Source organism: Cyprinodon variegatus, unplaced genomic scaffold (genome assembly GCF_000732505.1).
Source record: "Cyprinodon variegatus isolate N-32 unplaced genomic scaffold, C_variegatus-1.0 Scaffold502, whole genome shotgun sequence".
Taxonomy (NCBI): domain Eukaryota; kingdom Metazoa; phylum Chordata; class Actinopteri; order Cyprinodontiformes; family Cyprinodontidae; genus Cyprinodon; species Cyprinodon variegatus.
This window is the reverse complement of record NW_015150955.1, coordinates 26,512-98,600: the sequence shown is the minus strand read 5'-3', so window position 1 is coordinate 98,600 and position 72,089 is coordinate 26,512. Positions and strand designations below refer to the sequence as shown.

At 36.2% G+C, this 72,089-nt stretch overlaps 2 protein-coding genes across 4 annotated transcripts in view; one reads left to right on the top strand and one right to left on the bottom strand.

The window, feature by feature from the left end:
* Positions 1-15,184, top strand: part of brca1 (breast cancer 1) — a 33,141-nt gene extending 17,957 nt beyond the window's left edge. For 2 of the 3 annotated variants that reach the window (XM_015390507.1, XM_015390506.1), the window contains exons 18-21: positions 5,627-5,684; positions 8,481-8,554; positions 9,733-9,793; positions 14,958-15,184. In XM_015390507.1, the coding sequence (XP_015245993.1) occupies positions 5,627-5,684; positions 8,481-8,554; positions 9,733-9,793; positions 14,958-15,052 (288 nt within the window). In that variant the 3' untranslated portion in view covers positions 15,053-15,184. The remainder of the gene's footprint in view (positions 1-5,626; positions 5,685-8,480; positions 8,555-9,732; positions 9,794-14,957) is intronic. The other variant, XM_015390508.1, reaches the window with a different exon arrangement.
* A 13,656-nt stretch (positions 15,185-28,840) lies between these two features.
* LOC107094705 (rho-related GTP-binding protein RhoN-like) lies at positions 28,841-66,962 on the bottom strand. Its single transcript, XM_015390494.1, has 5 exons — positions 66,678-66,962; positions 65,332-65,419; positions 42,105-42,214; positions 34,818-34,952; positions 28,841-29,862 (listed from the first exon to the last, which is right to left on the bottom strand). The coding sequence occupies exons 1-5, from the start codon at positions 66,780-66,782 to the stop codon at positions 29,608-29,610; spliced, it is 693 nt and encodes a 230-aa protein (XP_015245980.1). The 5' UTR covers positions 66,783-66,962; the 3' UTR covers positions 28,841-29,607.
* Positions 66,963-72,089: the final 5,127 nt, after the last annotated feature.

Sequence of the window (72,089 nt, the reverse complement as noted above, 5' to 3'; positions counted from 1 at the left end):
GTCGTTTTTAACTGTTTAAAAATTCATGCTTCCGTCTGCCTGTCAGTTTGATGTTGGTTCACCTAAATTTCCCCACTGAGGGACAATAAGGGAGCATTTTATTTCTACAAGCTGCTCCAGCTCCCTGCATCACAAAAAAACAAGACAATTTATGACAACTCCACAGCTTAAGTGTTGAAATCATCTCACAAAAGGTCAAACTCAACATATACTCCGCTGTGATTTTTAGTGAGCAGCCATGAAGTAATTCTGGGGACATTCACCGACTGTCACTAGAAGCACTGATTGGCTGATTATGTCGCACTCACTGTCTGGGAAACGGCTTATTTCAGCTTCAACATGTCATCCTAAGTTGGCTTTTAATGTTAAGCCAAGGTTTTTGTCTGGATGAGACAAACTCCTGCAGTGGAAAAAAGAATGGAGAAAAGAAAAAAACAAAATGTTGATTTCCGTGCCAGTTACACTACCGTTCAAAAGTTTGGGGTCACCCAAACAATTTTGTGTTTTCCTGAAAAGTCACACTTATTCACACATCCATACGTTGTGAAATGAATAGAAAATAGAGCACAAAAAAACAGACATTTGCAGCTAGAATAGTCATTTACCACATTAGCAATGTAAAAAGTGTATTTCTTTAAAGTTAAGACTAGTTTAAAGTTATCTTCATTGAAAAGTACAGTGCTTTTCCTTCAAAAATAAGGACATTTCACTGTGACCCCAAACTTTTGAAAGGTAGTGTAAGTGAACAAACTTCTTCACAGATATAGATTTGTAAGTGTGAGAACCATTGATTATACTCAGTCCTATTTAGCAAATTATTATAAATATAGTATACATATTGTGATGATCCTTCTCCATACCGGCGTCCCACAAGGCTGCTTTCTCAGCTCCCTTCTTATTTCCTCATGCACCAGGATATCTTATATCATACATCGATTTTTTTTTCTTCCCCCTCACATATATACTCATAGAAATAGATGGGACTGATTTCTATAATATATTGGCAAATAATATATTGTGATTAATGTAATTAACATTTGTTTAAATGTTGCTTATTGACTATATCTGCTATCAGAACGGGACTCAGCAGAGGAGATGGAGCTGTCTGTGCTGCTGTCTGTGAAATGCCACCCTGACAGTTTGGAAGAACAATCCCCAGATAGTATTAAAAAAGTACTATCACTTGAAAGTTATTTGATAATGCAAAGAAAGTGAAAATAACTTTTTATTAATCCCAAATAAATGTAGGTATCCTACAGTATTCTGCATTTTGGTGACTAAAATGTGAAAATAAAGGAAATGGATTTTTTTTTGCCATATTAAAATACAGTTTGTGTGCATAGAAAATTTAGAATATTCAATGAGGTCGCTATGCAATTAAATAAGTATGCTCATCTACTCATGATGACATTATGTGTATACTAGAGCTTAACGATTTTGCCAAAAATCTAAATTTTTATTTTTAACCAAAATCGAGATTTTATTTTGACTTTCCTTTGCACTAACCCCAAGCTTATAGATCTTTCGCTTTTAGAAGGCTTGCTTACTGAGAGTCCATTGTAACAGGACTATACTGTAACCATTGTGTATAGATCTGCATGCTAAATGCTAAGCTCTCTACCTTTCTGTTTGGTGACAAACCCACACCAAACGTTGTAGGGAGCAATTTAGTGTCTTACTCTTGTTAAATATAGTCTGATTAAAAATCAGTGCCTCTGCAAGTTGAAAATTGCGTTTTGTTAAATTGCGACTATATTACAAATGCAATTAATTGTCCAGCCTTACTGCATACTTGTTAACTGTTATACTAACGATTAAAATAAAACAGGAGGTTGGAAAAAATACTGGAGTTTTGAACTTTAGGAAATGTTCCGATTGTAATGAAAACTAAGAAACCAGTTAAATATGATTGAAGAGGGTTAGCTGGTCTGGTTCCTGGACCATACTCCCACCTCCCTGTTTATCTTTTTAAAACACTGTTGCACTTTTAAACCTTAAGTTCATTAACATTTCTGTAAAACTTTAGACTTTGAATTTAAAAGAATTTAAACCAGTTTGGTATTCTTTCAATTTTTATAAACCAAGGAAAAGAAACACAATTAGGAATCCACTTCAGAATAATTTCAGAATATTTTGCTCAGTCACATTACTCGCAGCCGTCCTATATTAAACCAATAAACAGTAAACCACAGCTCGTTCTGTCTGCAAGGGAGTATTTTCTTACAAAAAAGATTTTAAAATAAAATATTAAAACCTCCCCCTTAGTAGTGTTTATTGTGACCTTTTTTCGTCCCTACAAGCAGCTAATTGTCATTTTAATGATGCATAATTACATATTTCAGAGCTTAGAGGATGTTGTAAATTGTATCTGACTGAATATATTCATGGTTCAAGGCAAAAACTGAAGCCCCAGACTGGATTAGAGCCAAGAACTATTAGCTCCTCTATGAGAGGAGGGCACGCAGGGGAGGCTTTTGTGTCATTTTACTAATAAGAGAGATGGTACACTTATAAATACCTCTCAAGTCTCCTATCAGCCGTATCCATCTTAGAGTGCTGAACTCCTATTAAGATGCACTTCAACAATAAATTGTAGTAGTGCTATGAGCCAATAACAGAGGGGTATTCAGACATGACCTACAGTAACCCCATCCTTCTCCTTTTCACCGTATATCAACTCTCCTCGCCCTCCGATTCTTTCACCTCTAAGCCAAACATTATTTTCTGCTTCGCTTCATTATATCATGAACCTTCTTTAAACCTTAGATTATTAGTTGTGTTTGACAGGCCTCATAGCATGCCAACAACAATCATTAGAGGCTAAAAGCTTCAGTGTGTTTTCTGTTAAAGATCTCCCTATTGTTGCCGTGCCTCTCTTTGACCACAAAAACCTTCTGAGCACCAAAGTCGATCAAATGCTCCCATCACAAGCAGCCCTTGTTTCATCCTGTTGCGCCAGCCGCTTCACTCACATCCTGTTGTGAAGAATCTAATTGTATTTTTCCTCTGTGTATAAAGTCAGCGGGGCCCGCTCTGCTGCCACTGAAGGGGAAAATTAGAAATGGCTCGGATGTCATGTTGATCGCATTCGTCCCTTTGAAATACCTCCCCTGATCGAATTAACTTGTAAATTCAGGCTTATATAAGTGACTCAAATCAAACGGCGGAACTTTGAAAGTTTTTTGACGCATCATGCTTTTCATTTTCCCTGATGAGGTGTCTGCAGCCGCCATACAAAAAATATTTACAGCTGCTGCATTGTTTGAAGAATATAACTGTAAAACGAAAAATCTTTGTCTTTTCATTTTGTTTGTAATATGCCCACATAAAGTAGCACAGAAATCTGCACTTTGCTTGCTGATTGGTTTATGGCTTAAACCGCATTAAGAATGTTGAGACTACCTTTGCATAATCACCTTAGCAGAGCAGCTAAATATAAAATTAGATATCGACTGAATGAAAATGCCTTTTATTATCTGACCGTCAGGAAATTCAGGTGTACGATTGGCAAAACAAATGGGTAAATGGAAGCATAGAGATAGACTAAAGATTTAAGAATATTTCTCATGATGAAAGCATAATGAAATGTTAAGAATGCAGACAGAATACGCTGAAAGAAATTAAAACGGGCATAGAAAAATAAAAGCACACTTGGGGAAAAAAATTACAATGGCATTAGACAAAACTAAGAGAAATTCTTAAAAGAAAAAGTGGAGCACAAGTAGAAGATCAAATGCTTTTAGGCCTTTTTCTTCTGGATTTATCATAGCTGAACTATTTCTTATAACAGTGGACAATCAGTCTTATCGCCTGTGTCCTTTTCTGTCCTCACAACCTGTCTTAACTCCTTTCCATCCTGTGCAGATCCCATGCCCTCACACCAAGACAATGCATACTTAAAACTGTTGCCCATAAGTTTGTGAGTAGCTGATGGGACAAATGGAGAAGAGGTTTTGTTCTTTATTTTTTAGAAGACTTGTTTTATATCGGAGAAGGCAGTTTTAAAACAACAAAAGATGGCAAGATGGCTACAACTGTTAGGATTATCGGTGTTGGTGATTCGTGAGTCCCTAATAATACCTGTCTGTTGCGTGTCAGAACTAATGTTTTCCCAAGTAGTTTGTGCAATTAGGACAGTTCCTCTGGATGAGAGCAGTATCCTTGTTCTAAAAACAAAGTGTAATATTTATATATGGCTGGATCCATGGATGTCTGCTCATTGACAAACATGTACGATGTGGCATACTGGAGTTGTACTAAAGGCACTTCACGAGAAGCGAGCTGGTTGGTAAGCGCTGCCATCTGTACATCCAAGTAACTTCTCTGATCTGAGTGATATAACGATTTCTGTTGTCTGATGAATGATTATTTAATGCATATACATTATGAAGTGTTATTTAAAGAGTTTGTCCTGAGTGAGCTCTTCTCAGGAAAGAATCTGGGAGGAAAGCTTCAAGGTGTAAACACAGAGCTTTCCTTAACAAACAGTCAGTTCTAGGTTTTCCAAGTGGCCAATCTTCCACTAATGTTCATTTTTAAAAGTAAAAACTACAGTCATGTTTGATTTTATGGAAATGTATTTTTTGTTAAACCTTGACCTGCTGGAACTATGAAGGAAACAAAAAGAATCAAAGAATTTGATTACCGTAGGCAGTTGAAGCAAAGAAAAACAAGTATCTCAAAAGACTATAAAGCTATTTAAAAAGCATACTTGGATTAAATGAAACATATTTAAAATAAAAAGACAAAGGCCTATTACACACACAAAAAAAAAAAAAAACTACAAAATAGCAGCATGGTTGTAAAATCTGTTATGCAGCAAGTAAAACTGGAAAAAAACCTAAAGCATCAGTTTTTAACCTTTGCTGCAAATTCTCCCTTGATATATGACTTGGATTTGGATAATCTCACACATAATATGTGATCATCAGCCTGCAGTTGGAATCGGTTTAAGAAGTTTATAGCAAATGTTTGCTTTAGGCATTCCCTCATGGCTTTTTTCTGCCTCCACCTGTTCCCTGCTTCCATTGTCTCTCAGTTACCTTCTTGGTCTGCCATGCTCTCTTTGTGTAATGAATGGAAAAATCAGTTTGACAATATTAACAAAACTTTCCCCTTCTATAGTTAATTTTTCAACATTTGGTGAATAATGCCTTTAATGTGGGTGCAGAGGCTTTATTGAGAGTAGTTTTCATTCCCATTTTCCTATAAACTACTGCGGCTCCTTAGGGTCTCCTGGTCGCCTCCCTGTGGTTTTCACTGAGATTCTATCTCAGTGAAGGCGGCACTTTTACTCACCCCTGAGTTTACAGCATTACCGCGGGAGAGATGAGTAAAAATAGGTGTCATTTTAAACCTTGAACAAGGGGTTTGGGCTTTTAATTTGCAGGGGAAGCTCAGAAGTGTTTTACCCTGCGCTGGTGTAACCCTTCACACAGGCGAAGAGTTCAAAAACCCACTCTGTGATGGTAATGGAAGTAAGGACTGCTCTCACACGCCGCCGCTGAACTGTGTCTGAAGGTTAACATTACTCTGCTTATGTCCCTGACTATAGGAAGCTCTGCAGTTTTTGTAGACATTTCTGTTTTATTGTACTTTTAACTGTATTTTTTGTTTCTGTCTTCAGCTTCTCATGAAGGGCTACACGATCTGCCTCAAGGGACCTTTTACAGACATGTCCACAGGTAAACAGCATCATTTAGTCATGTCAGTTTAAAATGGTCAAAACACTGTTTCTGTATGTTGGCAATTTCTATATAATCTAAGATTGAAAATAAGGTCAGAACCTCTTGATTCAGCATCCATCCATCCATCCATCCATCCATCCATCCATCCATCCATCCATCCATCCATCCATCCATCCATCCATCCATCCATCCATCCTTTTCAGTTCTTCCTCTGATCCTGCCGTATGTCTCCCAGATTTTATTCTCATCACTTAAATTGAAGACTGCATAAAAAGCTGCCATTAAAAACAATGAATTCAAGTATGTGGGTTAAAAAAGAAAGGATATTTGCATCTGAATTGTTATGGAATTTGAACTGTTAGAAATGAAAGAACTACTTTCAAATAATCAGTGCCCTCTTTCATCAGCTTTCTTTCTTCTTTGTTATCCCTATTCTTCAAACAGAAGTTAAATGAAGCATGTAATTCCTAATTAGACATAATGATCAAAATCTTTAAGCAGAGATTTAAACATATTTAGACGTTTTATGTTCCTGCAGATGGTTGTCACTTCGATTTAAGGGTTTAACCCGCACAGCAGCATCCATCTTTGTTTGATAAGATTGAACAACCAGGAGTAAATCCATCACAACTTTCAATCTTCTCTATCTTATCATTGTCAAATGCTTGTGTTCGTCAATGAAAGGTGTGAACATACTAGTGGACGTCAGAAAATGTGATAAGACATCCATACGCCGCAGTTCTTAGACGATCTTTTCTGATTATCTTGTTGCATGCTGGTTTCTGACATCCTGCACAGCCTCACTTCCAGATGTGACACAGATGTAGTTCCAGAGATTTATGTTTCAAGAACCGTTCACTCATTTCTCTCTTCGTAACCAAAATTACTTAATCCATCAAAATCATTCGTTTATTTCCCCCCTGTGCCGCTGAGGGTGAGACATAGTGGTGAAGTAAAAAAAAAAAAAGAAAACAGGTTTTCATTTATTTTCTTTGCAGCAGATTTGAACAACGGTTGGTGAATCCAGGATGTGGGCAGACTGAGTGCAGATCAGAGGCGTGTGTTTTTTTTGTTACAGTAGTTGTTGTCATATTTCACAGTGATGACCTTTGTTAGCTGCTTGAGAGCTAGGCTCTTAAAGGAAAATAGTAACTTTAATTTTTTATTTATCAAAAAGCTCAAAGACAATAGTTATGAAAAACAATTAGATATTTTTGCTCTATTTTTTTATTATGTAATTGCATCATACCTCATTTATTTTAATAAAACTCAGTATGATAGACTGGCACAAAGTAGAACATAATTTTTAAACTAGAAATAAACATGATGCAGGACTTTGTGGGAGCAAACATTTATAATTCAATCAATCAAAGTTTATTTGTATAGCACTTTACCACAACACCAGGACCAAAGTGCTTCAGAGAAAGATAAAAATGTAAAAACAAAAGCATGAATCAGCATCTTCTAAGTATTAAAAGCCAGTTTGAAAAAATTAGTTAATCTGGACTTAAACGTTTATAAACTATAAAGTTTGGAGTATAATTTGTATCCAGGTCCTATTTGGCAAAAATTTTCTAGCTATCTTTATCTCTAACTCTTAAGCTTTCCCGCTTCTAGCTTTGAACATCTAGAGGGCTACATTTTTGCTGATTATTTTTTGTGAAATGGCCCCAACTTTATTGGCAGCATCTGTAAATGTCACTGTTCGAGTCCTGCCACAGATTCTTATTTCAATCAGGTCTGGACTTTAACTGGGCCATTTTCTCACATGGTAACCATTCCACAGTGGCTTTGGCTGCATGTTCAGGTTCAGTTTCCTGCTAGAAGGTGAACATCTGCCTCTGCCGGGCCTTCTTCTAGGACCTATGTCTATACGGATCTATCCTTTTTATCAACATGAACCAGCTTTTCTGTCCCAGTTGAAAAAAAAAAAACCCAAAGGGGTGATGTTTTATCTTCTTCCACTCATGTTCTTCTGCATGTAGAGCAGAGATCCCATTTAGCTGATAACTTTCCTTCACACATCGCCCTCTGCATGACTGGTGGCAAACTGCAAACAGGACTTCTTATAGCTTTCCTTCAGCTGTATTTTTTCCTCTTGGCCCCAATCATGGTATTTCTCTTGAGGTTAAATCATAAAGGACATAAGTTGTTCTGACCTTTTTAGGGTATAAAAACCACACAAAAGCATGACTCTCATTTCATATTTGCTCTGTAAAAAAATAAAATAAAAAAAAAATTGCAAATATTAGTTTCTTTCACAGGTGTGTACTATTTTGTGCTGGATTTCCATATGAAAAAAAAAAACTTGATAGCACACAAAACCTTTCAACAACATGTGGTGAAGTCTCAGTGTGTCACACTGCTTGAGCCCAACTAAAGGGCTTTTCTATTTCAGTTTCCTTCCTCCAGCGCTTGCTAAAATGCTGCAGCAGCGTCCTCCTGCTGCTCTCTGGATTGATGAAGCTTTGCTAATGGGGTGACATCTGCTAGCTAGCATAAGCAACGTGAAGACTTCCTTAAACTTCACACGAACATGGAATCCTGCCAAACTGGATTTTATGCACCATTTAACCATGAACCATATAAATCATGCTGTAATATTCTACACTAAGGGATTTCCTAAACCTAGTTATGAAGGTGTTTACAGATGATGTGACCTTTTATCTCTCTCTAATTAAAAGAAGTTTCTTTTTATAGTTTATTTTGGTTCCTGCAATGTCGAAATAATAGAAACATTATATGATGTAGCAATTCTTAAAAAAAAAAAATCATATTTGTGTGTTTCTCAAGATGACATGCAGTGGATGGTTGAGTTGTGCGGAGCTACAGTTGTTAAAGATCCACTTCTTCTTGATGGCAAGCAGGTAAGGGGATCAGTCTCTCTGCCTTGATACATGATTACAGTTTGATTGATCTGCCTTTTTAAAATTGTGTGTTTTTTAATCTCTAAAATATGTACTGCTTTGCTTTTATTTACCCATATATAAATTTCCAGTTTTCTTTATCAAAACCTAAAGTTAGGACAAACTGTGATATATGGCGTGGCTTCAAAACATGCATCAATACTCCTATCAGTTTGACTTTGTTTGATAAATCCACCTTTTATCCATTTATTCCTTAAAGATTATAATTTTAGTTTGGGAAGAGGAGTTTTTATTCATTTATTTCTGTCCTTGTAAAACCTATTTCACTGAAGCATTTTTGTTTATTTTCTAGGATTTCTAGCTTGCTTTCTTAGCTTAGTGAAGGATGACCAATTCAAGCCCTCAAGCACTTCTATCCTGCAGCCTTTAGTTGCATCCGTTGGCCTCCAGAGGCCTGGTGAAAAGTCGTTTTTGTGATCAAAAATGCCGGTCAATGGAGCAGGAATGCATCTAAAGGTTGCTGGGTAGTAGCTTGTGAGGACTTGTGCTCCTCGTGTTCGGGCGAACGATTAGGCTAATAAAATGGGAGCCTTTCATCCTTGGCAGACCGATTTACCATTTAATGACCAGGAAGGATCTTTAAAACAAATGCCTATAAATTTATTCTTCTCTTTTGTAAGAAAATTTAATTTTACTTTTCTGTTAAGGCATTCTTTATCTCCCCAGTTGTTGCTCTTTACTTAAACATAATATCTTCTATGTTAAATTAGTGATTGGCATTAGTGTATGTTTTGCTGTTTATAAAGTAAATTTACAATAGTAGTATTTTGTTTAATCAATCGATGTCAAATCAAGAAGCATTTATTCACCGCATTAGTCATTCACCATTTTGTACATCTGCTTAGAGAAAATTAAATTATATCTGTGAAAATGTTAACAAACTCTCACTTTAAATAAATCTGAATGTTGAGGCTGAATGGCAAAGAAGCATGTTTCTCTTATCCAGACATTCAAAATTGGAAAGAAAAGAATATGACGACATGGTAGGGGAAATGTGCTCATCTTGATCAGTCAGTAAATAGCCAGAAGAAGAAGCTGTTTAGCTAAATTTTCCTGACTGCAATGTTTAAAATATTAACACTGTTATCAACATCTGTTTTTTACGTTTCTTCCCACAGAAATCCCACCAGATCATCATCGTTCAGCCCAGGGCCAATTCATCGTCCTCCTTGTACAGCAGTAAGTCTTCTCTGCAAAGAAAAAACACATTTTCACCTTTAGCTTATTAACCAGGCCTCAAACGAAACACGCTTTATACCCGACCTGGGTCCTCACGCCCATAATACTAAAACTTTGCTAATATCGCTCTGCTAATCGTAGAATAAGCAGAGATTAGGATAATCTACTTCTAGAACTTGAGATAAAAATGGTCTCCAGCAGAAAAACGTCTTAGGGGTTTACTGAAGGAAGAGAATTTCAATCATCTTAGTTCAGTTCTCTCTAATAGCTGTAATCGATCTTAGTCATGCCTCGTTGGTCTTACGGAGCAGTGGAAGATAATCCTGATCTTAAAGCAATATTGTATGATTTTAAGTCGTTATAAACTAGACGGCTGTCTTCCTGAACTAATGAACCAGGCTGAGAAAGCATTAATCCCAGAAGCTGCGGTCCACTGTAGCACTGGAGGAGCTGCAGAGACCCACATCTTAGGTGGGAGAGTCTTTTGATTGAATATCTGTAATTATAAACACCTTACATTGAACTTTATAAAAGAACATCTACAAAAAGCCCTTTAAAAAAGAATTGGGTGAAAGAAAATATCTTCATAGGCTTTTGCACTAAGGAGAACACCTCAAATCTGAATCCCTTGTCCAAAAGCACCAAAGGAAGAGAAAAGGTGTCCATGATGTACCCTAGCGATAACTAATATAATAATACACTGCAAAAAAAATTTGAATATAATTTTTTTTCTTAAAAAAGTGTGTCAGTGAGACACTTTGCTAATGGAACCAAACAATATACGTTTACAATAAGAAAAAACAAAATAACTGCTTTGTCTTGTTTTAAGTGCATATTATCTAATACGGTAATTTAAGAGTAAAAACACCAAATTCCATTGGCAAACCATCTTAATTACATACTTAAAATAAGGGTAAATATGCTTAATTTCAGAAGTTTTGGCTTATTTCTATATAGTTTTTGGAGGGTAACCTGTAAGAGAATGGCTAGCACTAACTAACCAGTCTTGCCTTAATGACTGTGGAGGATTTTGGTGACATGTCTGACCTCTTTCCATAAAGAAACAGCACTTTAGTAACTGAAAGCTGGCAAGCAGCAAGGAGGGATCTCCTCTGGTTTTGAGTTAAATCATTACTTATAAAAATTCAGCATCAGGGAGCAACATTTATGCTTAAGTTTCTGACATCTGTTGGTGAGCTAACAATCTAAAATATACCTTCTTTTTTTGGCCGCCGTCACGCGTTAAAAATGTTTTCAGGTAACTGCACCTTCCTCACCCTCTGCATTAAAGTGCATGCCTTTACACCTTTATGGCCAGCAGAGTGGAATTAAGTCTGCAGGTATAAAGCGTAGAGAGGCCTAACGCTGAAATGGCAGGTGCTGCCATTCGAAATGAGAAAAAGAGGAAGGAGAGCGACTTTTAAGGAAAGCAAATGTGAAGGCTGAGAAAAAATGTCAGATTGTAGGGAGAGGAATGTCAAAACAAGTGTGCCACTTAAGAGAGAGGCAGCCACAGCACATAGAAAGCTGACTGCTTGAAATGGAGGAGAGGAGAGCAACCCCTCCTCTCAGCATCCTAATTTACACTACTACATATTTAATGCCGTGTGCCCTCCACCATGTCCTCTGGCACTGATAGTCCAGGTAATTGAACAGACTCTTCAATCCTCCCTTCTTATTCCCTCTTTCCCCACAAATTGAAATCATCAAGTCAGCCAGTTTATCATTATTTGGATTTGAAAATATCCAGAAAACATTGGTTAAAAAGTGATGTTACAGATGTGGCTGAAATACCTTAAATACCAATGTGTCTATGAGGTATTTACTATCAAATATTTAAATGGATTTTATCCTTATATCAAAGATATGTGGCTGTGAAATGCATTAACTTGGTCCGATCCATTTAATCTACATTCATGTTTGGAAGATTAAAACAATTTATGAATTAAGGTTCTATGATTCTATCTGCTCAAACGTTAAAATGCTAGTCATATTTTACCGTCAGATTTTGCTTATATAGTTTTGAACAGGGGAAGCACAGTCGGACATTTGGTAACGTTGCTGCCTCACAAGTAGGTCATGGATTATAATCCCAGCAAACCGCTTTGACACCCCTGATCAATTCCAGCTTGTTCTATATCACCTGGTTTATCACAATATGATGTCATGTTGATTTGTTAAGTTTACCATTAGTATAATTATTGAGTTCCCAGTCATATTATGATGCAATTTCATTTAGTTCACCAGCCAACAAAGGAGATTTTGCAAAAACTAATTTGCACAATTATCTGAACTGATTACAAATCATAAAAAAGAGCTCAAACATGAGTTCAAAGATCAAACATTTGAGATGTATTCAACCTCATGTTGATAAGAAACTTTTGTACTCGGAGCACCTGCTGCTTTCTTAACCTCCTCTGTAAATTCGTCAGCGTCTCAAGGCAGTCCCTCTGAGTCAAATTCAACGGGTTACATTTATACTCTTGGTTCTGTGTTCTGCAGTCAATATAAACACAACAATAAATGTTCAACTGTTCAAATTCCAAAGTCTTGGGTAGGGGTGTGGGGAAAAAATCTTTTTGGCATTGTATTGTGATTTTCTTTTACCTGATATAATATCAATCTTAAATGGGCTATTTTGGCAGATGGCGCTATGCAGCCCTTTTGCTGTGCGGCACAGCGCCATATCTGTAGCTGAGGAAGTCACAGTGGAAGACGGGACCTGACTCAAACCCCAAACAACATGGATACCAAAATAACTAAGGGCCCCGTCACACCTTGCTGATTTAGCCAGCATATGACATCCCAGAATCTCCTAAAGCGCTGGCATACACTGAACTTTCTATGTATGTTTTTCAATTTTGGGTGCATACATATAGTATTCATGACGAGTCCAAATCGTGTGTCCAACAACAGCCTAACTTATGCATAACGCACGGCAGAGTAACGTCCATGAAATGATGTGTCCTGACGGGGGTAGCGATGTGCGACGAGGCGCTCGGCTTGCATAAATAGATTTATTTGATCGCAATATTAACCTAGCTGCTCTTTACTGCCTGCCAAAGAAAAAAAAGAATAAATAAAATTTGAAAGAAGGAAAGAAGTTGCTTCAGCGTCATGTCTGCCAGGAATTTGTTGGACGTGGGCGTGAACGCAGGGAGGATCCATCACACTCACCTTCTCGCTCACCCTATGATGTCGATGAAGTCTGGAGAAGAACTGATGGTTTCCACCTGTGAAGCCCCTTAATTAGCAAAAATGCTGCCAATACGCCATTATACAGTAGCTGTAAGTTAGAAACTCGTTCATCGGTCGCCTGAAACAGGTCAAATACATTGATATGCGTTGGAGATAAATTCTTGATAAGTTACGCGTTAGTTATGCACAAGGTACTCAGAGGTTTTAGATAAACTAGACACCACAACTTATGAGTAACTTACACTAAACATACGTCAACGATCAGATAACTGACCTGTAACTTATGCCCCACGTACTGAATGAGCATACGCTGGCATATGTCGGAGAGTTTTGAGCGCGCTCAAAATTTCCTGACGTACTTGCCGTATGTCGACGTGTGCCAGCGTGCTTCAGCTTGCTTCACCGTGCTCATGACTTATACAAAATGTACCCATAACTTATCCAACTTATGCCAGCATTTAAGAAAGATTTTCCATACGTCAGGCGTACACTGTTTAAATCGTCAATGTGTGACGGGGCCTTAAATGATCATTTTGGTGAACATATCCACCACTTGCTTTTTTAAGTATACATTACACAGTTTTACAATTTCATATCAGGGAAAATTATTCTAATAATTCAATAATATTGGATTTTGACCAAAGTATCGTGATATGTATCAAATTGCAACACCAATGCCAATAATCACCCGTAGTCTTGGTTGAATCTGTTTGCTTGGGATCATCGTCCTGTTTGAAGCTCTAATGACACAGCTTTAGCCTCCACACAAAATTCATATTTTCTACCAATATTTCATGATACCTGATTGAATAACATCCAGCCTTCTGCATGCTACTGCTACAGCTCAGAGCATCACTCCGTCACCACCTTGCTTCATTATAAACAGGCCGTTCTGTTCAGAATATGTATGTGACATATTCTGACAACTTCAAGATGTGTCCATTGCCCTACAGACCTTTATCAAGGGCCTAAGCTACTTTGCTAGCTCTGCAGAGCTGTATTTATGGGAGTCAGGTGTGTTCAATTATATTCTATACATTCTAGATTTAAGGTGGCTGCATTTTAGAGTAGCTAGCTTTACTCTGACTCTTTATTTACGAGAAATTTATTTTCTCAGTCTGTGGATCAGTTTCTATTTGCTGATGTTTTTTGCTTCTGATGTTGAATTCTGTGAAACTGGAAGGATTTTAAAAGATATTTTTTTCCTTCTCAAAGACCCTTCCTGCCAACTTAAAACCTAAAACCCCTTGATGGAAAAAGCAAAAACCATATAAGTTACTGCAACATTTAATTTCTCTTTGGGAATAATAAAAGCATTTTCAGCTTGAATTGAAAACAGAGAAGTGTCTAAAGGTTTGCAGATGCCAAACTTCATTTTAAAGCCACTGATTTAAACTGTTCTTGGATAATTTATTTAAATTGAAATGTCTGAATAGCTTTTGTCAACAAATCTATTTGCAATAGAAGTTTAATAATTTTAGGTGCAATATGCAGACATTTTAAGACAAATTGTAGAAATCTGTGCAGATTTATCAACTCTGCCACTGACATGTCCTGCTATTGTGGTCTTTATTATCAGTTTGTTTTTGTTCTCCAAACATTTTTTTTAACATCCTTTTGTTTGGTTAACCATAGATTAGGGATCTACCACTGTGTGGAAATATTCATGCTTGTCTTACATGAAAGATGGAGTAGTTGTTAGTCTCTGCGAGTAACTGAAGCTCTCTGGGTTTTGTAGGCAGGGGCCTGATGTGGTATATCTTTAGCAACCTAATCACTAAACCACAATGTAGGACCCAGTGGAGCTCCAGTGTGGTCTAACAAACAGCTTTCAAAGACAGCTTTTCATGTTTATTTAATGAAAAAGAGGCAGGAAAGCGTCTCAGATTATACTCTGTTAAATTGAACCCTTAAAGACACACCGCCTGTGATTCTCTTCTTTGTTAACCTGCTCTCTGCTCAACAGGTCTGTCCAGGAAGGCCACAGTCGTGTCCCGTGGATGGCTGCTGGATACCGTAGCAACATACACACTGCAGAAGTACAGCAGTTACACTGTGTGAGGAACAGAAGATGCACCGTCTCTAAGCTAATTGTACATTTGTGTTTTTAATCTCCAGTTTTGTAACTTAACACATTATAAACCTGTTTTGTGTAAAATGTCTCCAAAATAAGATGTATATAAAGTGATATGAAAAGCAGATCCTTGGTTTGACTTTTTGTTCAAAGTAGGTATTGTCTTTGTTGTTTCTCATGATGTTTCCAGAACAGGGGTTCAAGCCACACGTTATAAATTAACTTTTAAAGGAGGATGAAATAAGACCAAAGAAAATCACAGGAAAATGTCTCATAAGGACACAACCTCAACTCTGCAGCTCGGTTTGTTTGCAAAAGGCTTTTTTCTTGTAACTCAGCTAAATATTTAATGAGCCATTAATAAGTCTGGTGCATTTATTATCCCCAATGTCCTGTTTAATGATTTGTTCCGCAGGACCCTCCTGATTTTTGCTATGGAAGCTAATCTACTTCTGAATTCTGGTTTTAAACTTTTACAGTGGAATTTTCTGTAAATTATTTCTAGGTTTTCCGTTAATGAATCTATTAACATACCTTAGTTTATCCCTGCATGTACTCATATATCCATCATCCCATCGATCTATTCACATCCATCCAGTTACGCCACCCATCCCTCCGTAATCCATCCAGCATATATCTACACTCACCGGCCACTTTATTAGGTACACCTGTCCAACTGCTCGTTAACACTTAATTTCTAAGCAGCCAATCACATGGTGGCAACTCAGTGCATTTAGGCATGTAGACATGGTCAAGACAATCTGCAGTTCAAACCGAGCATCAGTATGGGGAAGAAAGGTGATTTGAGTGACTTTGAACGTGGCATGATTGTTGGTGCCAGAAGGGCTGGTCTGAGTATTTCAGAAACTGCTGATCTACTGTGATTTTCACACACAACCATCTCTAGGGTTTACAGAGAATGGTCCGAAAAAGAAAAAACATCCAGTGAGCGGCAGTTCTGTGGGCGAAAATGCCTTGTTGATGCCAGAGGTCAGAGGAGAATGGCCAGACTGGTTCGAGCTGATAGAAGGGCAACAGTGACTCAAATAACCACCCGTTACAACCAAGGTGGGCAGAAGAGCATCTCTGAACGCACAGTACGTCGAACTTTGAGGCAGATGGGCTACAGCAGCAGAAGACCACACCGGGTGCCACTCCTTTCAGCTAAGAACAGGAAACTGAGGCTACAATTTGCACAAGCTCATCGAAATTGAACAATAGAAGATTGGAAAAACGTTGCCTGGTCTGATGAGTCTCGATTTCTGCTGCGACATTCGGATGGTAGGGTCAGAATTTGGCGTCTACAACATGAAAGCATGGATCCATCCTGCCTTGTATCAACGGTTCAGGCTGGTGGTGGTGGTGTCATGGTGTGGAGAATATTTTCTTGGCACTCTTTGGGCCCCTTGGTACCAATTGAGCATTGTTGCAACGCCACAGCCTACCTGAGTATTGTTGCTGACCATGTCCATCCCTTTATGACCACAATGTACCCAACTTCTGATGGCTACTTTCAGCAGGATAATGCGCCATGTCATAAAGCTGGAATCATCTCAGACTGGTTTCTTGAACATGACAATGAGTTCACTGTACTCAAATGGCCTCCACAGTCACCAGATCTCAATCCAATAGAGCATCTTTGGGATGTGGTGCAACGGGAGATTCGCATCATGGATGTGCAGCCGACAAATCTGCGGCAACTGTGTGATGCCATCATGTCAATATGGACCAAACTCCCTGAGGAATGCTTCCAGCACCTTGTTGAATCTATGCCACAAAGAATTGAGGCAGTTCTGAAGGCAAAAGGGGGTCCAACCCGTTACTAGCATGGGGTACCTAACAAAGTGGCCGGTGAGTGTATTCTTTAAAGCCTTTATCCATCCAGCAGTCTATTTCCACATCTATTCTTCCCTCCATGCATCTGTCCATCCATTAATCGATTCAGTCTGTCACCAATTTATCTGTCCCTCCATCTATGTCCTCCTTTTATTCTGTTTTGCTTCCAGGTTCCATATTTAAACCCTGACCTTTCTAAAAAATATCTTCTGTAATACCTTTAAAAATGACTCATGGGAGTCCTGTACCTGAAAAAAATTGTGATTTTTGAAACGACAAATTTAATGATGCTTCGTTTATACTAAATATGGGGATAAAGACTTGATGACAATTAATTTAATCCAATGGTTTACCTGCCAGTCTTTAAAACGTATTGAACAGGTCTTATAAGTAACACTCTTCAGGTTTCTTGCTTCATTTAAGAGTTTTTAGATATTTTTTTTTTATTTTGAATAAAAAAAATAGTGTGAAAAAGTAATTGCTTGTTAGGTTTATGATTGATAGGTTCAGAAATGATGACCTTTTCTTTATTTTTTATTAATGCTGTAAATATAAAGTAAATCCCCTGTAGTCTTTGTATTCTTAAAGCATTTAAATCTGTATTTTATATGTTTTACAGCATTTCGCTTTAAAAACCAGTGTTGATTAAATTAGTTCATGTTGTAGAAAAACAGAACTCATCTGTAGTCTTATAGAAGGAGGAAGATTTTGTCTGAAGGGGGGAGGAAGCAGAGAAAATCATTGAACTCCTGCAGCCATGCTTAACTTTTCAAGCAGAATGAGCTTTTGCCTCAAGGACTCAGATCTCCTTGAAAGGCTGAACATCACACCAAGCTTCTGTTTAAAGGTCGATGTGATGTTTGTTATTATGACTTTGGTCGATTCAATTCAGCTTATTTATAAAGCGCCAATTCAAAACACATGTCATCTCAAGGCGCTTCACAGAGACAATTTAAACAGATAATACAGTCAGATTGGTTCAGTTTTCTAAGCATAAACCAAGTGATTGCATCGACTCATTGACTGGAAAGCAATCCCTCTGACATCTGAAACTACAAAGTGCTCATGAGTTTTTGCAACAGGTGATTTTCTTCAGCAGATCCACGTGAAAGAGCCTAAAAGAAAAAGACTTAATTCCTTGATTTATTCAAACACTTTTGCCATTTGAGTCGCTGACATTTGGTTGCAGGATAAATATAAATGCTGCTTTTAGTCCTATTCATCGCTTTGACAATAGATCTCCGAAAACCAGGTGGCTGAAAGAGCCGCATTTGAAACAATAATGTCAGCATGTTCGCTCTGAGGCTTTTTAAATGCCAGATGTACAGCGCCAGACGCCAGTGTACCAGGACGGTGCTCTTTTTTTCTTTTTCTTTTTTTTTTGCAGAACTCCCTCCAACCTTATATTAGGTTCAGTTACTGTGATGTGAACCTATAGGGTTACACTGTCAGACACTGGAAACCTACCTAAACTTCATTTTTTTTCTTTTTGGGGACAAACATTAATGCACTTTTCACTTATAGAGACTGCTGGCAATGATGTATAAAAAAGCCTCATAATTCATACTTTATGGCTGTAGCTTAATCTCACATTTAATGTTTCAAGTGTTAAATGTTCTTAGTAATGTATTTATGATACTAATAAGACAATAAAGAATATTTCTACGTCAGCAGCTGTTTGTTGGCTCTTTTGAGTCCTGCGTAAAACCAGGACAGATGTTTCCAGGAGATCTAGAACAGGATTGACCAATTTTAGTGCTCTAGTCTAGAGCTACTATCCTACAGCTTTTTTCTAAAATGCCTCAATAAAATAGATGATTGATCACATGGCCTATGGAGGGAATGAAATGCAGTTTAGTGAATTCACTAATTTACTTCAGATGTTTTGGATGAGAGATGAATCTAGAAGCTGCAGGATAGTAGATGGTGAGGATATTGCATTAGATCAAAAACATGTGGCATCAGTTTTTTTATTTAAAACAAATTATTTCCACTTTGACAATTATTTTTCCCTATTTAACCTTTTTTTTTTTGTCTTCATATGTGTATTTATCAACCTTGATTAGCAATATGTGTATTTTATTATCTAGATATTTATTTATTATAGTGCAGCCTAAAGTGTTTCTTCTCGGACCTGATTGTGTTGAAGGCAAGTTGAGTGAAACAGCTGTTGGTTAAAGGAGTGTAATTTTAATCGGGCGTAAAATGAATAACTAAATCCAGATTTAATCATTAAATGTTTGGTTGAGAGACAGCGGTATGGATTATTTTGTAACAGGGTAAATTAAATCTGAGCGTCATAGCAACATCAGGTGAGGGTATGGTTGACAGCGTGCCCCCACCCTCATCTCTTAGGACCAGGCATGGATGAAATTTTTATTGCAGAAGTGGGGAGATGAGAGTCTTTTTTATTATAACTCTTATGTTTAGCGTGTTTTCTAGTAGTTCTTCTGTTTGTTGCCTCCACCTCCTCTTGCATCTCTGCTACCCCTCTCCTGACAAAATATATGGATGCTTCTCATGAACAACTGGACAATTTTGGGTGCAACGATCCATGTAGATTAAAAACTTAGTTATACAATTATGAGCTTGGATTTATAAAATCACATTCATTGCATTTTTTTCCTTTTTTTTGTTGATCATATTTAACAATAATACATTTGATTTATTGGCCGTTTTAATACAACAAATACATTTTACAAGGGTATTGAGAGCTTCATAATGCGGAGGAGGATCTTGAAGTGGAAATGCTGCTTTATGGAGCCAGTGAAGGGGTTTTAGGAGGGGTGTTACTCAATTCTTTGAATGTAACTTACACTTTGACTTTAAGAAGTCTCTTATGTCTCTCTGTCAGACACCCTGGTTTTGAGTCTAATAACCAAACACAAGCATGAACATGAAACCAATTCAAAGATAAATGGAAATTGATGCATCTGATAATAAAAGTCTTCTAGATTACTTGACCCAATGAGAAGGAAAAAATGCCCAACTTAAGAGTAGATTCCCTCGCCATCTGTCGTCTTCTCCAAGAATGTAACCCTTGGACCGTTTAAGATGTCTCAACAATCCAAAGCGTACCAGAAATCAGAGATAGGCTTGACCCTAAAGTTCTAACCATGGCAGGTCGTAGGACTTCAGCAGTGCTGTGATCATCCAACCACAGACCCAATTCTGTGGCACATCAGGTGTTTGTAAAGTGAGCTTTTTTAGGAGTGACAGCGGTGACAACCAATTGCACAAGAAAAGATGGAGGGCCAATCAGGAGCTTGTGGGCGGTCTAAACTCAGGGAAATTGGCTTTCTGCTGGGTCCTAGTGCTTGTTGACTAGTGTAGTAGTAGTGTAACATTGTTTTTGAACAGTTCAAATGCAGTGGACCAAAACAAACTTTTGAAAAAGTGCAGGGGACATGTCCCTATGTGCCCCCCCTAAATTGTGACCGTACCAGAGTTCCACTGCTATATGCCCCTCAGTGAGGTCATAAGAAAACCACCTGATGTGTGACAACCAGCTTCCCTACAAAAAGCTGAAAAATCCTTTAAGATCAGTGAGGCAAACAGATAGGAATCTCATGGCAGAGTTTCAGTGAAGAGTAAATGAAATTGTTCTTACAGATTTCTACTTCAAACCGGTTTGTTGAAGTCAAATATGATGGAAAATAAGATCTAATCTAAACCCAGCGCTTCATAGGATCCATGTACTCTAGGTGAGTTCTGTTATTGGATTCACAGGGCTTCGTTGAGGCTATTTACAGAAGGAAAGGAGGAAGTTAGTCATGATTAGATTGTCACAAGATGCCGTTTTCCCACTCAAACACAAATCTTTGTTAGATCTTTGACAGAAACTAATTTACAACTGAATGTCTGTGTTTGTATCAAAGAAGACTTTTTTTTATCTCAGTTTCTGAGTTGTTAAACAGTGGACCACATCCCATGGACGACATCTCCTTTCCACCTGGGAAATCATCACATTGCAATCTGCAGGGGCCATCTGGACCTTTTCACTCTGCTTGTTTGTTTTTGACACAGCACATCTGTGTGCGTGTGTTCAAACATGTACAAAGCAGGGTGGAGATTTGTTTCCAGTACCTGATGGTATTTATTCCCCTGATGCATGTGGCAGAAGATTGAGCTTTGCAGAAGAAAAGCCACAAAGTTTAAATGGCTGCCATTTTGATATGTCACCGTCTCAATTTTTAGAGATGCACGTCAATCGGTTGATCGGCGATGAGAAAATACCAGCTGGTTAGAAATGTAAAATCCAATGTTTTTCAGATAATTAAAAGTTCTATATGCAAATATGAACCTTTAGTGCGTTTCATAATAACACTTTTTGGTGTGGAGGTTTTAGCAGAAAGAAGACTAAAAGTTAGCTAATTTCCATGTCAGCGAATTAGAGGAAGCGCAGAGATTTAAAGAGCTTTCAAATAACGCTTCAACTGTTTTTTTTTTAGGTCCGATCCCTTTAACATGGATGCGCTTGTAGTCATATCTGCAGAACATCGCGGGAACTTGCAACCTTAAGTAGATTTGGGAGAATTTGCTGCAGGCTTTTAGGTGCATCGGGGCTTAACTACTGAGGTGTCTGCCTGCTCATCAAACCATGTTTGACTCATAAAGGGTCAAATAAAAACGCTATTTTAAAGATATTTTTCAGTACAATCAAAAATAGGTGAAAACAATTCTAATAGGTGCCTTTCTTATAACTGTATTTTGTTTCTTTGAATTGTGCCCGGTTGAATCTTGGATTTGGTTTCACAAAATCAAGTCCTCTGTTTTCTTTAGCCCAAAACAGCTTAGAGTGAAATCCAGTAACGTTCTTATTAAGTAAAGCTACATTGTAATGAAAAAAATAAATTTTTCCTTCCAAACCTCATAGTTGCGATTAACCTTCTTGCCCTTCCTGGCAGTGTATCCATGACTGCAGTGTTGGTTTTATTTACACTTTCAATGCTTCATTTTAGAGCGCAAAGAAAGTCAGACCATACATATATTTTTAATCAGCTCAATTTTACACACAGTGTAAATGGCTCCTGCATTTTTAATAACTCTCCTCCTCTCATGGACATGCCTACTGTATTGCAATGTTTCTGTGGTTCATGGCCCCAATCCCTTAATTTTCTTTCCTCTTGATACTGAAAAGATGAATTTGAGCAAAAAATGAACAGAGGAAGGAGCGATCCTGTCAGCTGTCGACTTGCCCTGAGAGCCTCGGGGTGCGTTTTTTATGGACACTTCTAAAGCAGAAAGCACATTAAAGTTGCAGAAGGGTTGAGCCTCGGTGGTCAGTGATCAGTGCTACTTTACAGCTGAGTTAAAATGAAATATCAACCCAAGCCTAGCGCACTGCTAAAAAGATAATGGTCCATATAATAATCTTAGGAGAAAGCAATATATCCAGACAGATTGCGATCCTGTTTAAAAGTAAATGAGCAAACTTTTTGTGTGAACAATAAGAGAACAATGAATTTTATTTATCACGTCTTTATACAGTGCAGCCTGTGATAATCCATGTGGACAACACAGAAAACGTGGAAAAAGAAGCTCTGATAAGATTTCTGAAAAGAAATGCTTATAATCCATAACATACCATATACATACTGTTTTGTGAAACATGGTGGTGGCAGTATCATGAGGAGGTTTTTACTATTGGTTGCAGGAAGAAGTGTTTAGACTAAAGACCCCTTTTTTTTCAAGTTGTGGAAAAATAATCACAAATTTACACTACTCCTCTGAAACTGATCCATGCCGAGTTTGGACTGAGCTTGGTTCTTATGACCATTTACGCATCACACTAACGCAGTTCATCACCTCCTATAGTGTTCCGCTATATTACAGCTTTCAAGGCGGGATTTGTGCAAACAGAAATAGCTGCGCCCAAAATATTCAGGAACTTATGTGCCTGGATAGCATCCTCTGCCCAAATTGCAATAAGAGCCTTGTTATCTGCATAATCCCAGGTCGCACCATGCTCTTTCGATGAGTCAGTGTATATAGGAGATGACGCAGTCTGCTCATGAACTCCTTGTTATCAGAGAACCGAGCCCTACTATTGAGCTAGTTCTAGATTTAGCGGGATTCGGTTTTGTCTGGGACGGTCCAGTTCAGTTGTGTTCCATTTACACACAAGAGTTATCTTGGTTACTGTACTCTTTTAGATTTTTTTTTTTATTTAGACAGATTTTATCTGTCGTTTTGTTTACAGAAGTGTAAAACAAAAATAAATTTCGTTTGGAACAGTTCTCTAGACAATTTCATCTTTTTTTAAAGTGCAGCCTTGAAAAACAGAAAAAAAAAAATTAAGTAAATATATAAAAACAGTAATATGACTGTAAATTTACAGTTCTAATTTACAGGTTTGTTTTTAACTTGGACCGTTCTCAGCATGGTTTCAAAAGGGTACAGTCTACTATTGGTAAGCTACTGACTGCTGCTGAGAGCTCCACAGAACCCCAATTTGTACCAAAGAAAATTAATTATAAGCTAAAATATTAAGATATCAGGGCCAACTTCAACAAAAGGTTTTCAATCTATCAACTCCTCAAAGATTTTTTTTTTTCTCTGTATGGATTATTTGAAAACTTGGCCTGACCTTTTATTGTTTTATCTGAGGCATTCTCTCCATTTTTATGGAAGTTGATCAAATAGTATTCTTTCGTTATTTTACAGAATTGCTGTTTACCTATAAAACTTCTTTCTCTTGTCTTATCGGAATCTCTGTTGAAATGCTTGGACTTACTAAACAATAGCATGATCATGAATCTTGTAGAACAGGACCAAGAAGTACATGCTTTAGGTTAAACCATCCTACTTGCAGCAGGAAATACTGAGCATTAGAGGAAACACTGTACTCTGTTTTACGGAAAACTGGTTTCGTCACCCCCTCACTGTCTGCACTAAACCAGAGCTAAAGGACAACATTCTCCTTGGGCATCAAAAAATGGTTAAAAGTGCATTTTTATATTTTAAAAATAGTTTGGCAGATTTTACTTTGCATGATTTTTCAAACACCCTTACCTTCTAAACAGTTTCATTTTTCATCTTGTGTTTTGGTTGCTCAAATTAATCTGATTGGTAAATATTTGTTTTTGTAGGATGCTTGGTGTATTTAATCATTTTATCGTGATTGAATAGTTTGTGGTCTCTTTTTTTTTTCTTGGATGGGCATGGAACATGATGATGCACCTAGAAAAAAAACAGCATCATAAAAAGCAAGAAACACAGCAAATGGCTCAGAGAGAAATTGTGGAGACATTTAAAGCAGAGTGGGGTTATTAAACAATATACTTAACTTTAAATTCTCACAGATCTGTTTATTCCATTGGATTCAGTCTGAAATTAAATCACAATATGGCATAGAGATCAGCAGCTTAGGTGAGAGAATCTGCTGATATGACAATTATTAGGATCAAGACAAAGAAATCTTTGTTGAAGGAAAGATATCAAGCTATGAAATGCCTGTTTGCAGTTTGTCAGAAGCCCTGTAGGCAACACAGAAAGCATTTGTTTAAATGAGACCAAAACTGTTCTTTTTAGCCTTGTTGCAAACCTCATAAAAGCTAACATTTCGCTTTGCCTTGAATGCATGATTCACATCTTAAAGCATGGTGGTGGCAGCATCACGCTGCAGGTATGTTGTTCTTTGGTGGTGATAGGGAACCTGATAAAAGTTGTTTCAAGGTTAATGTAGTTAAATCCACAACAATCCTATCAGAAGCTGTAGGAGACATAAGCCAGGCTTACACAGTACTATTTTTGCCCATTTCGGACCGATTCTCTAGGTCTCCAGTCCCGACCTTCTGATCAGGAATCAGAAGGTCGGGACGTTTGAAATTCAGTCTGCCCTCATTAGGTATTCGCGGGCAAATCCTGCTTTTGAAGCAGAGCTATGAGCCGATTTACAAGAACCTTGAGCACTGCGGATATGCAAACAAGGGAGTAGTTCTTCTTCCAGATTGACAAGTCTGACCAGCGCCATCTCTCGGTGCTCACTCCAACATGTGGTTTTTGGACGTGCAGTTTGAGCAAGTAGATCGTATCAGAGCGTCGGGCCGCACAGTGTGAGAAAATGCATTGTGAGCTGTGAACTCTTAAACCCTGCGATGCCATCGTACAGTTTGAGCTGTTATAATCCATTCAAAGTCCAGACCTAGATCCAATTGAGAATCTGTGGCATTCCTTGAAAGTTACTGTTCCCATATGCTCTCCATCCAGTTTGAGAAATGCATAAATAAGTTCCCAAATAAGTAGAGAAATGCACCCAAAGGATTTGCAGCTGTACTTGCAGGCAGGGTTGGGTCTACAAACTATTGAAGAAATACACATTTCTTCATTTTTTTTAGATGCATTTGAAAGCAGCATATCAGTTTACAAATATGGTCTACATGTTGTGGGCCTGGCACATAAAATCTTTAACTGTTTATAAATGCTTTTGCAAACCACTACTGCTTCTAAAGACTAATTAGATTCTGCTTTAATTTCCTTTAAATTATTTCATACTTAAAAGTAATAATAATTGGTGGACCTAGAGGAGAATTTATCTTATAAAAAGCTTCCTTTTAGCTCCCAGTTGGCGTCACCCCTTTTTCATCCTCCTCCTCCATTTTCTTCCTCTGAATTTTCCTCTCTTTTATCCTTTGCAGTTATTTTTTTCTCTGTCCTTTTTTTTTTTTACTCTCTTGCAAGGCCAGTCGCTTCACATCTCAAGGTTTCAAGGTTTCCTTTTATGCCTGAAGCGGCATTGTATTCTAATTACCAACAGTGCCTCCGGCTATGCTGTGGGCTACATGAAAAAATTAAAACATTATTACAATCCTACACCTGTCCACTGTTCTGCGGTCATAATGCCAAAAAATCCTAACCCTATATAGTGCATAGAAAGGTGGATTTTAAAGTCTGTGGGTCTCTAAAGATGCAAAACATGAAAACTGATCTCACAGCAGCATCCATGTAGAGCTGAAAAACATTTTTCTCTTTTTCTTCTCTTAGATGTTCACCCTTCTTCACCACTTCTAGCTCATTTTTCACAAGCCAACTTATCTTTGGCTGCCTTTCTCACACAGGTCCCCTTTAATTAATGAGAAGCAGCTGAAAAATGGTGGCCATTAGCAGCATTATGCTCCACAGCGGTGGTTGAATTTGAGTCTTTGAGACCAGGTGAGACTGCTCCTTCAGAAAAAAGACTGTTGGCTTAATATGCAATGACTTTAGTATCTTCTGCATTATCTTTGGCAACAACAAGCTGAATAAACATGGTGCCTGAGGCCATTTTTATCCTGCAAGTTCTTCCTCTAACGTAATTTGATTTTTTCTGAAAAGGGCTTCAGCTGGTTGCAATATGGATGTTTGAAACTCAGATCCAATTATGTCCGTGCGGATAGCCAAAGGTCCCAGTATGTCTGCAGTAAAAAGGATATGAGCTACTCTTCATTGCATTCTCTGTACAGAGTCAGGATTGTTGCTGGACATCCTTTTCTTCCAGACAGGGATTTTGCCCCAGTTTTTCCTCTGGCATGTGGAGTGACCTCACACTCCCTGCATGGGAAACATGGCAGCGATGCTGTGAAATGTCACGTTGGCACCCCTCACAAAGGCAGCGAGTTGCTGTGGGGTCTCATCCATGATGGTGGGAAACAAACTGGAACAAAAGTCACATTTAAAGGTCAGACCGCAACACTCATGAATACAGACCTGAGGGGCTGCATTCATTTTTAATATCAGAGGATTGCATTGGGATTGCTGTATATAGATTGAACGGGAAAAGGGGGAAAAATGACCACAGCACAACATGATATATTTGTTGCATCCTTGCAAAACATGAGGGTAAAAAATACAGTTTTTGATGAATGAATTGCATCATAAAACAATTAATCTAATAAAAAAATGGCTGTAATCTCACTGAAACATTTCACATTAGCATTTGAAAACAGGTTTGCCTAAAACATTCGCCTTGGTGTGCTCCTGCATCATGCAGGGATAATGCGGTTTGTGATCTTTCTTGGATTTCTCACCATCCAGGATTTTTCTTTACATTTTACCTCAGAGCAGAACGCTTTTAAAGTGAACAAATGGAAGGAGTACTGAGGAGGAATTTAACAATAGTGTGTTTAAAACAGAAGATGGAGAAACCTTTTTTGGATTATCCTCTATCTAACAGTTTATTAAGTTACAATTGTTTATTTGAAAATAAGAAAGTTAATTATCCAAATAGGGGAAAATGTATTTGTTTCAGTGACTAGATTGACGCACCTAGATTGGTGTCATTTTATTGAGAAAAAAGTATTAACTGTTCAATAAAAATGTGAAAGAAATCTAAAAGATGCTCTAAATAATAAACACTATAAAATAGTTCCATATAATATACGGACCAGGAACTCAGGAATAATGTTTTTGGAAAAGATTAGTTGAATGATGTGGATACCAGAACAGCTGACCTGTTCACCATGAGTAAAATTACTTGGGAATCTTATCAAAACAGAAACCGGTGAATTCTGAGATTTAGCAGAGGTTATGGGACCTTAAAAAAATAAAACAAAGCTGAATCAGAACTCAACCAAGAAATACAATGACAACTAAAAGGTTGTAGATAAAAAAAAAAAATAAAATAAAGTGTTCTAGGAACTTTTCTGGAACCTCTAAGGATGATTTCACAAAGCATAATTTTTCATAAAGTGAAGAAAATTATGGACAACATTTAGCATCCTCTTCAGAAGAAGGTTGAGTGTCTTCAGTCTTCAGAGTGGGTTGAACGTGCAAGTAACCCTTTAACATCTCACATCCAAAATGAGGAGTAGGACTGATGTCAGATGGTAGAAAACTACAGGAAGGGGGTAACATTGGCTCATGGGATGTCCTAACTTTTTTAGAACATGTTTTTATCTATTTTTTTTTATGTTTTATTAATCAAAACATCTTTCATAATTATTTCATTTGATATAGATATGTGCACATTAGTTTGAGAGAAATTAAACTTTATTGAGGTGATACTTTTTTCACATGGCGGCATGTTCCAACTATATGGACATGCTAAATAAAGTAAACACAGTAAAACATGTAATAGAAGTAAAGAATATTTTGTTCTTTATGCAGAAATTCATTCAATTAAAAAAGCTCACACTAAATAAATTAATTAAATCAAAGAAGCTGCACTAGATCAAATCTTGATGTATTAGTGATGGTTTGGACATTTTTTCTTAAACAATTTTCAATACAGTTTTATTATTCCTCAGTTAATTTGAATTAATTTGCTTTTTTAAAAATGTTCAGGAAGCGATGAATGTCATAGATTTATCAGTTCTCATCCTTGTGCTAATGGTTCACTTTGACGTTAATAGAAAGAATGCTTATTCTTGACATTTAATTATTAGTGGACTTTATTTTTGCATATCAGAATAGAGGGGGGCACAGGAAAGATGCATTGTACATTTTTACAAGCTCAAATCCTTTTTACACAATTCAAATTTTGATTGGTGCAGAACAAAAATGAGGAAACATTTATGTTTTTCCTTCCACATCACAATTGTTTACCGTTTGTGATGTAATAAAAATACATACATCTACATACAAAATACATCTTTACAAGGCACTGTATGTAGCGAGCATTTAACGGTGCAGATGTCATTCCCAGGGGTATGCAAAAAAAAAAAAATATCCCCCCAAAAAATAAAAAATACTAGCTACAGGAATCCACACCCGACTGCTGCAAGAATGACTGGTTACAAAGACACTGGGAGCTTCAGCCTTAATGTTTTAATGCGAATAGGTTGTTCTGCTTTTCAGGTGTAAACTGGAGTTTAATAAACCCATAACAAATACCATGTTTTTAAATTGAAAGATGCAACATTTGAATTTTTATTTTGTATTTTTCACTTTTTTAGAATTAATTGAACTCTTTTTACCTTTTAATTTGTTTGAATTTTTTTTTTTACTATTTTACATTTTTAATAATTATTTAGTTTGACATCTTCTTTCGTAATTTTAATCTGAATTAGAGCACCTGAAATGTACCTGAACACTGTTGAATAAATGAGAGAAAATATATTTTTTTAAACTAAGCAGACCAAGTTTTTTTATTTTATTTTATTACTGCATGTACAATATAATGTGCAACGCCCCCAAATTCCCTCTGTAATTAGAACACAAGTAAGTACATAGCACTTCAGATTATTTTATTATGCAATTTTCTATTTTAAAGCACTTGTGGTCTGAGACAATTTGTCATATCAGTGCATCAGTCTTTTTGTATTTTGTATTTATTTATGCCCAGATTTTCAGTTTAAATGAGGAAAAACCAAAGATTCTTGCATTTCATTGTGCTTGATTTCCTTAGACAAATGAAGTCAAAGACAGGATTTCAAATCTAAAACTATTAATTTATTCTCATCACTCACTTTGCTGTTTTTATTTCTTAAACCTGTCTGATTCTGTCCTTTTTCATGTAAAATCCTTGACAAAAAATAGCTTCAGTTGCTATAGTGGCTTCCATGGTATGATAGCACAGGCACAAAGAAAAATTTAAAGCAGAGTTTTGCAAAAAAAAACTGACAAAATAAGAGCTCTATGGGACTCCATTCTTGTTTTTTTTTGCCATATTTCTCTTACTGCAGTGTCAGTGTTTGACAAGAACTCACAGATAAATTATAAAAGTTTATGTGCAGTGGAGCTCATGTCCATTAGCAGACACAGATCAGGCTATCAGCAGGCTCTGCTGCTACATGAGCACACAGCTTTTGGCTCGGTCTTTCCTAATGGCAGGCGGGTCCCCGAGCATCTCAGTCCGAGGAGGCTGCTGTGAGGTCCGCTTGTTGGTGCGACGTGTGGTCACAGATTTGAGCTGAGGCCGATGGACGTTGAACACAGAGGCCAGCGTGGTGATGTGGAACACATCGCGGACGCTGTTTTCAGAATACTTCGAAGTGCACTCAGTATAGGCCACGGCGCCAATCTCCCTCGCCAAATTGGTGCCCTAAACACACAGAACATAAATATGTTACAAAACACAGATATACAGAAACTGAAACCTGGAAAAAAGAAAAAAACACAAAGAAGAAAAAGAACATAGGGAGGAATAAAAGTAGGAGTTATAAAAAAAAAAAAAGGACACAAGGATGGAAGGAAGGAGGGGATGAAGGAAAAGAGGAAAGGACGTAGGAGGTAGGAAAGGAGACATGAAAACCAAGGACACCACTAAGGAAGGACACAGATCAGAAAGAAGTACACAAGAAAAAAAAAAGGAAATGATAAACATGAGGAAGGAAAGAAGCAAGGAAATGAGAATAAAACGGAAGAGAAAGATGAAGGAAGTATAGTAGGAATAAAGGAGGGATAAAAACAGAAGTCAGGAAGAATGAAACACTATGAGAATATAGTCTAGAAGGATTCTGGAAAGCTACAATTTCCATAATCTTTTTCTTAAAACATTCCCAAACTTTTCAGGTCTTTAAAATCCCTAAATCAAATTCCAAAATTTTCAGAATCTTTAAGAAAGGCTAAATATTGATAGTTTCAGACATGCAATCCACCAGTATTCATTTATACACTTTGCTCGGTTTGTACAACTCCTTATGGTCACAAAGGGAAAACACAAACACAGCATCTTTAATCCCTGCACCATAAAATTGATAGTTGTGTTGATTTATTTCATATTAGATCATCCATGCATTGTTTGGTGGTTATGAGATTGTAATGTTTGGTCAAACAGAGAGAAAATCACATTGCAGTTGAACTAATAAAAGCCTGATAGCTTGTTTGAGGCGAAGGGGGAAAAAATCCCTACGGCAATAAAATATTTAAGGTTTTTGCAACCGTAAAACGGAAACATAATGCTCTGGTTAATAATGGTGGTGTTAAACACCACCTCACATTTAACTCCAAACGTTTTTATTATCAAGAGTAGGTCAACTTTTTTACAGGCTAGAGGCAGATTCTTTAAAGGGTTGCACTTTGTTTTAGGTGATAAGCGAACCTGTATTAGCATTAATTTCCACTGAGCAAACACTTTATAGAACAACCTTTTACTTTTCTTACAGCTGCAGGTATTTGGGGGTACAGCTTTGCAAATATGAAGGCAGAAATGTTTTTGTTCATTCTTTTTTTTTTTATTACATTACGCTTAGTTAGATTAGATGGAGACCATCTGTTGACAGCTAATTTCAAGTCTTGATATAGATTTGCAATTTAATATAAAGGCCCATTTTGATAGGACTGTTCCAGTCCTTACATATCCTCTGTCTTAGCCCCAGTCTCAAAACCTTTGCAGCCATGAAAGATTTTCTTTTTTCAGTTGCCCTGTATTTAAGCTCAGTCTATCTTCCAATTTAATAAAACCAGCTGAAGTAACAGGATGTTTTCACACTTGGGATGGCATGTTTAGAGTTGGTTTTCCAACAGAGAATGTTGCTTTAGTGCAGAAATATCTAATTTAGTCCCCACCTAAACACATCACCTCCTTCCTTATTTATTCATTTAATACAGGAACCCAATTCCCCTTTAATTAGCAAATAGTATTTGTAAACAGCAGATTTCACATGCGGACTAATTTCCATCTACTTGTTCCTTTGCAAATTGAAATTTGCATATACATAATGCACTTAGCATATACGTAATGTTGATAAATATTGCGATGCTGACATCAATTGCTGCATTTTCCTCTTTCCTTTCTGTCTCATTGTGGATTGCTGTGGACCTTTAGCATTTAGGGGAATGTCATTGGTGTGCAGAGTAAGCATCTGCTGCAGTGAGACTCTTAACTAATTGTTCCAATTAACATTTGGAAAATAACAGCCAAAAACTACTGCACTCTCATTTTTAATATGAATATTCCTCACAGTTATATCTAAATGATGGTATATTTGTGATATGCTGTACAGTCTACTGCTTTAGAAACACCCAATATATAGAGTGCACAGCTAGTTGACATGTCAGTGGTTTGTGCCACCTGAGCTGTGAGTCCAGAGTTACCATGGGCCTATTTTTTTTCGTTCATCTTCACGTTTGTCCTTCCAGTTTAAGCAGAAGGCTGGTTTGTAAGACAGCCATTTGCTTTCCGTAAAAAAAAAAAATTATTGAAGAGAAAATTGTTAGATGTTTGGATGAAGTTTTATAACCTAAACCTGCTTTTAGCTTCCCGGCTAACCTGACCTGTCTGCTGGGTAGAGATTCTTGCTTGAGTAAAATTTTGGCTCTACCTGCCACTGGTTTTCCTGATGCTGCCTAATAATCTCTACCAAACCTCTTAAAATACAATTAGATTTTATTTAGGCGAATACAAGTAAAGGGGGCTGAATACCTGAGCAAACAACGCACTTTAGATTTTTATCTTTAAAAAAAAACTTTGTTTTTCTTATAAAACTCTAACTTTCTCTGTCATGGTTTGTCAGATAAAACCCCAAATACAGCAACATTGGATTTCTGATAGAAATGTGTTAAAATGGTGAAAAGAAAAGTCAAATTAATTCCAGTTGTGTTTCTTTTCTTTTTTTTTTTCTTTATGCATTTGTTCCCTAAAGAATCCTTTAACGTATACATTTTGGCTCTTAATGTTATGATCTTACATTTTGGACTTTTTGGTGCTGTTTAAGTTTTCAATTTGGTTCTCAGCTATGCTTTATTTTATGCTATTCTATGTTTTTGTAAAGATTTATATCATTTTTTTAAATATATATATTTTAATCTTCCCTGTTATTCTGTTTTCAGCATTTTTGGTATCATTTATTCCTTGGTCTAGTTTTAGTGATAGTTATTCTTTTTCTTATGTTTAGCTTATGTTTTCCATGGCTTCAGTGATATCTGTCCCTTCTCTTATCCTCTAGTTTTACATGGTTATTCCTTATTTTGCAGTTAGTTTTATTCTCCTTTAGCCTTTTCTATTTACCTTTAGATCATGTTGTTTCCACTGGTTATTCTTTGTTGTCCTTTCCTTTCCCCTTAGCTCCTTCTAGTTACTTCTGTCTACACCTGCTCCCTATCAGCTAATTAGTCCTCCCATTGTTCTGTTTCCCATATATACAACTCCTGTTCAGTTAGTCATTTGTTGAGTTTGAGTTCATGAGCTGCATCCTCCGAAGGCCAGATTCATTGGCCGGTTATGTCATAGCGAAGAGCCAAGGTCTGTTCGGACTCCTCGTTATGCAGCCGATAAATGCATCCCCTTTTTTTGCCCGTTTAGGGCAAATATACACCGTATGTATCCTACGTAGCCTTGGATATCCTGTGATTCATTGTGAGTTAAAGCAAGCTGGCTGCTCTGTGCTCAAAGAAAAAAGGTAAATGGCGCCAAACAGTGGGGAATACTGTAAGAGCAGTTTAATATAATACCACTATGAGAATAGTTCTGTCTGAAATTAATGAAAGTAGCTTTTTAAATGGTTATTGGGTCAGATATGTGGCAGATAATATTTGTATTATTGAAATGTTTTATCTGTTCCTGTGCAAATGGATTTGGTTGACATTTAAGCACAGTTTCGAATATCTTTGTAGTTTTTGGGTTATGGATGTGTGATTTGCGTGGCCCGGTTTGTTGGGTATTCTGGTTAGTTTTTTTGGCGCCTGGAGCTGTTGTTCGGCCTTTTTTATCTATCTTTTGCGTGCTTTGTTTGTTCATTCTCGGGTTTGCTGCGTGAGTATATGTGAGGTGCATGTTACGTGCTGCTGTCCTTGTTTCTCTGAGTCTGTACTCTGTGTTTCTCCTTTTTTTCTTGGTCTTCGCCTGTTGTGGTCCATGTTGTGTGTTTGGTTTTATATTGCAGCTTTTGAACTTTATCTCACCCATTGCTGGATCATGATGGGGAAGATTTTCAGTCATAAAAAAGATTCTCAGTCGAAAAAAAGAAAATTAAAACAATCCACTGGACTCTGTTACCAAATTTGAAGACGTTTCGCTTCCCATCCAGGAAGATTTTTCAATTCAAATGAAGCAAAACATCTTCAGATTTGGAAACAGAGTCCAGTGTATTGTTTTAATTTCTATTGCTGGATCCTAGTAATTCCTTTGGATTATTCTTCTGTGTCTCCAAGTTTTTGATTCTGGTGTTATCTTTTTCTCGATTCCGGACTATGGATTCTGTATTTTTACATATTCTTTTATGTAAAATTTTGCAAGAAACCATTTCTGACTCTTCAGCATTTGGGTCCATAACAATATCAACCAACCTTGACAATTAGGACAACATAAGTGCATATTGATATAACATCAAGTCAAAACATTTGACCCAATTTCCTTCCAGATTTTGGAGACCAGAGCTGCATTTTGTCAAGAATGTTGTTTATCCAATTTAACTCCATGTATCATATAAATCTGTTAATATTAATGAAATAATAATAAACTTTCCGTTATAGCAGCTACAATTCTAGAAGATGTGATTTTTTTTTTTTGGTGTAATCTTAAAGCTGGAGTTCAGCTCATCGATTTCACAGAGCAGATCTGAAGTGCTCGACTCACCAAACTGAGCAAGCAAAGGTCCTTTATTTTTGTTTAGTGAGAAAAAAAATAATTAGTTGACAAAAGGCTGCCAAGATGTGTGATTTCACATTTACATGGAAATAGGCAATTAAAATTCACGTACGCCGCTGATCATTGCTCCGAGACGAAAACAAAACAATTGCTTTATCACACAACTGCTGTTTGTCTCCGTTTTTGTTCGATTCCAGCTCCTTCTATACTCGCTGAGTTTCTATATTTATGAAAGTTATGATGCGGAGCAAATACCACTCTTCAAATTAATTTTCAGAAGTTTTGGTTTGTGTACACTAGGGATGAAAGTAATTGCTCCTATTTGTTACTTTCCTCACAATTTTGGAAGTAAATCTGTGATAAAGGTGGTAATTGATTGTGGGTTTAATATTAGATGTAATAAAGAAGCTGAATATAACCAGACGCTGTTCAGGTTGTAATAAATAAATAAGTTGGGGTGCTGCACTCACCTGCTCGTGGGTAACGGGGATCTGTCTCTGTTTGGAAAGCTCTCTCATGACGCTGACGTCTGTCCTCATGTCCAGCTTGCAGCCAACCAAAACCACTTTGGCATTCGGGCAGAACTCCTTCTTCTCAGCTTGCCACTGTGTGCCAGATAGGAAAACATAAATCAGTGCACTCACCTTAAAAGGCGAATCAGTTATCCACTTTGGTTGGCATTTTATAGAAATATAATTCTAATTTGCTTGAACTCGTTTTCTAGATACTAGCCAGAAAAGTGTTTAATTTCAACAGCAACTGTTAAATTACATTAAAATGCAAATTTTTTACCTTAGAATTTGACAAAAATAAATTAGTTAATAAGAACAATTGAAATGTGTTCACTTGCAAACATAGAAAAGACACAAAGGACATGTTGAGGATATATAATATTTAAGCTCTTGGAGTAGCTTTAGTGCCATTTACACTACCTTTCTGAAATCGTGCCTAGAATGGTCTGAGCAAGGTACCCAAGATAACTGTAAACTGAGTGTAAATGGAACTGGGCCGTTCCAGACCCAAACGAACCGCCCTAAATCTAGTACTAGTTCAACAGTAGGGCTTTGTATGGTTCATCTGTGGCTCGGTTCTCTGATAACAAAGAGTGCCTGAGCAGAATGCGTCATCTCCTATTTACAGTCAGCTGACTCTTTTTGCAGGTTTTCAGGCTTGTCCTGCTTGCAATTCACAGATCTCTTTACCTGTTCACAACACAAACTTCTTCTCAGCCTATTAACAATAAATGGCATCAAAAGAGTGACCTGGGATGGTGCCTAGACCAAGGCTCTCAATATATTATTATCCAAGCTATGTGCCACTTTAAAACTGGTGCAATCTCTCTGTTAGCACCCTCCTCTGTATATTTAAATCTACATGTTTTTTCATCACACTATGATGCGTTTTAAAATCCTTTTTTGCAGAGGAGAAGTTTATGCAAGTAGCTATTTTCCATGTTACCGTTTCCTTATTCATAAAGATGATCTCATATCTGTCTTACTTGAATTTCTTGTTTATCCATTTTGATGAGTGGCTTAGACAAATATGCACCTGAGTCACATCATATTTATACCTCTAAAAAAAAAAAAGCCACTCTGATCAACAACAACAAAAAAGCAATGTTTGCTTAAATTAATCAGTTTTTATGACTAAATAAATTTAATAAAATTAAAGTTTGATTTTTTCCTTTCAGTGTTATGCTTCTATGATAAAAGACACATTAATTTTAAGGCCTTTTCCACACCTTTTTCTCAAGGGAGATGATATATAATTTTTACTGTAAATGTACTGCAGCAGTTTTGTTTTCAAATCTTGCCAACAGTCATGAGATTTGAAGACAAAGATGGACAACACTCATTACAGACTACAGACATGACTTTAGCTATTAGACGCTTCTCATCCATCTTTCTCTCAGAGACTCCTTTCAGTATCTTCCCACACTGAGGCAGAGGGAGCATTCTGATCACTGCTGCTCTATTTGTTTTGCCTTACAAAGACGTCTTCTTTTCTCCTGTATGCCCGGCTGCTGCTGTTGTTGTTACAGGTCCTGTGTGCAACTGGTGAAACGCAGCCGTTCACATGAGTCACAAAGGGCCCATGGGAAGAGCAGCTTATTGTCTGTTTTACTGTTAAGAACTGGTGCATAAAGGAGCGTCAGAATGCGAGCTGCTGGAGCAGAGAGTCTGGTTCATCAAAGGGACAACATGAAGCTTTGTTTTGCAGTTCAGTCTAAAAATACAAGCGTGAACAAGGATGGTGCAAAATAAAAACATGCAAAAACCAGTTATGCAAAGGTGTAGATAAAAGAAAGCTGCAACAGATTAACATTAATGGGTTTAGTCACTGGTTAAAGACAGAATAGCTACCGGTACTAGTAGCTAAGAGTTTTAAACTGAAAGATATTTGTTTGGTTCACTTGAAAAGAATCATGTCTTGCAAAACTAACACAAACAACTATAATTTCTAACAAAAAATAAATAAAAAATCTAAAAAAAGATATAAAATCTATTTAAACTTTTTTTTACTTCCTTTTTTGTACACTTCATGTTGTTTATTTTACAGTTATTGTAGTTATTTGTAGTTATTTGAGAGAAAAACACTTTGGTTTTAAAACAAAACTTAAATTATAATTTTACCTTAAATACAGTACATGGTACAGATGCTGTTATGAGCAAGAAATGCATGTAGATTTATGAAATAATGCTTTTTAAAAGTGTTTGCAGGATTTTAAAATTAATTAGCTTGGGTAGCAAACACATTAATGTTGTTATTTATTAGTTCTTTCTTTTCAGACTATTTTTTTACTACTTTAAAGTTGTTGCTATTTTCAAATTTTTTGTCTTTTTACTTATTTTGTTTAGTTTTTTTGTTATTTTGTTTTTTATACATGTATTTCTGTCTCCTGCCTAGATCTTTCAGAGCTTGTGATAGAAACCTTGCAAAGACAAATGTAGGTGATGCAAATCCATGTCTTTAAGCAGCCTGCCCAAGACAGAAGCAAACTAAGCACCTGCTTAGGGCATATACAGAAAGGGGTCTATAACAGTTGTTAACTTCAATCAAACACACTTAAAAACGATTAAGGCCTTATCATGCCGTATCAACAAAGGCTGTACTTTTTTTTAGCGTTATTTTTATTCATTTGATATGTTGATGTTAAATCAGATAAAAGCAAAAACATCATTACTGCCTTAAGATGTTCTTAAACTTAGCAGCAAATATATTTTTTTTCTTTCCTTTCAAAGAGGATATCTTTTTTTTTTTTAACCACTCCAATTACATTTCTTATAAATTCTTATTTTTTGTTAGCCTTTAGAAATTTACAAGATTTCTGAAGTACTAGAAACTGCTTATTATATGTCAATACTTATCCAACTCCTTAATAACAGCAAAGCAAAATAAAGAAAAGTGCAAATTACAGTATGGGGCATCTTGCGATGAGAGACTAAGAAGAGAGCATGTACATAAATGTATCATTCACAAAGGTTGAAGTGTCAAAAAGAGGATGGAAGCTGTTTTTTTTTTTTATTTTAGGTTAGTTGAGACATATAAAGACACTCTAAAATGCAAGATAGAGACTTCTGAACAGACTGAGAATGGAGGCACACAAAAGAGAGCGATAAAAGGAGTAAGGAAAGCTCTGAAAGAAAATTGGTGTGTGCAAACACTGATTTGTGGGAACGCTGTCAGAGAAAGTCGAACAGAAATGTATTTGCGGATGAAAGCAGACGGAGAGTAAGGCCAAAGCAAACCTGACAAAGGAGACACCAGATATCGCATCAAAACCAATGCAAACCCAAATCATTCAAATCTTTCACTTTGACTTTTTATCTTTTGAACTAAACACTCAACATGACACTTTTGCATTATGTGTATGCATTTTAAATGTGCTTATTCATCACCATTTACTAAGGTCATTTAGTCAGGTCAGGGATAATGCTAAAGTGGACCCCTGTAGATGTGGGAATGTGCCCTCAATGAAAAACAACTGTTTTGTTTTGGTTCGACGATCTCACTGACGAATGATGGCAGGAATGCTTGAGGCTGAAAGCACATCAATCACCGTGCACCAACTAAACTAAAAACAGTTGGCGGTAAGAAAACACAAAGGTTTTAAATTCAGCACCCTCGCTTTAATCATTTTTTATATCTTACATTTTCATTTCATGCTTTTACTGTTTATCTACCTCATCCTGTTTGATTTTAAAATGTAGCAAAAAAGCAACACATGGTATCATATTGCAGCTACTAAATTATTTATAGTAGAGCTAAAGTGCATTTACTAGTTTTACACATTGAATTTTAAGTTAATTAATTATTCAATGTACTGAATATTAGTTGTAAAACAAAACTTGCTGTCCTCATGATCCCAGTCTGTATGTCCCAATTGGAGGTAACTTGAAGCCAATTTCCGTGTCATTGCTTTGCATTGGAAATAGATTGCAGACACATTAGCATGCTATTTGCAGCATGCAGTGAACATAACTCATGCTACTAGAATTATAATTTCTATGTTGGCACATTTTGGCGTAAAGTGTTGAGACTGGATTTTGATTAACTACTAGTTTCAATTCTGATGACATAATACGATACGAGTGGAAGGTGTTCCAACAAGGACAAAACTTCAGACAGAATAGAAGGCAGAGATTTCTTCTTTGTCAACCTAAAGTTTGGTTTGTGTGTTGAAATCATCCATAGAGTGTTTTTAAATGTTTTTTTTTTCTGTCTATATTTCATTTAAGAATAAGAAACACAATGCAAGTTAAGCTTCTCTTAGTGCATTTATTTTTACTGTGTAGCTTATTTTCTAGAATGTAATTGTCAAAATACTCTGATTCCTCTGTTTCAATAAGGAGTTTGCATTTTGGGGCTCCTGAAGTGAAAGCAGCTGTTTGAACATCAACAGTGGCTCCTAATTACTTTTGCTGAAATAGAATACCAACTTTAACTTTAGATATAAATACAATAAAAAAGGAAGTAACATTTCAGTTTTTATTATAAAATCATTGCACTGAATTTACACAAGATAATACTAAAATTAAAATATTATTTTTATTTTGCCAATTTTTTCACCCATTAGGCAGGAAACTGTAAGGGATTTTTACCATAATTTTCCACAGATATCAATATTGCAGAAAAATGTGTGCTTCCACTTTTGCCAACGACATATTTTCTTTGTTTAAAACCCATCTGTATTTTTTTTTTTTTTTTTTTTTTTATAAATGACAATTTTCTTATAGTAGATTATTATCAAACAGTAAAAGTTCTTTTCTCTCTAAATGTCATAGAACATCTGTGGGTCTAAACAAGTTTCATTTAACGGGACTCATGGTACAAATTGGTCTTTGGATAATGAGGGATGCAGACCCCTGGTGTAGACTAAACATCCTCATGAATGATTTATGACTAGTGCAGGGTCTAAGTCCAGTACTAAAGAGCTGCCTTTCTGCAACTTTTAATGCATATCCTCTCTAACACGCCTAAACCAAATTAGTGGATTGTTATCAGGCCTCTATGGACCTGAATGACAGTTGATGAGGGAACAAAGCCTTTTGGCTGATTTTAAATTGTGAAAACTGTAGATCCAAGCTAAGAATCCTTTACTTTTCACTGGTTTGACAATAAGAACGCTATTGAGGATAGAAAAATAAACTTCTAAATCCAGACCACCTTTAAGCTTATGGACATCACATCATCACACGATGGACACCCACATGAATGATGCAAATCCAATCGGGACTACAGCCATTCAGAAAAAAAATGCAAAGAACAAAATCAAAGAATTTTAGTAAACAGCTCACACTCTACCCCAAAATATGAAGGTAAGGGCATTTGCATGTGACACAAAGAGAACAGGTGAAGAGCTAAAGTACTTTTGTTCAACTCTGAAAAGTCTTTAGCCTTGGCGGACATTCCAATGCAAACTGAGCTAATGATAGGAAGCATCCTGCTTCCTCTTCCTACCTCCTTCCTTACTGCCAGGACTTATCAGACATCCCTCAACATGACAACCACTGAAACCCTTTTGGTTTAGGGGATAGTGTCCTTACCAATTTTCCCAATTCGGATGGACCATCCTGATTCGGCTGTGCCTCAGAGAGGATTACTATAGTACAGAAACTCTCCGGGAAAGACGCACATGGACTAGCCTGATTTATTGTCATTTAGAGTCTGCTGGGTGCTACACTGCACACCGTTAACATTCATTTGAAAGGGATGTCTTATACACAATCCCAGCTGTAGGAAGATTTAATGCACAATGATATTGTAGCCGACCTAAATTACTGTGGCTTAATTTATGAGCTTGAAAATTCATATTTGTTCATTTCTATATTATTTCACCTTATTTCAATCTTTTCTCTAAATTTCAAATGCCACCTTAAATATAAACTCACATCAGGGATTGAAATCTAGTCATACTTAAAGATGTTTAAGGAACTGATTTGAGATCTGTTTTGTTCAAAGATTAGAATCTACACTAGTAACACATTGCTCATCATTTTTAATGCACCCAAACCCTAAGTGAACATTTTTACTACTAGGGTTTGTACAATATAAATGATTTAATGGGATACAAAAAGACAGAAAGCAAACTATCAGTTTATCAGAGCATGCCAGGAGCTATTTTTCAGCAAGAGGTCAAAGTTGATGGGAGAACAAGTATTTACTTTAAAGTAATTCAGAGGGGATTTCTTGGTTGTTGTTTTTTTTTATTTATTCTGCTTTTTATAAATGAAATGCAGAATTATAAAAACAGTTTATACAGGGTGAGATAATAGACTTGCCAGTTGCTATATTTTTTTTTTTAAACAGAGTTTAAATTAGCTGTGCAACAGTCAAAGTATATGCGGAAACCTTAAAACAAAACATGGATCTTAGTAAACGAAGCCTAAAACAAACGTACTGTCCTGAACCACGATAGGCTTCTAAGAACAAGTGTGTCTTCAAAAAGCATGGGCGCTAATCTACCAGAGGTTTGACTATGCAAAAACACTTTGATAGCACACACAAAGCTGATCTACCTACCAGGTGTGCATACAGTTTGTACCTCTAAATGTAATGTCTTAATGTAATTTATAAGAGTGTGTCCCTTCATAAATATACCTAACATATATTGGTGACCAGACTATGTAACACACTGAGAGGAATATATGCAAATGTGATGCAAAACTACCCATGAAACATTAAGCTATATCCTGTGAAGGGACGGGCAAAGGTCATTTCCTCTGTTGATGATTTTAGGGTAACTGTAGTCTTTGAAAAAAGACTGAAAACATTTATTTTTTCCAGGTTCAGTGTTTTACTTTTTTTTTTTTTTTTACCAGTACTTTGTGATACATAGATACCTCCCAATTCCATACGCTTAAACCAATCTGCTCTCCAAAAACTCCAGTAAACCAGTGAACACTTTTGCTCCTGTTATCAATTGTGCAGGCAATCTTAGTGGATAAAATGCAAAGCACCCACTAATTGCATATGCAATATTTTATTTCCAGTAGCGCTTTAGTGCTCCTTATGCGAGATCCTTGTGAATCAGTTCCTTGGTGTTATGGTTTTAAGTAATAAATAAAAAAATAAAAACAGTTTTTTTTTCTCAATAAAAAAAATCAAAAAAGATAACACTAGGAAAGAAAAGAAAAAATAATAATGACCAGAACTGAACAAAGACACAAATATAAACGAATAACTAAAAACCCAAATAATGAGGAACATAATGCATCATTACTCATTTACACTTCAGCAAGAAATGACGCACTGACCTTTTTTACCACGCTGTCCAAGCTATCCGGACTGCTGATGTCAAAGCAGATGAGCACAGCGTCCGAGTCGGGATACGCTAATGGCCGCACATTGTCATAGTAGGCTGAACCTGAGGGGTCAAAAAGACATTTCCAGATGGGTTATGTTTGGTTTTATTAGTCTAGTGGAAATTCAAGCAGTTGGACACTTTCAGAGGAACACATTTGATTAGATGAATCCAGTCACTCCAGGAGGGGACTATAACTGGATGTGATTTATTGCCTCTCAAACAGATGTGTGACAGGGATATAGTGAGCAGCTTGAACAATGTGTCACCTGGTATTTGGCACCTTTTTATACCAGTGGCCCAGACTGAATTGGCTTCTGTGACGGGGGCAAGGGGACACATTCCGATCCAGAGAGGACGACGTTCCCTTCGCATTTTTCCCCACTGACAGCACTAAGTGTCTTTGTTACCAAACTCATTGCTTTGTGAAGTCAACAAAAACATGTTCAGCAGAATGTCCCCATGGAACCCGACTGAAAGCAACTCCTACACAAAAATGTGAGTTTAAAGTTTCACTTGAAGCGACAGATTGATTTATGGTAAAATGACATTTGAATATTTGGATTCCATATGCAGATCTCTAGATTTCGTATTTCTTAAGAGAACTTATGTGCTTGTCTTTACCCTCATGTCTAGTTTGGTATAATTCATGTTTGTTAAATTAATTCTTAAATGTATGTATAAAGCCTCAAAAAACTATTGAACCCCACCTTCCAGAAACTTCAATGTTTTTAATTGGCCTTGGTAGGATTTTATTCGACAGTCTATCACAAAGTAGCTCATTATCGTGAAATAAATTAATTGATGAATAGTTTTCATAGGTTTTAGAGGGTAAACTCTATAAAAATTGGCATGCAATATCCTACTGCCCTTTTGGTCGAAGCAGAATAAAATTCTCCAATTTAAATTTAGTCCAACTGAACTCTGTAGAACTGTAGAAAGGATGCATAAGAAATGGAGCACAAACTGTAAAGTCATACAGTCAAAAGGAAAACATAACTAGTTTAAAAAAGGATTTAACAGACAACTAGAATAACAGAATCAGAGGAATGTAGACCACAAACTTGAACTTCCTGTTTTTCCCCCTCTGTTTTATTCTTTAAGTTGTTTGTGAATAAATCAGACATCCACATATCATAGAGCTCTAGCAGATCTAAGAAAGGTTCATCAACAATTAGGATGCATTAATCCTGGGGTGTCCAAAATTTGGCCCAGGGATTATTTGTGGGCCTCTGGGTAATATTAAGTGGTCCTTAATCACAACTCCATGCAGAAAGACCTCAGGCTTGGAATCGAACCCGGAAACCTTCTTACTGCAAGGCAGCAGAGCTAGCCACTGCTACACCATGGAGCTCTCAAAGGCAACATTTCAAAGGAAATGTTAGGGTGCATAGTACAGTTTTTTTTAATCAACCACGGTTAATTTTGGGGATTTATTTTCAATTATTTGACTGTAGATAGGAAAACAGAAATTCAAGGACTTGACCTGAAAAGCAAAGGTGAGATCCCCGATTTATCAAATTAAAACTAATCCATATAGATAACAACATAACCATAAAATCCAAAGACGGTCAACCTTAAATAATCATCTGCTGATCTTTTCTCTTTTAACTGGGTGAACCTGCAAGAGCCTTTTTATGTTTTGCATCTATAATAACCTCTTTTACGCATAAATTTGTTTGTTTTTAGAAAAATATTCCCTGTTTGTTGTTGAGCTTATCAACAAAAACAATTAATAAAGAAAACTGTTCAAAGTGCTTGTTCGCATTTCTGGGCCTCTTAGCAAGAGGTGCATTAATCAGTTCATGTTCTTTTTAAAGATTTCTAAAAAAAAAAAAATAAAAGTAGAGCATGATTTTTTTTCTGTTTAATAAAACAGTTGTTCTATTTTTCTTAACACATAGCATCACTAGTTCTCTCTACGTTCTGTGGAACATCAGCTAGAAAAAATAAAATCCTTTTGCTCAAAATCCTTTCAGACTTTTATCCCACAGTTACTGAGTTACTGAGTCAAAATTATAATGTTCCCTCTTCCCTCTGACTCATTAAAAGCCATTTTCTCCTCTGTGTTTTTGACAGTGTGATAAAATGCCCAGAGGTCTCTGTAGAGTCCCTTAAACACACACACACACGCAGTCCTGCTCCTTTATGGAGACTTTGCATTGATTTCCATTCATTTTACAATCAGTCGTGTTTCCTATACCAGGGCCTTACCCTAACCCCAGCCATAATAAACACATAACTAACCCTAAACTTAATTCACAGGCTAGTCTTAAACCAAACCTCCAACCAAGAAAGTTTTCCTTATGCCCTAGTAAGTTCCCAAAAAGTAGCATACTCATGGGAAATTGCTGCAGAAAAAAAGGGCCTAGGGAAAATTGGCCTATCACTAGGTAACAAATACAGAGGCTCTGGCAGCAGTAGTTTAGCTTCCCACTATCAGACCCACATCAGCTTTAATCAAACACAAGTAAATATTTTTTTTCTCATCATCTGTGCCTTTAAAAAATCTTTCTCAATTTGCTGCAAGTGTTTTCTTTTTGTTTTTTTCCAGAATCCTAGCCCTTTCCTTTCCTGCAGCAGTTTTCCGGTGGCACATATGTGGATCAAATAGGTAATAAAAATACAATGCAATAAAAAAAAAAGAAATCCAAACAGTGCAATCTTCGATGTATTATGGGATACACTCATCTGGGCAGAAGGATTGGACACTGCAAAAGAAGTAATCTGCAGAACTGCTGAGTTGGTATTTTTCCAATAAGTCCTAACCTATATAGGCCACAGCTAAGAAGAGAAATGTCTTCTATTCAGGTCTAACCATAAGAGCTTGTGCAGACTATTGCTCAACAACAAATAGTTTATTTTGTTTTGCACCTTAGAGGAAGATTATGAAACAGAGAGATCTAACTTATATCCTATTCATCACAGGATATTCACTTCAGTGATTCAGAAGGTGGATTTAATCGAACAATATGCTGTTGGAAGTTTATTGTCTATACATAAAGGAAAAAAATCATAAAAATAATGGCAGGAAGGGCTGTTTAAAAAAAACGATTAACAGTTAACATTATCTAGACTCAGACAAGATAATCTCTGTTGGAGAGATGAATTTCACCTGGTGATTAGTTAATCAGAAATGTGCAGAATTAAAGAAAGGCATAATCCCAAAAGAGCTTGAAATACTGAGGTTGAGCAAATCGCATGTGCAAACTTGTTTTCCTTTTAGAGACAATATCAGAAAGAACAGCAGAGTAAATTAAGAGTAAATGTTTTGCCTAGCATGTCAGCTGCAGGATTGTATTGGTTTTAAAATATCACTTACAGGCTATTAGGATGAAACATCCGAGACTGTTCACACGCTCATAAAGATACATCTGTATTCTCTTTTTGCTGACACATACAAGAAGTACCATATAGCAGATCTAGGCTTAGGAATATTATTCTTATTGACTAGAAAAGTGTTATATAAATTCAATCTATGCAGTATCTAACAGCAAGATTTACATTTACATCAAGCTTAGGGTATAATATATATATATATCTATCCATCCATCCATTTTCTGTCATGCTTAATCCCAGTGGGGTCGCGAGGGATGCTGGTGCCTATCTCCAGCTTTCTATGGGCAAGAGGCGGGGTACACCCTGGACAGGTCGCCAGTCCATTGCAGGGAGAAACAACCATTCACGCGCACACTCACACCTAAGGAGAATTTTAGAGAAGCCAATTATACACATATATATATATATATATATATATATATATATATATATATGTTGTCTATAAACGTTTTGCTGCAAAAATTCACAATCGAAGATTGTCCTGCAAAATAAAACGTTGATGACCAAGACTGGGGTCCCCCAAAACTTGTGGAAATGGACTTCAGGAATAGTTAAAATTCTGAATTTCTATGAGTCCGTCAAAAGAACTAGGCTACATCACTTGGTTTACAGGGTGCAGAGACCAGAAGGGTCATAGAAAAGGTAAATGGAGAGGATAAAGTAAAAAGGATTAAATGATAGGTGAATGAAGTGTGTTTTTTAAATATCCATTCAGAAATACAATCATAAAACAAATTTTCTAATTGCAGTATAAATTAATGAATACATCTTACAAGTCCTCTCTAATAATTAAATCTAAAATGTGCAATTGGAAGATTCTTTTCAAGCTGGATTTCTGATTGTATGATTTAAATGTTCAATTTGGATGTTTTTCTTTTTTAGTGACTGGATAATATTGACTGATCTGGTGGGAGCTAGTCTGTTACCTGCTAACTGTTAAGAAGCCATCTATGCCACATGCTGTGGTGTGTCATGTGAGCAGTTTAGCCTATTTGATTAAGTAGGCTATGCACATCAAGCACTAGAGCAGCTGGAAGTATTGGCTTAAATAATCATAGAAAGTCACAACATTTTCAGGCTTTTTTTGTCTGTTTTCAGTCAAACAAATAAAAAAATTGGACCTGAAGCCCTAAAGATCCAATAACAGTTGAGCTTTTGTTATTGAGCTTTGCACATCTATCTTTCTTTATTCTGTCTCAATTTCTATCTGACTTCCAATATAAGCTGCGTGCTTTATTTGAATAACACATTTTAACTGTAAATTAAAAGTTTGTTTATTCTAGTGAAATTCTGTGAATTTCCTTTTTTACACATTTAGAAAATGTCATAATTTTTGTATATATATACATATTCACATTAACGTATGAATACATTTCAATAAATATATCAAGTTAGTTACCAGAGATGCAGTATAGTAAACAAGACACATTTAGTGTTTATATTGTGGTTCAGCCTCAGTTCCTGAGGTATAATTTGATAACGGGTTCGACTTGTCATCAATGAATAAATTCACATAAGCTCAGTGGGAGTGAGTGCCTCTGGGTTCCATGGTGTCTTCTAAGCCTTGTTCAGGGATGGAGGTGCAGCTAATGTGTATTGATCGGGGATCCTTTCTGAAATCCTCTAGCTGTAGTTTGATGCCCCTCCAGGGAGGATTCCTGCTGTTTTAGCACGGTCAGTCCATCTGTCTCTGTCTAAAACTCTCTGATCAAATTCATAAAGACACAGGAGAGCTGGTTGTTTTTCCATGTCTCAAAGATCAATATGAGCCAATACATCAGCATCCACTTCAGGGTTTCAAGTACATACCGTAATGGCAGCATGCTTTGCTGTTAAAGCAGAAAAAATTTAGCTTAAAAACAATCAGGTATGGCAATAATAATATACAAGAATATAATATTATGATGTCTAGTTACTGCCATGAAGCAGAATCTCCATAGTGTGACTTCTCATGAGGTGTGTACCATGCTTTTTATGTTTATGACTTATAATAAGCAGATTTTCCTTTGTCTGATTTATTTGGTAGAGATTTCAGCCTGAGTGAAGGAGGGGGACTAACAGTCCATGATAAAAGCCTTGTTTTCTATATAAAATCTCCCCATTTTTGGCCCACAGCATTGAAATAATTGAGAAAAAAATAGTAATAATCCAGAAAACTGTAGAATTCCAGAAATTAGTTTCTTGCCCTTTTTTAAACCTGCAAAACAACAACCTTAAAAACGATCAATATATGAATGTAAAGATCAAAGCTAACTAAGATAGTTGCATCATCTGGTCATGCAACACCATCACCTTTGACTTGAAGTAAATATTTACTTGGAAAGTAATTATTACAGTTTATTTATTTATTTTACATTGTAAGATATTTCAAATTTTAGGTATAGTGTAAATTAACAGTTCCAAAAACATATTTTCAAATAAAACTTTAAATGTAAATTAGACTTGGTGAAATTTACATTTTATTTCTTTCAGTTTAGAGATGCAAATTTCTTTTTGGTTGCACAACCTACTTATTGCATCAAATAATAAACTATAAAAGATTTTTTTTTTCATGCTTTTTTTTTTTATCTGTGCTTCCAATAAAACAAAATAGTGCCCAGAAGAATTTTGTGCAGAACCACCATAGATTGTTTGTGCAGGAAAGCGTCATTAATACTCACCTGTGTCACTTTTGTCCATCATCTTTTATCAAGACAAAATGAATTGCATCTGCCTTTCAAATCATATTTATCCCAGTTCAGGTCTTTCTTTTTCCCTGAAAACAAATGCATTTTCTGCTTCATATTAGAACAATTGTTGATGCCATCCTTAGAAGTCATAACAACACAGTCACAAAGTGATGCCTTACATACCAACTAAAGACAGCTTACAAACTAAACCTGGCTCAGTCAGTACAAATGTGGTTTTAAAATCAATTCAGCTCTCTTCTCTTTGTTGCCAATGTAAAGAAAACAAATTTATAAGCAATCTTTTATTACCACAGCAATCAGACATTCCTGGCTTTTTAAATTGAATTGAATTTCTTCCATGAAACAAAGTCATCCTCAGTAAGACTGGAAAAACGTCACAACAGGTTCTTTGGATTCTTTGGCCTCCTTTGGCTTCTGTTCTAGCTAAACAGCCACCTTAGAGGCAGCGTGGGAACTGTAGGCCTATATGCATGGAAAATTACCGGTAGAGGCAGAAAATAGTGTCTCCACCCAATGTATAGCTGATAAACAATTCAAAACCAACCTTTCTGTTTTAGTCTTTAATCCTTGCAGTCCTCTGACATAAAAAGATTCAAATAGTTTTGCTATGATGTAACTTGGAGATGCTAAACTTGATTGATAACATAGAATTGTTTTCATTTATATTTAAGTGAAACTTGTACAATCAGTTCTGGCTACAAAATCCATTTTTTAATGGTGTAAACTGCTGTGAAAATTAAATTTTTTTTACAGAGCAATTTGATTTGGATTTACGACCACAGTTAAAGGCAAATCATTTAGTTATCAAACCTTGGTCAATTAACAGGCAATTAATGTAATAAAAATTATAATCACCTACTGTAAATTGGGTTTGTTGGTGACATTTTGATTTTATTTGTTCGAACATCTGATTGTTTTAACAGGGTATGTCCCAATTCAGCAGCTGCATCCTTCAAAGGCCATATTTATAAGCCGATTACATCATCACGCTGCGACGATGTCCCAATTCACCACTCCATCCAACAGATGTGTCATTATGGTTCCTGATTTGAAGGAGATGCCTTAAGTACCACCATTTCCCATGATTCTTTGCAGCTCGAAACTGATTGCTCAAATTTTGGCATTAATGGTGATGGGCAAAATTGTGATTAGAAATTGACATTTTAGGGTTTCTGTGACCCAAAATCGATTTAAAAATATTTTTTTTTTACATGAGAATGTAGCTTATTCAAATATCTGCTGTTTTTCAACTTTTCACTTAATTTCAAAAGAGCTCATGCTGGTAGCTGTCTGGGAGGGTCTTCCTCTCCCGTCTGGCGCTATGGAAAAGGTGAGAACTCTTGGTGAAGGATAGACTGTTCCAATAAACGGCTGATCAGTTTTGGCCTTTGTTGTTTTTGAGATCTTTAAATGATGCAGCCCCTTAATTGGGACACACCCAGAAACACTCCTCTAATTGTAAGCACACACACAAAAAAAAAAGAAACTAACCATCGCTTTCTCACTAGACAAATAAATGAATTTAAAAATGGGGAAAAAAAGGAAACACATGTATAACCTTTAGACGTACTAAAAAGTGATGCAACATCTTTTATGTGAATTTAAAAAAATACTTTTTTTTTATTAAGAGTGACGTCAAGAAATTAAAACTTTAACCAGTTTATTTTCAGGTATTTTTATTTTGTTGCAAACCAGCTCTATTTGGAAGAAAATCCCTTTCTTGGAAAGCCAGAGAACATCACTTAGGCTGAACTCAGCAGGAATCCTTAAAACTAATAACTGAGGGAACAGATAGCATCTGGGCATCTCCTCACAGTAAACCTCCTGGCTCCCCTTTTCATTTTAACAGTTTGCTCCAGCTCTTCTGTCTTTCCCTTATACATGGGAATCAAATTACACATACAGTGATGCTTATTCATGTCTATGTTAGCGTAAACAGGCCTTCACCATCAGAGGTGTTAGAGGCTACCATTTTATACTATAAAGAAATGATTGAGTCTTAAGTGGGAGAGAAAATGTTAAATTTGCCTTTGGCACTATGGGGTTTGTATTTGTTATTGAACATCCATTCAGCCATCCATTTTTTTGTCATGCTTATCCCTGCAGCATGAGGGGTGCTGGTGTCTATCTCCAGCTATCAATGGGCGAGAGGTGGGATACTCTCTGGACAGGTCGCCAGTCTATCACAGGGCTCTTATTGTATATCGCGTTTATTATTTTTTTTGAACCAACGTAAAAAAAAAAGCAGTCTTTGCTGCAAAGCATCCCATCTCTGTCTGGTTGCTGTCCGTTTGATGACTTCGCCATATTACACCAATTCTGATGTTCAGGCTCCTCTTTAAGAGGGCTGAGCAAAGACTTCTCACTAAATCTTTGGCCTTCGCTAACAGAAAACAGTTGCCTTTACTGTGCAGATTAGAAGCTAAAAGAACATCTTTGTGTAAAATTTGAGCAGAAATGATCATTCATACATCACTGATCAAAGAAAGTGGGCCTGTTGTTTACTGGGCAGGTGTGGCGTGGTCAAGGTAGGTGCTTCCAGGAGAGAGTACCGGTAACAGTATCCTAGTGATGGTCACTGTTTTTTCCAGGACAAAAAGGGGCTGCTGATCAGAGAACAAAATGAATGAGGATTCCTGAATAATGAATGATTCAGGCTTAATACTATTTTGGACATATTTTGAAGATGGAATGGTATTATAAAATGGTTAAAAGCTTGAAAATGGTTGACTTTGTGTTAAACATTTCATAGCATAGGTCTAGCTTGCATTTTATCTATCAATTTCTCAAAAAAGGAAAAATAAACTCAAATTTAAAGTGAACTTGCAAGGGACTCAAAAGGAACTTAAGGAGAACATTTTAATTTCTTCTCATACATTTAGATTTATAAGATGAGAGTAGAGGAAATATGTTTAAGTTAATTAAATAATGTGTGCATCCTTTATCCCTCTTTTACTTCAAAAGAGGGATTTGCAGTTTCTTTCTCCATGTCTGCTTCTGTCTCCCTGAATCCCAGTCGGCCTCGGCAGATGGCCGCTCACACTAAGCCTGGTTCTGATGGAGGTTTCTTCCTGTTTAAAAGATAGTTTTTCTTCTCCACTGTCGCTACAAGCATGCTTGGTGTGAGGTATTGCCTTCAAGCCAATCAGTCAATGCAATCAAACGGTTTTCCTTAGTTAGAAAACTTTAAATTAATTTGACTGTATGATCTGGTTGGATTGTAAAGTGCCTTTAGATGATGTGTTGTGAATTGGCGCTATAGAAATAAACTGAATTGAATTGAATTAGAAATTCTGGAGCTCACAGACGCACAATGAAAACATACTAATGCTTACATTGAGACTCTATCTCTCATTCTTATGTAGGTTTTTTTTTTTTATACCTATACCCCACAAGTGAACAGACATTAAACATCACTGGTCAACAGCTTTCTGCTTAAGATTAATCAGAGCAGCTGTTTTTTGACAAATCTAAGCGATGCTTTTAGGAAGCCAGCTTGTATGTGGGGTCATAAAAGCCCCTCATGAATGAATGATGGGTTCTAGAGGCAATCTCTGCTGACCTGCATGGATAAACAGATCCAACTGGTACTTGGAAGGGCAGACAGTGCCAGAGATATTTGCACAGCGTGTGCAAACATCCATGTTAATCCTGAATGTTTTCAGAATCCTGATGCCTGAAGGAAAGCGAGATGTGCGCTTTCACATGTCAAGGTTTCAACACAGCAGTTCGGCCAGTTGTTTTATTGATCCTCACAATTTAACATTCTCGCCTGCGCTTTTGTTTTTCAAGCATCAACCTGCCCTTTGTTATAAAAAAAAAGAAAAACAACAAACTTATTATTCAGCTAAATGTAGCTTCTGTGCTGCACATTGCTTATGTCTGTGATAAGATTCATGGACTGATGGCTTCAAATGAATCTATTATTCTCACAAAATAAACTGTTTACTTCAATTTCAGATTTACTGGCAACTTGGGCTCAGCTAATTTTGCAAACATCTGTTTGAACGTGGATCACATCAGCAACATTTGCGTATTTGGGGGAATGTTTCTGAATATCATCCAATTTCCTCTCTCCATTCAGCTGTGGAGAAGCACTTAGCTATCAAGCTGAACATTCCTCCTCCATATTTACCAACAAGTAACTGATTGAGTCTTTCATTTCATTTTCAAAAAGTGGACAGCAGGTTTAGAAGATATTTTATGCTTAATCCAGCTGCAAACATTTATTGAAATAAGCCAAAGCAAAACAATGAGCTATACAGTGTAAAGATGCTTGAAGCTGAGTGTAAAAGCAGAGAGAAATCATCTCCTGGTATAAAGCAAATAATTATAATAGCAAATCTAAATGAACAGATTCTTAAAGTGTCGTAAAAAAGTGTTTCCCCAATCCAAATTTATTCCAATTTTCCTTTTTTGCCATATTTATTTTTCTTTTATGTTTTAAGCCTTTTTATGAGAAGAAATGAAGATTATATTATTAAATAAATTCCTATAAAAATAGGTACAAAAAACAAACAATGAAACATGTTAACATTTGGAATCAGACCATATTTTATTCACCTCATTTAAATCTGTTTTTATGACACAAAGCTTTGTACTGCAGGGGTTAGTGGAGGTGAAAACACTACATTATAGTTATTATTGAGAATAGCTAGATTTCATAAACTGATATTTGCCAATTCTGATTCATATCACAACATTTATTTTGTGTAAATTATGTGTTATATATATAATAATAATAAATGTTAATATGGCCAATAAACACATCCTTCCATGCAATTTCAACCAGGTTAATTACCAAAATATTCAGCAAATAGACCTGATGAGGTTCCATCTGTACATTTTACAACAGTAATCGTCATTGTACCTTTGCTATCTTCCCAAAATGAGCTCTTTCCCTCCCCAATCCCACCATTGATAACACAACTATATGCACACAAAGGAGCATACTGACAGACAACTTTTTATAGTAACCAATCAATACAGCTTTAAGTCCAGCAGACAAATTTGTGATCATTTTTGTCCCTAAAACTCATGATAATAAAAAAAATAAATACAAGAAAAAAATGCCACAATTATTATTTCAGTTCTGCATTTTTGTTTCCCTGTTTCCACCTCTTTCCTTCTTTCCGTTGGCTTCTTTATATTAGTGTGGGCCTGTCCTGTGAGCTTCTTAAAAATGAAAGGACATTTAGTATTTACTTTTACAGATTAACTTAGAAGAAGGAACAGGAGGAAAATCTTTATTGAAAGCTATTATATGAGAATTTGTAATTACTTGATTCTAGGAAGCAGTGAGTTATAATACTTTGTTGTAATTATCACCAGGAAATGTTAAAGGCACTGCTGGACTCGCTCTAAAATGTTATTTATGACCTTTTTCAAACTTTACATAGAAAACTGAATGATTTTTTTTTTACTACAATAGGGTAAATATTTGATTTCTCCACCAAAACAAAAGTTTTCTTATAGTAATTACAGATGTTCCATGAAAATGAACTTCAGCAGTCACTTATTTCCTTTTGTCACAGCTTAGAAAGTCAGGTTATAGCTTTGTGGTATCTGAACTGCGGGAGTTTTGGATTAGCAGAGAAAATGAGTGAGTGAGGAGTGAGAGAGAGAGAGAGACAGACGAAGACATTTACAAAGAAAGAGCAAGCTAAGCTAATCAGGCGCAAGAGTGCTGAGGGGGAAAAGTGCCGTCACCGTGGGTCTCCTGCCCTTGACTCGTAGGAAACACAGAAAGTGAAAAGAGCTGCAGAGAAGCTGACAGCAGGAATGGATCAAATTAAAGCTGAAAGTGGAAACTGCAGAGAAAAGCAAATCGAGACATAAACTCCATTACGGCTCTTAGGTCGGCTCAGATCAGATTTTCGGTGTCATTTCTTTTTATGTATATTTAAAGAGTAACCAGCTGCTTAAACTCAACTGCTGTATCATCATAAATGCCTTGACATCAGGTTTAACTTTGCTTTGAGGTGATATGAACTGTCCTCTTAATGATTGGAGGGTTTTATATAGTGCAATCTAAACACAGACAAAACTTTGGTAACTATCAGAAAATAAGTTAATAATTCATTTTCTAAAATAACTTTTTTATAACATTTTTTACCAAATGTGCTGTGATACTTTTAGATTGACTTTGACAGCTTTATAATAGTATAAAAAACTTAAATGTTACAGCTGAAACTATTAATGCACTTTAAAACTACTAATGCATTTTATTAGCATCTTGTGTTAAACCAGCTCAATATGTTGCTTATTCACAAAGCAAAATAGAGAACTGGCATTTCTAACAATTGCACTATCCTTAGTAAATAATTGTCCCTGTCTTGTTTATTTGAACATACCACTTTTTGTCCTTTGTTATTTTTCGATTCCGCTCAAGTTTAGCCAAGTTGACATTTTGTATTTTAAAGTCTTCCTAAAGATTTTGTATTGCATTTTGATCTGGACTTTGACTAGGCCATTCCATTACACCACCAGGTTTTGATCCAAACCATTTTATTATGGTTTTTAAGGTTATTGTGGTCATTTTGGAGAGAAGTGTCAGAATTTGTTTATAGATGTTCGAGATCGGCCTGTTTTTTCAGTGTAGTCCTGTTTCTCTGACTGTAACTGGCTGGATGTGCTCTCTTCATCCTCAGACATGGGAGTCTTGGTATGGGAGACTTGGCTCGGAGCTTGTCTGCGTGGCTGTGTGTTTCATGGACAGGGCCACCTTTTGCAGTTGCTTTTCATATCTCTGCTTCTGTCTCCTTGAACCCCAGTCGGCCTCGGCAGATGGCCGCTCACACTGAGCCTGGTTCTGATGGAGGTTTATTCCTGTTAAAAGGTAGTTTTCCTCTCCACTGTCGCTACAAGCATGCTTAGTGTGAAGGATTGCCTTTGAGTCTATGAGTCGATGAAATCAACTGGTTTTCCTTAGATAGAAAACTTTGAATAAATTTGACTGTACAGTATGATCTGTTGAACTGTCAAGTGCCTTGAGATGACGTGTGTTGTGAATTGGCGCTATATAAATTAATTGAATAGAAATTGAAATAGAATTTTGTTTTATTTTAAGCTAAACCTACAACCAATTACAGTATTTGGCAGCCTCTAAACCATTTCCTTGTCCTCGCAATGCAGGTATGCTTGTCTTCCATTGTGTTTTCACCGTCTACTCAGAAAAGAGTGGAGAGGTCCAAAAATGTGTGAGATCATTTCCAAGAAAAACCAAGATGTGCTTAAAGAAGCAACTTAATTTTTTAACCAAGAACAACTAAAAGCAGTTTCAAATAAGTCATAATGTGAAAAGGTCTAAAAGCGGTTCTCATTCTAATACGCTCTATGTACGTAATATTGGAAGAGTAAATGGGAAATGTTCTGCTGTTAAATAGAAGCATTTGACCTTTTCCTACATTTTCAAAGCAAGTTGACCTTTTTGGTTGAAAAAAAAAACTGTTATCTGGAGAGCCCAACTATCCTCTCAGGTCTCTTAGCTTGTTATTCTGATAAAATTGTTTCAGTAAAGCATGAAGTGCATGAATCAATATGTTAATATCTAGAGTCATAAAAATATATTGATATGATAAAGACCTTTAGACAAAAACTGTTTTTTGTTTTTTTTAAACACCAAATGACCTGATAAAAAACATAAAAAGAGACTAAATGTTGAAATAAATTTAGCAGAGAACAGAGTTAGGGAAGATTTTGGTTTGTTGGGAAAGGGAAAAAAAATAGGCTTAATCAACGAGGCAGGAGGTTTGAACCCACATATGGTTGGATGCAATGGAGGAAGACATGATATGGATGAGGCAGTGGGTGGTGAAGGGAGATGAAGAATGAAGGAGACAGGGGGGCAAGTGTTTGGTCACACAGTCAGTGCCTGATTAATTAAATCCTCTGTTTGTGTGTACACAATGAGCAGGCGGCTCAGTGGCTCGTCTGGCACTTTGCCGAACACTGCCTCATTTTTCTCAGAGTCTGCACCAATCGAGCCTTCTCTTTTGCTTTTCCAATAATGCGTACAAATTACATCATAAGAAATAGTTTGCTATTTTATTATAATATTTGATACTTAAATCCAGTATTATGATTTCAAAAAATGCAAATTATCTGTTATTTTATCATTCAATTTAAAAAAGGATTGATATTATAGATCATGTGTTACGCTATATTTTGTCCAACACAAGGGGAAAGACTGCTGACTTAAATGTTGTCCACCAGATTATTGCTAAAGAAGCAGGTTTTTCACAGAGAGCTGTATACAAACGTATTAACAGAAAGCTGAGTGGAAGATAGAGAGAGAAAAAAAAACCTGGTGCAAAAACATGCACAATCATCGTGAAAAACTGCAAGCCTGAGAAGATGTGACAGCTCTTAAGAGGTAGCCTCTGAAGTTTCCGCATCTTTAACTTTCATAATGTTCAAACTCACTGGAGTCGTGTTCCAGGGTATTTTGGAGAACTTGAGGCTGATTTCAGATATCGATTTTATATTTTATTACAACCCAGCCCATATCAACACTGCCACAATTTCATAGGTTTGATGAGCATGATGTTACTGTGACTGTCCACCAAACTGGGCTGACATAAACCCCATGGAGAATATATTAAGGATTGTAAATGGCAAAGATACGAGACAAAAAAAACAACAATGCAAGGAGATCAAAGATAAGTGACTGTACAGAAAACTGCAGCAAAGAAACCAGCTTTGATCATCTTGATGAAACTCTACACAAAAAGAGGCCCCAGCAAAGTGAATATATCAACACCCATCTCAGAAAGATGATATGTCTGCAGTGGAGAAAAAAAGCTGTTTTTTAAGGAGTATAGTCATTTTCCAATAGATCTATGTCAGATCCATGTCCATCGACATAGTGCCCAACTTTTATCCTCAACTTTTTCCCCTGCCATTGTGTGAGAGACAGACAATGAACGCTGCACACATACCCACAAAATGAACGCTTACTACATCAGCCTGGCTGCTACTTAACGCATGACTGCACATTCCCATAAACACACACATGCTCAAACACAATAGTGACAGCCTGAAGAGACACATATACTTGTTAACTGCAGAGCAACGCAACTGCATAAATGCACTTATTCAATTATTATTATTAGTCATGGCATGAAGGATTTTTGTAAGTGCAGAAGTACATGGGTGCTGGGGGAAAAAAATCTAAACATCTAAAATGAGGGATCAGGTTTTAAAGATATGTTTGAAGTAGTGATGAAGAAATGTAAAAATAAAACAGGCAAAATCTGGTAGATCCAGTAGATGTGATTTGTTGTATTTTTTTCTTTTTTCTTTTTGGCTTTTAAATTGTGCAGTCCTATCAATTTTTGTAATTTAATGTATTTAAAATGATAGGGTCGCACAGTGGGCAGCAGGTAGCGCTGCTGCCTTGCAGCAAGACAGTTTCAGGTACGATTCCCTGTCTTCTGCATGGAGTTTGCATGTTCTCCCTGAGCATGCGTGGGTTCTCTCCAGGTACTCCGGCTTCCTCCCACAGTCCAAAAACATGACTGTTAGGTTAATTTGCTTCTCTAAATTTTCCTTATGTGTGCGTGAATGGTTGTTTGTCCTGTTTGTTTCTGTGTCGCCCGTAGACAGCTGGAGATAGGCACCAGCATCCCTCGCGACCCCAGTAGGGATAAGCGTGACGGAAAATGGATGGCTTTTAAATTGAGCAAGATATGAGTAATCTAAAACAAGAAACAAACCATAAACATAAGTGCAACTGTTTGCTTTCTCTCTAAATCCTGCAGAGACAAGGCCACAAACCTAACCTGAGAGTGTAAGAAAAAGACAAAGGACCAATGGAAACTAAATGGAAACAACTTTGGTGTTTCTTGCTGAAACACAAGCAGGACATTCTTTATTGATGAGACAAAGAGAGAGACATATTGATAGATTATTTTCATAAAGTGTTTAAAAATATCAAGTATATCAACTGTAGCATCCGTTTGTTAAAATAAAATAACTTTCTAGATAGGCAGAGTTTTTAAAGGTTGTAATGAAAGCGTCAGACTAAAGACCATTGGGAGGCTTTTCAATGATATATAAATGGTGCATGTTGTTTTGCGCACACCCGAACAATTACAAAAATTCAGTATTTTATGTTGCTAAACATACATAGAAATATGTAAAAGATGTGGCAATAAAACATAACGTAATAGTAAAAAACACTTCTGCAATGTTTAAGAGAATGCGGTGAAACTCTTAGAAGCATTCGTGAGAAGGCGCCCTCTTTAATCTGTTTTAGTGTTTAAAGATAACAATTTTGTTGATAGATACCCAAAAGCGTGAAATGATATACTATTTGGTTTATTCAAAAAGATAATCTACTCATATTAAATTAAATGGATAATATTCAGGTTAAATTAGGGCAAATGACACACTGTGCTTCAGCTATGTTGCTAACAGGAAAGACAGAATAAATAATGAAAGATGTTCTTGGGTTGGGTAAATGATAAAGCTGTTTTTGGAAGGATGGCACAGCCTGTTGTGCAAACACAAACCCAGTGACTGGAGCCAAAGCTGCCACTGCAGACTCACTGATAGTAACCTTGCTAAATGTATAATTAGTTGCTTCTTATTTCCCACAGGTCTGGTTACCATTGGCCAGGTGAGTTGCTTATTTTGGCTAAATTATAGACTGAATAAACCCACTCCTTTTCTTCTAGATAAACACAGATGAATGTAGCATTAGGGAATCATGAAATCCTGTTGGTGGGTAAATACCCTCTCATCAGTTCAGCTGGTTTATTATCCCCCAAATATTAACACTGCAGAGATAAGACCGCATAACTGTTACTCAAATTATTATTACTTTTTGACTTATTTTTATAGATTTTTCTTATTGAAAAACAATAAAGAGAAAAAATTACATAATAAAATAGTCTTTAGTCATAGTAGCACTATCATAAATTCATACAGTATCTGTCTTCCAATGATACATAATTAGATACCTTTTAGTTTTATTGCATTAGTAACAGTGGTACATTCACTAGCAACTTTATTAAGTACATCTTGCTAGCACCGGGTTGGTCCAACTTTTGCTTTTAGAATTGCCTTAATACTTTATGGCATGCATTGAACAAGAGTTTTGTCCATATTGACATGATAGCACCACATAGATGCTGCAGATTTGTCGGCTGCCCATCAATGATGCAAATCTCCTCTTCCACCACATCCCAAAGGGGCTCTATTGGATTGAGGTCTGGGTGACTGTCTGAGGAGGCCATTTGAGTGTAGTAAACTCATTGTCATGTTCAAGAAACTATTTGGAGAAGATTCATGCTTTATGACAGGGGGTGTTATCCTGCTGGAAGTATCCATCAGAAGATGGGTACATGGTCGTCATAAAGGGAAGGACATGGTCAACAACAATGCTCAGCTAAGCTGTGGCAATTGGTACTAAGATGTCCAAAGTGTGCCAGGAAAATCTCCCCCACACCATGATACCACCACCAGCCTGAACTGTTGGTACAAGGCAGGATGGATCCATGCTTTCATGTTTGTGACGCCAAATTCTGAGCTAACCATCTGAATGTCGCAGCAGAAATAGAGACTCATTAGACAGGGCAGTTTCTTCAATCTTCTTCTGGTGAGCCTGTGTAAATATTAATCTCAGTTTTCTGTTCTCAGCTGAAAAATTGTTTTATTTTTGTGTTTATCTGTTTTTATGTTTATCTAAAACATTTTCTTCAGTAGCCTCAGCTTGCGGCTGGCTGCCCTGATCCGTTCTGCCACATGGAGAAACTAAGCCCTAATAATGTTTTAATATCAAAAACTGTTTAAAAAGCTTCAAATTCATCCTTATAGAGTACATTCAGCTTAGGGCATGACCAGAAAGCATGGGTATGATCTGCTTTCTGCCTACTACATTTTCTGGAGCATCTTTGAAACAATTCTAAGGCAATCTGGAAAACCTCATTATCATTTTCCACTTAAACTTCCTCAATGTGTATAAATTTGTTAATTTAACGGTTTCTTAATCTCATCTGTGTTTAATTTGTTTCTTATTGCCTTTTATGTAGGTTCATAGACACAAAAAAACTGAGCAAAATTTTCAGCCTAACTGAACTACAGATTTCTTCCTAACTGAACATCACTCAAAGTCTGGGCTCTGATTTTACTTTAGTCTTGTGATTCAGTTTGGGTCTATTAAGTGTCTATTGTTTGGGAGTTTAAATTCAGTTTTAAGTCTTAAATGTTGAAGACTGGGTATAAGCAAATAGTAAAACTATTAAAGATTGCTCAATCTGTCGTCAGGTTTCAAAACTGTTTATTAAAAGATTATGATTAATAAACTTATCAAGATTGAGCTATATAGATTTCATTAAACCTTCTGTCACAGGTTTTATTGTTTCAGCGAATGGGATTATCAGATTCTATCAAGTGTAATTGTGGTTTACCCCAGATATGCTACTCATTCAATCAAAGAGTTTCATAAATGAAGGTCATTTAGCAGCATCAAACAGTGGTTAAGTGACAACTATGAAAAGCTTACCTCACCTGAGACTAAAGCTGTAATTATTGCTCCTGAAAATTAGATTCTTTGCTGTTCTTCAGTCCAGCCTTAGAAACCTGGGTGTTATTTTTGATTACGCAATGTGTTTAGAGCAACTCACAAGAACCATCTCAGAAATATTTAACTGAATAACTTGGATTCTGCAGCTTCTTATCTATATGTTTAAACAAGAAGCTTGATCTGGTGTAGAAAGCTGAAAACATTGCCATTAGGTTTAAAACATAAATAATCGAGAAACATAACGACCGTTTTGACTCTTAGGTCACTTCAGAAAGGACTTAAAAACTCTGATTTTATCTTTCAGGTATGGAAAGTTCCCATTTTTACACACCTAAAGACATTCTTTCATAAGTGGGCTTTCATTTATAAAACCAACAATTTTAGACTTTTACATCATGTTTATATGCATTAATGTCTGTAACTTTTTAACTATATGCACAATTTTTATTTAATTTTAGCTTATTATGAAGCACTTTGTTATGCTAAGGTGCTACATAAATACATTTCACAGACTGTTGTTTTTTTGCTCCCAAAAAAGAGTTTTTTGGAGCAAAGTATTTAAACTTTGTCCTTCCGTTTGTCCCCTCACCTACTAAATACAGGATATAAAGCTGTCTTTCTAATATTAAATAAAGCCTGTAGCTTAATTCGCAATCCAAGTCTTTATGGATTTCATTTGCACAGACCTAAAATAGAATATTAAATTTGGTGGTTTGAGGCCAGGCTTTTATTTAGGTAGTTGTAAGGTGCTGAGGTTCATGCGAGGACATTTTATTCCACGATGCAGACAGGGAGCATTTGGGACTAGAGAGAATGTTCTTTCTAATGCTTTCAACCGAACTGAAGAGGCTGTTCTTCAGGTTTGATCACATTTCATGTAATATGGCACCGTAGTGCTACAGTACATGCTTATAATAAAACAAGAACTGCATTCTTAACTAAGTCGAAAATTACTGTTTAAGTGTTTCACTGGAGTAACTGTTATTCACAAAACAGCCCAGTGAGGAAAAAAAGGTGTGTTTATGTGTGCAGCCGTTTTGGGAGGTATTTTATTAGACACGGTGGCCTCACCCACAGCAAGCCCACAGGCCAGCAGCAGCCACTGTTAATCTCTAGCTTGTCTAGCTAGTCTGTCTCTCCCTGCATGGGTGGAGGTTAAAGCAACGATGTGCATTATCGCCTTTCTCTGCACTGTGTGACTAGTTTTGTACTAATGCATCCTCTTAAGGGTGAAGGAAAGTGAGAGATATTTAAAAGGTTTATATCAAAAGAGTAAAAATATCAGTTTACCAACCTTAGATCTTTTTAAGTCTGACATATTTGCCTTGCAAAAGCATTCAGATCAATTTTTAACATGTCCTGATGTTTCAGCCATAAAGTTAAATACATTTTCATAAGATTTTTATTATTAACCTGTAGCCTGCGACCTACACCTCATTGGACTGTTTCTCTCGATAAATTCAGTCTAAGATTAAGTCAAAGTAAGCAGAAGGTGAAAGCCTACTTATAGAAGATTTTCTGTGGTTTTTGTTTATATCTTTATAGAAACTAGGAAAAATAAACCAATTGAATAGTTTCATATTTTTTATTAGGCTGCAAACTACGTGCTTTTCATCGTTTTACATAAACATGGATTTTTCCAGTGTATGTAACTGTTTTATTTTTATCAAATAATTACTTTTTAAATAATAACTCTTAACAGTAGTTTAGCTCAAGGGGGTACTTTGTTGAAGTGTGGTGGATTTGCATGCATAAAAGTTTCATTTTCATTGTTCTTAAAACCCCAAATCGATTCTTCAGTTTGGCAGTAAAACACATTCCTTTTTATATCTTTCTCATCATTTCAGCTTGATGCTTTGCAAAGACTTTTACAGCTCCATAGAAACTACTTTACTGGAAGTGAAGGGCGAACATGTCTCTGTGCAGCACAATGTAGTGCATAATTACAAAGTGGAAGGATACAGATGCAGATAGAAGAGCGTGGCGCATAATTGTACCCTTCCACACTTACTTTGATAAATGCAACCAAACGCCTATATAGTAACTTAAGGTCATCTATGTGTTATTTTTTCTTAAATCCAGCTGTTTTATGAAAGTATTAGAGGTTTGTAGAGAACAATTAGTGAACCAAGAAACAAAGCAGAAAGGTCAAAGTTCATGTTAGAAAAAACATGTGACCCTCCAGAGACACAGCATCGACAGAATCATTTTGTGGGGATGTTTCCCTTTAGCAGACACTAAATATGGATTTTTTTTAGATCAGATGTCAGAGACTTAGGCGGATGTTCGGTTTCCTAAAGATGATCAAAACCACAGATGAAACCAGATGTATGATACAGCAGTTTGGATCACGTTTCTGCCTCCTTTACAACCCCCAAAATGTATTTATTTTCACTTTCAGTCTTACAGTAAGACTTTTACTATATTGAATTTATCTCAAGCAGATAAAACTTAAAGGACTCTGCAAAGAAAATAAATATATTTTCATATATAAATTATATGGAAACCGGTTGGTAACCTACTAAGTTTAGTTTAGAAGGAGGTTTTCCATTCTTAGATTTTAAAAACATTAAGAAAAATGTCAAACCTTTACAAAAAGTATAAATAAAGTATGGATAAACTCTCCCAAACTTAAAATCTGTAGCAAATAAAAGACAAAAGCTGATAATATATTTAATCAGATTACAATTTTTAATAATTAATCAAGAAAATAAGTTTTTCATGCAGCTTTAGTTTCATTCTGCTGAAGAAATTCTTTAGAGGCAGATCATAAAAAAATATATAAAAGTACTTTTTTTAAATTTGCATTATATTCCAAGACAAGTCTGTTTTTTTTTTTTCTTCAACATTTCAGTCAAAGTTAATATCGAGCAAAGACCTTGCAAAGCAGCATGCTGCAGACCCCTGAATTAGATCGGTGTTGAATAAAGAATTCATGGCAGATTTTAAAAGGAAAAAGCTGCCCATGCATAGCCTAGTAAACTAGGTCCACCCGCCAGCGGCCAAAATAATTTTTGCCTACGAGTTGGTCTAGGCTCGATCAATGACCCAGGCCCTATAACTGGCAGGCCAATCACAACGCAGAGATGTGTTTTGAATTTCGGGGTGCAACGTGGGCGGGGTTTGAGGGCGTGACGACAAAGCTGTGCGACGCTGGAGAAAGCACAACAAGGAAGATGGCAATAACTATTGAACAGTTCTCGTTTGACTCCGCTTTGGAATCAGTTTTGGAAGGATTAGACCTGGGGTTTTCGTTGAAACATGACCAGGAAGAGGCTCTATGCTCATTCATTTTTAAGAGGGACGTATTCGCCGTTTTACCAACAGGCAGATAGATTTGCCGTCACAGGTTGTAATTATATACTGATAATGTCAACTTGCCTCGGCTATATTCCGCTGAGACAGATAACGTTGGCTTGTCTGTTTTGTGGCGGAGCTTCTTCAAGTCTCTCTGTTTACGACCGAGTAGGCTCCTGAGCTCTCTTTTCAGCAGCTGTTTGTTCTGCGGGGGCACCTCGTTTTCAATCCACCTCCAATAAATTGGCAGATCTCTTTCCAGTCTAGACTGAAAAGAATAATGCAACCGCTTTTGGGATTTACTTACTAATATTTAGTTACTTTAACACAATTGCTTTATGTTCTACCCAGCTAACATGAAACAATTGTGTTAAAGTAACTAAATATGATTAAATAAATGTCAAAAAATGGTTGCATTACTTTTTTCAGTGTATTCAACACCGTCGTACAAGCTCGACAGACTCAATTGTTGTAATCGTAACGTTCACTCCCACTTTCTGTAATCTTTCTGCCACTGACAACGGTTGATTGAACTTCGGAAAAGTTGTGTACAGTGGTGTAGTACACCGGCTACTCGCATGTCTTTTTTTGCACAAACGACAACAATGGTCCAACTCCGTGATCTCAACAAGTTATCCACTGCTCACATCACATGCTGTTTGTTTACACTCCCCCACCATCTTTCTGTCGCGCTTACTATGTCACAGTCAGTTGCGCTCATTGGTCAGAGCGTTGGCCAATAGGCCAGACAGCGGTTTGAACGACAACAGGTTTTTCTCATTAACAATCTTCAGATGATTCATTCATCGGGCCAAACGGGCTAAACATTTAATCTCACATTTAGTCTGGTTTATCAGGCTAGCCCATGCAATAAATGCAGGCCACACTTTTCAGATTTCTGTCTGTAAAACAAATAAATAAAGCCCTTAAATAAATCCCCTTCATTCCAATTATTTGTGTTAGTCTGTCAGATGAAACCCCTTTATTTGTAACCTTATTGAATGTAAAAAAGGTTTATGTATGAATACTTTTGAAGGTGTTATTCAAAGTACATAATTAAACCCCAGAGAGTGTAAAACTCAAAAAGAAAATAAACTTCCCATATTAGTAAGAAATATTTACTGTAGATGACAGATTGTGTTGAATGCAGTTCAAAATTGATGACACGTTGAAATGTGTTGACAGTGCTGAACTTTGTAAAAACATTCAATGAAAACAAACCGAAGCTCTCAGCAACACCTCTTTAAGCCAATGATCAGAGCAGCTCTTGTTAGGATGGTACCGTTGTTGTTATAACACAAAAAAAGGTCAATAGTGCATCCTACCTGAAGTGTCCCACATGTTGAGCTCGATCCTCTGCTTGTCGATCTCAAAGCTGGCTGTGTAATTCTCAAACACGGTGGGAACATAGTTCTGAAAAAAATAAATAAATAGATGACACTGGATGAGAGCTCAGTGTGGGAATATGAAATATGGTGGGATTTTACTTCAGATTGCTATTGTGGCATCTTCAGGGGAAGGTAGTGATGAATGTCAAAAGGAGTTAGAAATGAAAGAGTAAAGAATAAAGCAATTCACTGCTTTAAGCAATTTAGATTAGATATTTAGGTCAGTTGGCTTTAGATTTCAGCAATGTTAACTTAAAATCATATATTATTGGTACTATCATGATAACGATAAGTCATGATAAAAAAAAACAACTCCCCGTGTCTTCTTTAAAGGCTATGACTGCATACTACAGCAATCTTAGCCTCACATGTACTACTGTTGAAAAATATACATATTTAAAATATGCTTCTTTATTAAACCAATGACATAAAGAAGTGTGATTTATATCACATAGTAACCCTTAGTAACCACATTCATTTAATCATGTTTTCTGAATTTGCCAATGGAAAAAAAAAATTAAAGAAAAGAAAAACTAGTAAAAATAAACATTCTGACAATTCATCTATTTTAGATTTTAATCATCCTAAATTTTTTCATTTAGAAGATAAATCAAAATGCCAAAGAAAACAATGAATGCCCACCCCTAGTTGGCTTTGATTTTAATAGACTGTGACAGAAAGGATTTCTTTTTAAAACTGTGGACAGTTTGCCATTAATAACAGATTTTAAGAAGTATTTAGTTCAGGTGAGAGAAAAATAACTAAAATTTGTGGCAGTATGAACTGATGACATGACAAAATATGAACATAATGCCGCCCAGTAACCTAGGACATCTTTATCTATTTATTTATTTTGGACATAAATTACAGTCTAGTCCCAAAACATTAAAGCGATATATATATATATATATATATATATATATATATATATATATATATATATATATATATATATATATATATATATATACCTTTAAAGCTCTTAAAGTTGTTAGCACAAAGCACTTTGACTCGGTGCGCTTTGGTGATCACAGAGCGCACCAACATTTGCCGGGGCGCAAATGCGCACAAATGAAATTAAATGTTCTAAGGAGTTTATAATTAATATTCAACTTCTTATATCTCTAAACCTTTACCTATAAAACTGTTTTTCAAAGTTTTACTGCCAAAGAATTAAAAATGGAGACACTGATGCGCACTTTGGGTGGATTTTTACGCACCCCAGATTAAAAAATACGACATAAAAAAGACATAAAAAAACATGCGTTTGGTAAAGTGTTTACCTCTGGATACGAGTCTTTGGCAAAAACATGAAGGAGAGCCGTTTTCCCACACCGTGAGTCTCCAACCACCACAATCTTACAGCGAAGTACAGCCTTGCTCTCCATGGTATCAGTGGATGACTTTCTGCCTCCTTGTCATTTAGATCCCAGCCTATGGGCGATGGAGGAGCAGCTTTATGGTTCCTCCTGAGGAGACAGATGATGGAGGAAACCTTCAGCCCCACAGAGTTTCTGTCAGTTTCACCATACTCTGCGCTGCGCTGCGCTCTTCTGCCCCAACCTGCTGTGAGGTTCAATGATCATACCTGGATATAAATGGCTCGCCAATAAAGGTCTGTTTCCGTTTTAGCTCTTTCACAATAAAAGCTTGAAATACTTCTGCAATGGTTTGATATGATCTTTATCCTCAAAGACAAAATTAATCAATTTTTCTACCAAAAACCAAAAGTATACCAAGTTGAGGCAAAAAAAAGACTTCTACTAAAAGGACAAAAAAAATAAAATAAATTTAAACTAAAATGTTTGTTTGTTAACTCTGATTTTCAAAACCCCAAGTGTTTTCAACATCTTTTAATGGACATTTGGACATTTGAACCTTTGTTTATTATTAGAAGATTTCCAAATATTTGTTATCCATTTCTAAATATTTTTGTGTATAAAACAGAAAAACAGAATTTCCATTGAGTGGTCCTGTTTACCTACAATTAGGAGGACTGCAGCACACCTAGCTGTGTGCAAAGGTTAGAAAAGCAGTTAGGTAGTATTTCATTCCTTATTTTCTTTAAATGTTCATTGTTTATATTTCTTTATTTAGGTCATATTTTTGTAGTCTTAATAACTTAGACACATTTTTGTGTCTAATTGTATTTTAAGTTTATTTCCTTTTTTGTCTTTTAATAAAGTTCTATATTTTCTGTTTGTAGTTTGAGTTAACTTAGTTTGAGTATTCCAAAAGTGTTTATGTTTATGAAAAACAAACCCACACTTCTGACCATGTGATATTTTACTTTTTTCTTTTTGAACATTTGCAGAATGTTCTACATATATGTTTGTTTGTGTCAAGATGGGATAATGAGTGTATATTAAAGAGAAATTAAATAAAATCTTTTGATTTTAGTAAATGGCTGCAGTGAAACAAGGACTGCAAAATTTAAACGGGTTCGAATACTTTCCATACCCACTGCAAATCAACTGAATAGACAAATAGGCCAACTTTAGCTTAGTAATTATTAATTTTTGTCATTATTACAATATCTGATATTCCTTCTGTGTTTAGATAAAAAAGCACATTTTAAGCTTTTATTTCCCCTTTTACAGTGAAATGAGATAAACGAATAAAACACAAAACACGAGATAAAGTCAATTAATTTGAAGAGAGATATTATGCACTTCCTGTTTCTCCTTGACTGATTATTGCTGACATGACATGATCCATAAATTTAATCAGTTTAACTATTCAGTTTGCAATCTTAAGATCTTTAGATCTGAGATTAGAATAAATACATAAATACGTGTAATTTTTCTTTAAACATATAATAAAAACAAGAAAAAGGTGTAAAGAACCTCCTATAAATCAGTGAATCTGGGTTACCTAAATTGCACAAAATGCAAATTGTTGACATTCTTGTCTAACGACAGGATGTAATTAAGCTGTTCTGTGAACCAGTTTCATCTTTAGTCAGTGATAATATCAGAATCCAATCTCTGTACTGCAGATTGAATTCTATCTCCATCTTGTGGCCAAAAAAAGGGGCGACAAAAAATTGACCAGAAAATTGAATAAATGCAGCTGGACATTTTCTATTTCTTTATGTTTGATTGTTTGATTCTCAGATAGCCTGGCTGAAGTCATCTGTACCTTTTTAAGAAATGTCTTAGTCCTTGCAAAAATGAAAATGCATAAAATAATTTAGACAAAACCCAGGCCTTTTTGGTTTCTGCAGTGAAGTCACTGAAATAAAGCTGAAACCATGTAGTTACATAGTACGCTTCTTAATGATGCTGCTGATCTGACTTCATAAAAACTACATAATGTCAAAATACTTTTTTTACAATGGTATGTGCAATTTTTAGAGCCGCTGTGAATAGAATATTATCTTGCAATGAAAGAGAATGTGGCAACATCAATAGGTGATCATGAAGTTTTGAATATATATAATTTGTAAAAGAGATATTCAAGTGTGATTCAAAGATCTATTCCCCAAAACGGAGACTATATTTACCAGCAGAGCTGCATTTCCTTACATCGGAACTGCCTACCCTGTGACAGGAACCTTTGTGGTCAGACCCATTTTTCAGTGCTTCTTTTGTGAGAACCTCACCTGAACTTTATTAGGTAATTAAATAGTAAATATGGTACTAAATTCATTTCAGGTGAAAAATATGTTATTAATTTCAAAGGGAGATTATTCATTTGAACCTTTCTTGAGGGTTGATGCAAGGAGTTTAAGACCCACTGGACTGCCTACACTGCAAAAACGATCTAGAAATAAGTAAACATTTCTTAAATTAAGTGTTTTCACCCTTAATTTGAGTAGGTAAATGAGCTGGTTTGCCAATGGAATGAGTAATTTCACTCTTAAAATAAGATAATTAGATAATATGCACTTGAAATTAGACAATGCAATTATGTTTTCTTATTTTAAATGTAAATCGTCTTGTTCCATTGCCAAAATGTCTCTTTTACCTCCTCAATTCAAGAACAAATGCACTTATTTTAAGAAAAAGGGACTAGATTTAGATTTTTTGCAGTGTAGCAACAGAGTTAAAGAATAGGTGAAACAAAACTGAGGATCTAAAAACACTTGCAATGTATTATGGTAAGACATCTTTGAATGAACCAAATATATGTAAATTCTAAACTGCATTACAGTTATTTTATCATAACATGATTTTTAAAAGGCTTCAGGGTGACAAAAAAGTTAAAAAAAACAATCCACTTGTCTTTGTTTCCAAGTTTGAAGACGTTTCGCTTCCCATCCAGGAAGCTTTTTCCCATTCAAATTGTCAGGAATAGCATTGAGTGCATCCTAAGGAGAAAACCCTCAGACCAAATATGAGCGGAGTGGTTTATGCAGTTCAATGCAGTGAGGTATGCTCTGATCTTTATATTGGAGGAGCCAAACACCCTCTCCACAGATGCATGGCTCAACACAGAAGAACGACCTCCTCTGGACAGGACTCTGGACACCTTATGGACAAAGGACATTCTTTTGAGGACCAGAATGTTCATATTTTGGACAAAGGAGATAGGTGGTTTGAGCTTTCAGAACCCTACAATGCAGCAATTTAGTTGATCCCTTCCTGTCATCATCGCAACCCCAACCCATCCACCCCTTTCAGTGACACTGCAGGCTAACAAAATAAGCCAAACGACCTCCATTCCTAAGGGGTGGACCCCTTCGTCTGTTTCAATTTGCATGTTTTCAAAACAAAAACAACTTGACTTAGGGGGGGGGGGGCAAAAGTAGAAGAGAAGATGTTTCCCACTATAATTTTCAAATATAAAAAGAAAATCTAGCAGTAAAATAAATAATCTTCATGTTCTCCTTCATTTTTCAGCAATAAACAGTGAAACAAAGCATGGATATGTTAGTGTCATTGCAATAAATGGTTTGACAGAGTGGTAACGAAATAAATTAACAACAAAATGTGTAAATAAGCAGCTGTGTGGAAAAAAACGTTCGCGGCTGAAAAATGTAGCACCCCAAAGTCTGGGTTTCAAAAAGGAACGGAAAGGAAGGAGAAAGAGGAGAGAAGGCATCCAATACCGTAACCCAGGTTTACTTGGTTAATCCTCCTAAGTGTCGGAGGGTAATCACATCATTAATGACGCCGCCCATCTGAAACGGCACATGATTGCAGGATTTTTATTAATTTGTTGTGTTCCATTTTTAGTTTTCAAAAAAAATGAAAGGAATCATCTAGCATTCATTGAGCCTATTGTGTGTATGTAATTAACACAGAGGCCAAATAACTAAGCCAGAAAGCTCACAGAGCTGAGAATTTACCTTTATCAACCAGACCAGGCAACAGGAAAACGCAATAGTCCTCAAAGGGTTAGCATCAGCTAAATGCTAGTAGAAGTTTATCTGGATATGTACGTTAAATAACTGTCTCTGTCCCTCCCTCATCATGTAAACAGATAATATACCAGCAGCCCCTTTTCATTTTCTTTTTCTTTTTTTGGGGGGGGGATTGGGGCATTATCATGGGGCCCCAATTTCCTGGCAGCACCCCTGTCCAGGGATTTTATTTTAGAAACATTTCTGATGTTATCTATACAGGAGGTTATACAGTCAGTCACCCACACAGATTCAAGTCTTACTAAAGAAGTTCTCCCCTGAGTTTGCCACCACTTCCTGTCAGCCTCATTCAGTCAGCAGTTTGAGATGTTATTGCAGCTCTAAATGCAGGATGCAGTAGTGTCTGTGTGGGCTCAACTGTGGGTGTATTAGTGCTTTTACAGCTCAACAAGTCACCATCACAATACGGCCTGCAAGCTCACACACATTTGCATGGATTTAAGTAGTTAGAGAAAAAAAAGGAAAAAGCACAAATGCACCAGGCATTTAGAAATAAAAGCTGTAATTAGTGTTTCCTCAAAAAGTGCCAAGGAAGTGTAAACTGTAGTTTCTTCAGCTGGAAAGAATCCCACTTCTCTCAGCAGCACTCCAGTTTCCGAGCTTTGTAGCTCTCTGCCTCTCACCCCTGACTTTTTTTTGCAAACAAATCATTTTTGCCACTTTTTCAAAGACGTAAATTTGATGAGAGAGTGAATAAAACCGGAAGTCATTTTTCCTTACCAAAATAAAGCATCTTTTATTTTTACGCAGTGGTTTAAGTTGCATTTGTATTCCTTTTCTTTTTTCTTTTTCTTTTTTTTTTTAAAAAGGGCTGCAGCAACAAATTTTTATTTATTTTTTTTTTTGTAAAGCTGCTTTGGACTTGTACTTTTTGGTCCACTTTAGACAGCATTGGTAGATTAATTCTATCTAAATAATAATAAAAATAATAATGATACTACGTCATATGAGGTTTGAAATGTTTAATGAAACATTTAAGAACAGAAAAAGTATAAATAAATAAATAAATAAATAAATAAATAAATAAATAAAAAATAAATAAATAAGAGTCAATGAAACCAGTTGATTAACTTAATGAAAACAAAATAGAAAATAATATTGAAACATTTATTTCACATAATTAACCTTCCAAAGAAAATTATTTCTTGAAAATGGACTTTATAGGAAGGAGCTTTTCTTCAGTTTCCAATCAGTGTTGCTTTTGGTTAAATTGAGCCATTGACAGGTTCTTCTTTTGAATCTCTACATCCCCAACATTTGCATTATAAACTTTTTGACTGGTACAGATAAAAGCATTCTTCCCTATTTGAATAAGCACCACAAACAT

Excerpts from the sequence above, each read along its gene's own strand:
- LOC107094705 (XM_015390494.1), bottom strand. The coding sequence starts at position 66,782 with ATGGAGAGCAAGGCTGTACTTCGCTGTAAGATTGTGGTGGTTGGAGAC. Across the intron at positions 65,420-66,677 it reads CCAAAGACTCGTATCCAGAG|AACTATGTTCCCACCGTGTT; the intron begins GTAAACACTTTA and ends TATTTTTTTCAG. Across the intron at positions 29,863-34,817 it reads TCCCCGTTACCCACGAGCAG|GGCACCAATTTGGCGAGGGA; the intron begins GTGAGTGCAGCA and ends CTGTGTGTTTAG.